Source organism: Eleutherodactylus coqui, chromosome 1 (assembly GCF_035609145.1).
Source record: "Eleutherodactylus coqui strain aEleCoq1 chromosome 1, aEleCoq1.hap1, whole genome shotgun sequence".
In the NCBI taxonomy this organism is placed as follows: domain Eukaryota; kingdom Metazoa; phylum Chordata; class Amphibia; order Anura; family Eleutherodactylidae; genus Eleutherodactylus; species Eleutherodactylus coqui.
Genome location: NC_089837.1, coordinates 336,167,518 through 336,239,606, shown reverse-complemented (window position 1 = coordinate 336,239,606; position 72,089 = coordinate 336,167,518).

The window sequence follows — 72,089 nt, the reverse complement described above, 5'->3', positions numbered from 1 at the left end:
GTGATCGCAAGTGTGAAGGATCCCCTAAGGAAGGTGTGTGAGTGGCTATTCATTGCGCAGGTGAAATATACTGGTGATCCTCCATTTAGAGGTGTGGCTGTCTGCATGTTGAGGGATGTGGTGTTTCTACCTGCCCTTTTCTATTAGTATATTGGTATATGGCCGTTTTCTGTGATTTACATATTTCCCTTTTTTCGGTGTATTACAAGTATGTTTTACATTTCCTGGCTAAACATCCAAGTTTTATTATTAACACATGAAGACATGTCAGTAATGAATCCCAGATGAAATGGCGCAGCATGCTGTGCAGTTTTGTCCAGGAAAAGGAGCCGCAAAGACCACATTATAGTTAAAGGGGTCTATTTACCGCTGTCTGAATCTGCCATTTCCACTTTTCTGTTGTTCGGGTCTGAGGACATACCAGAACAACGGAAGAGAATAATGCTAATTAGAGATGAGCGAACGTGTTCGGCCCCGCCCCTTTTCGCCCGAACACCGAACTTTGCGAGGAATTCCGTGCTCGGGCGAAAAAAGTTCGGGGGTCGCCGTGGCAGCGCGGGGGGGTGCGGCGGGGAGTGGGGGGGAGAGGGAGAGAGAGAGGGCTCCCCCTTGTTCCCCGCTGCTGCCGCCCGCGCCGCCGCGCCTCTCCCGCCCCCCGGCGCCCCCCGAATCTTTACGCGCGAACACTGAAGTCCTCGGAAAAGCCGGTGTCCGGGTGCGTAAGTACTCGTTAAGAACACGTTCGCTCATCTCTAATGCTAATGTGAACACGGCCTAAAATGGACTAACAAACCTAAAAATCATTTCTAAATATTACAAACTTTCCTGCAATCAACATTCAATATTCATATATTCAGTATTGAATATTATCTAAAGCTTCAAGCTTACCAAAAAGGAGTATATACTTTGATGTAAACTAAATTAATGACTAACGACTACGTTACATGAATGAAATTTGTTTAGAAGATGGTTTGTGTATAGAAAGAGCTACTTTCCATATCTTGGACCTTGCAAACACAGTTCAAGGAGATCATCATCATTTATTTCTGACATTAGAGGATAACGGAATCTGTTCACGTTCTACATAGATTTCAAACTAAAAACAGGACGACCATTATAAATAAATAATAGAAGACAAATCCCAAAAGGAGCGCGTACATACAAAGTGTCCATACCTGGACCGACTGGAGTGCTGTGTCTAGCCGAAGCTTCTGTGCTTCCGGAAGAAGTAAATTGCAACAGTGACGTTTTCTGTTCACATGAAATGATTGACAATTCTTCAACATCTATAATGGACCTGGGTAATGTGATAGAAAATCAGATGTTTCCTTGTCCTTTATACAATAGTTGCTATAAATTACAAAAATACTATCTGCATCCAAGATAAATAATATTCATAGTTTTGTAGTCATGAAATCTCATGAGTCAGATAAACATGGAATTAGTGTTTACTTGGTTTTCATCACAGCACTGGAGAGAATAAGCCTTCAGCATAGTACAAACTGGAACACAAGGAAGTTAAAAGGCTCCGTCCAACTATCCAGTGAAAGGGACCTACAGATTACTGCCTGAGAATGGTCACTTTTTTATTAATAGTGATAGACATATATGGGTGCCATCATGAAGGACCCATGGAAATTAAATTACCAGTAGGGGCCAATTCCTCTTTCCCATGGCACTCACATGACAGTACCACAGCTGAATTACCAAACTGGGAATCTTTCTAAACAATAGCTCAGAGAGTTCTGCTAAAGATTAGAACTTGACTGATAAATAAATCCACTCTGCGGTGTTACGTTGGATGTGTATGATCTAGAGTAGGATACGGAGCCACTCAACTAATCTGCTTAACAGATGCAGTAACTTTCACAGCCCAAGAAAGAGGTACAAGAATGGTTGAATAAAACCTATACAGCTATACCTAGCGCTACAGGAAAAGATGATTCGTTTGTAAATGACTTGATACTCCATTTCTTATGTAGATTGTGTATTTCTTTGGCTTTGAACTGATGTAACAATGGTCAATATTAATCAAAATCATCAACCAATTGAGGGCTGGATTCCAAATCACGCAGAAAATCAATTTCCACAAATCTGGGCAAAGGCAGATTGTCTACTGGGGAATCTCCTCCCAGACTTCATTCAGGCCATCAGTCTGATTGATGGGGATGAGAGGGGAAAACAACAAAAGAAGTCCATGTCTCTTATCTTCTAGGTAGAGACAATTATAAGAAATTAAAAAAAAAAAAAACATCTTCGAAATTTGGGAATGTTTCATACTTATAATCCCAAAAGACGCGCAAATAAAATCAGACACCACCTCTCCCTGACAACCAGGTATCTAGAAAGAGAATTGATGGGTGATGCACCTAATCCTTAAATAACCCACACAATATTACAGAATTGAGGCATCTTGGGAATCACCGCCCGTCTCACCCTATCTTCTTCCTCCATGCCCTCCTTCCTCTGTGCCTCTTTACCTCACCCCCTTGTTTTTTTTCCCCTTTTTCCTTCTACTAGTTCCTATTCTTTTTATTAGCACCAACCTATTTACCATGCTTTTTGCAGTATGTCACTGGATTGGGTTCCACCCAGCTGCCAGTCTTTAAATTATCTTAAGACTTCTCAGGTTATGATCCGAAGCAAATGAACCAATTATAGGGTCACTTCTGTTGTCAGCGACAAGATAATTATACCACGGGTGTGTATGGATACAAACGTGCCTTTATCCCAGTGACTGGGTTGGGCTTGACCGCACAGGATGGATGTTCATTTCGGATATCTTGTTCTACATATTTAACCCTTGATGGCCAACTGCACTACGTTTCTTTTTTTCTGGCTTGTTTATTCAATTAATATTGTTATACAAAAAAAGTTTACAAAATAAGCAGTATAAAAAATAAAGCCACACAAAGCTAACTGACTGGACAATGTGCCTAATGAAACTTACGTATAAAAGTGGTTAGTCAGAGCCCAGACTGGCAAGTGTTTATTTTGTGTTGTAGGGCTGAAAAGCGCCTGCAGAACTTTGCCGTTTGTTTCTGGACTACATAAAGCAGAGTTTGAATTTGTAAACCCATAAAACCTGTGAAGAGCCATTTGCTCATCAAGGCCCAACGGAAGAGCCCAATAAAAAGATATATTTCTTAGAATTGAATCTACTATCAATCTGAGCTTTTCTCAGAGCTGACAGGTCCTCTGAGCTTCTAAAGACATCCTAGCTCTAGAAATCAGTTCAGAGTCTGAAGAACTAAAGCTGAATCTGCAAAACAGAAGAGTAAGAGTAAAATATGCATTAAATATCCAACACTAGCACAATACCATTTCTGCTTCGCTTTGGTAAAAGTTCAGAGGAGTGAAAAGTTTAACTGTTTTGTAGGAGTACTGAGGTTTTTGAAGTGATCCCCTCCTCCCATTTCACAAAACTATAGATAGTCTTCCTGTTGCTTCCGTTGATATTCTTTTCTAGGTCACTCTTTTGGGATTAAAAACTTCCCTTACCTGGTCATCTAATGCATAAGCAGCACTGTCTGCCCCTCATGGTATGGATAGTGGCGCATATGCTAATCAACCCACTGAGAAGGACCCCTATCAATCTAGTAAATCCAGAAGTAGGGCAGCACATAGGTATTAAAATGCAAATTAGTTGAAAGCAGCTCCAGTGTTAAGGCCCATTTAGACGCAACAATTATCACTCAAAATTCGCTCAAAAGCCGTCTTTTGAGCGGTAATCATTGTGTCTGTTTGATTAAAAACCATCATTTAGCAGAACAGCTGATAAGCAGGACCACACACTGTGCTCTGCCTGGGAAGAGCTGATAAAAGCTGATAACATTGTATCAGCTGTTCTCAGCTGTCAGCCCCACAGATCAAAGTGAAAGTAATCAGGAAACAGCGGGAGGTCAGTTCCCTGACTACAGCTCCTGGTGGCTCACAGGCTATTAATTGGTACTAATAGGCATTAGTACCAAGTAGTAGTTTATGCAGAATGATCACTCAAAAGCCATCTTATGAGCAATCATCTTTGCAGTGTAAATGCACCCCTATACATAAGAAGTGACACTTCAAACCCACAGAGTCCTATATCAAGCTGTGATACAGAAGATAATGAATGAGGAATTAATGTGGATTGAACATAAATATGGTAGTTATAATATTGAAGAACATGCATACATATAATGGATTTCAGGAGGGATTGTAATATTATATACAATCCACACTGAAATCCATTCTAATTTATATAAACACACACAAACATTAACTAGCGCTGGTCTGACATGTAATCAAATTGAGGCAGGTAGTTGTGTGGTATATGTAGAAAATGGCTAGGCAGGGGTGTCAAACTCATTTTCACCGAGGGCCACATCAGGCTTAGGGTGACCTTCAAAGGGCTGATTGTAAGGCCGCCTGCAGACGGCCAGGTCGGATCCCGCTGTGAGAATTCTTGCAGCGGGACCCGACCCGAGCCCCTGCAGGAATCAGCGCGCCACTCACCTGTTCCCGCGGCTCCGGCTCTGTAATGTGCCCCGCACAGAAATAGAAATAGAGCATGCCACGATTTTTTTTTCCGTGCGAGATTTCGTGCAGACAAATCGCAGCCGTCTGCATAGGATTGCGTTTTCTACTGCAATCCTATGGCAGCTTCCATGGGTGGAAATTCTGCAGGAAATCCCGCTGCAGAATTTCCGCGCGTGTGCAGGGGGCCTAAGACAGTACAGTAAGGGCTCGTTCACACAAGCGTATTCGCGTACATAATATGCAGTGAATAGAAGCCACTGATTTCAATGAGTTCATTCACATGATGTATATTGTCACACAGCATGACCTATTTTGTTGCGTACGACGCACCCCAATAGGCCATTGAAGTGAATTGGCCGCGCAAATACATGGTGAATGCGCAGGAAACCTATGTATTCACTGCATATTTGCGTACCATCTCAGTGGGCCCTTCTGCATTCGTTTTTACATACGCAAATATACAGGCATAAGCGATTTTCGATTGTGTAAATACACAGCGTATTTGTGCAACCGAAATACAATTACACCCGTGTGAACGAGCCCTAATAGTGACCCTGAAGGTGGCCCTAGTAAAAATAACGACTCCCACAGTGGCCTAATTAGTAATATTAACCCCCATAGCAACGTTATAATTATAAAGCCCCCCAGTAATAAGCCCCCTCAGTAATAATAAGCCCCCCTCAGTAATAAGCCCCCACCTCAGTAATAATAAGCAGCCCCCCAGAAATAAATAGCCCCCCCAGTAATAAGCACCCCCCCACGCAATAATACCCCCTCCACAGTAATAAGCAGCCCCCCCCGTAATAAGAAGCCCCCCACCCAATAATACCCCCTCCCCAGTAATAAGCAGCCCCCCCCCAGTAATAAGCAGCCCCCTCCCCCCAGTAATAAGCAGCCCCCCCCCTTAGTAATAAGCAGCCCCCTCCCCCAGTAATAAGCAGCACCCCCCCAACCCATATACTTACCTCTTCCTTCCTGTCAGCGCTGCTCTATCTCTGCTCACGCTGAGCCCGGATGCAAACTGACGTTAGTGTGTAGCCTGGCACGCTTTCTCCCTGAGTCCTCTCCTGTGAAACTGATGAGCAGTGAACTCAGGGGAGGCGGATCCTGGCTGCGGCACCCCCGCTGGTAATCGCTGCAGTGGTGAGCGGCGTCGGCACGCTGCGGGCCACATAACACGAGGCAGCGGGCCGAGTGTTTGACACATGTGGGCTAAGGCATGAAACCGTATTATACAACATCCAGAGAGTAGTACACATATAAGGAATGCAAGTAATAGAATCCCCCATGGATGTTTGATAGCTACAGGTTAACAATCTCAAATAATCCATGATGGTTATATCCCAAAACACCAGACAACATGGTTAGCAAAGGGAGCCATACCGCAGTAAAATATTAAAGCGGTTTACTATATAGAGAGTTTAGTAATTGCTCAGTGGATAGGATGATGCAGGGACGTCAGTCACCTGGAGGAGCTAGAACGGTGCCATAGCCGGGTTTCAAAGTCCTATGATGAGTAGGCAAGGTCTAGAATGCCAGTGTGGTGTTGCATCATGACATCCCACTGAGCTAACTTGTTTCTATTTGTGACCCTGGAGCTACAATACACCTCGACACCTGTATGCTGTCCTACATTTGGAATCACCCGCCAGCTCTGTCAGCCCAAGTTCAAGTGATTTAAAAAAACAGAACTATGATGCAGACTTCATCCCAATTTTGTGTCTTAACAATATGTAAAAATCTACAGTAGCTGACAGCCAATCATCCCCCCACAGAATAAGTGTATTTAGCCACGTTATTAAAGGGGTTGTCTCGCGAAAGCAAGTGGGGTTCAGCACTTCTGTATGGCCATATTAATGCACTTTGTAATATACATCGTGCATTAAATATGAGCCATACAGAAGTTATTCACTTACCTTCCCTGCGCTGGCGTCCCCGTCGCCATGGCTCCGTCTAACTTCAGCATCTAATCGCCCAATTAGACGCGCTTGCGCAGAAGGGTCTTCTGCCTTCGGCTCGGCAGCAGCGGCGTTCTGGAGGATAGGTATGCAGCTTTAAATACAGGATCCTCTTTAGCTGACCTATCTGAACATGCACCTGACTTTCTATTAATGTCAGTGCATATGACTAGAAACTCTACATTAGTGCTGCTAACATTGCAACACTTGTAGGAGGATAGGTATACAGCGCTAAATAAAGGATCCGTATAGCTGACGTATCTAAATACGCATCTGACTTGTGACTACTGTCAATGCATAAGTTCTTTATCCGAGTCCTCCTTCCTTCTTTACCAACGTAGCCACTATACCATCGTACCCTGCTGGCTTTTTGTCTAACGGTGTCTGGTATATATATATACCTGTTGGCGACATCTACGCAGACAACCCACTTTCTTGCCAATTTAATCCTACTGATTATATCCTAAAAGAGGAAGGTAGCTTAGTCAATTAAATGAGTGACGCTATTAATCCCACTAAAGATTTTTTGGTCAAATATACATCTGTGGCTCCTGATGAACCGCTCTAAAGCGAGCCGAGAAACGCGTTGAGCCGTATTTCTCTGTGACTTCACCAGTCATTCAGAGCCGTAGCTCTCTGCGACCTCTACATACGACTGTCATCAGTCATTCAGTGCAGGAACTCTGTATATGCACTAAAGTTATCCACTTATTCTGACCATGCTATTGTGACCATTATCTACATTGGAGACATTGGATGCATAATTCAAACTTGCACCTAAATATATCTTCTCCTCTTTTTTGTGTTAATGTATGTTAGTACTGTTAGTCAGCCCGTATATGTTTTTAAGAGTTTCTAATAAACTATATTCTTTTAGTCTATACCTGTGAAGGGCTGGTAAAAATTGGCAACCTCTTTCACCATACAGCATAAATTACATGATAAACTTTTTTTTGTGGGTTGGTTAAATTGCAAGAATAGCAAAATTATATATTTTGTTTTAGGTTTTTCCACAATAAAAAGTATTTTATGAAAATCATAAAAGCATTTTTGCTCACTTTTTAAAATTTTTACGTGTGTTCAATGTATTGTACGGGCCATTACAAATGTGATGATACCAAACATTTGGCTCTTAAAATTTTTGTATTTTTTGAAGGGAAGAAAATGCACAGTTTTCTTTAACTATTTTTTTATAACTTATTTTTTTGACCATTTTTATCTATTCGTTTTATATATTTTATGCCTTTGAACCTAAAATCCTATGATTATACATTGCAGTACTTCTGTACTGCAATGCCTTATTGCTATTCATAGCAGTCATGGGCCATGGCAGGTCCGGATGCTATTGTCTTGCATCTTGCTGCCATGGCAGCCCACTACATGGTGAAGGGCCGATGACATCACAGAGGGAGCACCGAGAGATCGTCTGTCAGTCACAGCTATAGAGGGAGACCGGCTGTCAGTCACAGACAGCTCCTACAGCAGATGGTGTGGGCTCAACTTCTGCCATCCATAGGACATTAGTTCACGGCCATTTGCGGTAACCCCTTCCCAGCCGTACCGTAAACTCACATTCTGGGTAGGAAGGGGTTATGTGTCAAGTCATACTCAGGACAATCTCATTACTTCTATTCTAGTAGCGCACTTCTGGATGTGTTTTTCCTTTTTTCTTACTACTACTTTTTCCCTACACTAATATGTGCAGCTGAAATCAAACATTTCACCACCTGGACAGGGTTTTCACCAGACTAGGAATTCTATTTAGTCATATGCTACTATGAGGAGCAAGTGGCTTGACAACCTTACTGCTGCCTTTGATTTTAGTACTGAGGTGACATTCACTCAGCATAAGTCAAGTAGGTACCGAAGAGTTGTCAATGAACTAAAACTACAGTGGAAGTGAAAACTTATCCAAATTAGCCTCTCCTGATAAACTGGCTGGTCATGTAGTAACATTATGCAGAAACTGTGTAGAAGTCATATATGCTTTTAATAGGGTTTTGCATACCTAATGACACAATGGAGCTTGGTCCTGGACTCCATTCGCTGAAGGTAGGGTCTGATACATCACACACATTCAATGTCTAAAATGAAAATAAAACACAAACAATAATAACATATCACTTAGATCAGTGAATGTGCATTAAAGTCCTACTGGTTTCAATAAGAGAGCTGTCAGTATAGGGCCTCGTTCACACCAGCGTGGTTTTAGCGCAGTATAGGTGTGTGAAAAGATCGTGGCTATACTGCACTAAAAATAGCGTGAACGGGCGATTTCCAGCTATTAAGTCTCGAGCTTAATTAGCAGTGAACTTGCTGTTCACACGATCGGGAGCTGCGTGGTGCGGGTTATCCAGACCTTGTGGGCGGCTGAGGACCCGGCTTACCTGGGCAGGTCTTTTATTTCCTAGCCTGTGGACTCGTGCGGAAGTGCTAGCCGACATGCACAGTACTTTTTTTTTCAACCCCTGCTTTCCCTGCAGAATCCGTGGCCCGTCTGCAATTCAATTGCCAGATCGGACGGCTTCCACTGACTTCAAAAGGTCCACAAATCAAATCCGCATGCTTTATTTAAATTTGCAGATGCTCTTGTTTCCCTATGGGTGGCTTGATTTGCGCAAATCAAATCCACCCGTAGACATTGGCCTCAAAGCTAGAAGCTTAGGGTGCACATACACAAAACCCCTGGAGCAAGCATAATCACAGTTGCTGAATATGTGCTCTTCCAACTAATAAAACATCCCTGCTTAAGGGCTAATGCCCACGGACGGATTAATGCCGTGTTCCCCGTGACGGAATAACGCAGCTATTAGGTTCTATTGAACCTAATGGCTCAGTCCTCACATGCGGGATTCTGCCGCAGGAAAAAATTGTGGCATGTTCTATTTTACGGCGTTTTTTTCCGCGGCGGGTGATCTCCATTAATATAGTATAGTAAAACTCATAGCTTTTTACCACGTTTTTCAGTGATCACCAGCGGGCATTTTTTTGTTTTCCCCACGGGATGCCCGCAACGTAAAACCGCCGGTGTATCCGGCTCCATTCGTGAGCAGGAGGCCAAAGGAAGACAGACAGTAGCAAAATATGGACAAGAACCATCTTGCAGAGTACAAAAAACAACTAGTAAATATCAAGGATGTGCTTTCATAATACAGCGGGGTATAACATGCCTCTTGTTCCGTCTTCTCCACTGAAATATCAATTTCTGGAGTAAAGTAACTTGTTCCAGCGCTAAGATTTGAATCGTCAGTGTCTCTGGAATTATCCTGTAAATAAATAGATAATTAATCTATGCTTATGTATCCACATTCATTTCAATGGGACAAGTCCGTATTACTCAAAAGGGCCGCTATAAACAAAATACAGCGCTTTGAACACTAACAGGATTGTGCTCAGATGCAAACATTACGGTTACTAGTGTATCTAATGAACGTGGTAATGTAAGGAGGTCTGACTAGTGGCAGTCTCTGATCTGCTAGAAATCAATGCTTTTCTCACAGTAGGGTAGTATTTTAATAAGTTTTCCTAAACACAAATAAATGTGACAAAATAAAGGACATGATAGGACATGACTTTTTTGCATTATGCTTACTTGGAGTGCCTTTGTTCCCAATGGGATCCCACAATAGTCTTCATTCTCTTCAAACTGGTCATTTCTACCTAATTAAAGACATAAAAAAAACAACATTCACTGCGAAAAATTAATGTAAGTTAAAATCTGGGTAGAACAGTCCTCGTTGCCGGCGTGCTTATTTCCTAAGGGCTCATTCACAGGTGCATATTTTTTGTCCATGTGCTGTCCATATTACTTTAGACTAGGTTCACACGGGGCGGATTCCCGACGGAAATCCCGCGGTTTGGCCACAGCGAAAAACCGCAAGATTTCCACCAGGAGAACCTCTGCTTTAAAACCCGCGGAGGAGGAGATCGCGGCCGCAGCGGAAAAAAAAAAGATAACATGTTGAGGTCGGCAAATCCGTATCGCAGCGGCGGCTTCTGCCGGCTTAGCCGCAGCGGATTTGCCGTCCCATGTGGACAAGATTTCTGAAACCCTGAAATCAATTGCCAGCAGAATCCTCTACCGCGGGTGACATGTGTGACAGCTGCAGTAGAGAATTGAAGAATTCCTCTGCTGCATCTGTCACAGATGTTGCAGATGTAGCAGCAGGGAATTCTTTTAACTAGCAGAGATGAAGGAAACATCTGCCGCATGCGGTAGATGTGTTCTTCATCCCCACGGGGATCACGGCAGCGGCGGAGAGGTAAGTCTATATGTATATATATATATATCTTACACTAAAATTTTTCTTTTTCAGGGAAGAGCTTATATGTAAAGCCCTTCCCTGAAAAAGAATGCAAGTGTGCCGGAAGACCATTGTTTTCAATGGAGCCGACGTCATTCATGCCTTTAGAAGGCATGACTATATCGCGGCCCGATAGCTGCATTTACTATCATGACAAATACCGTGTCCAGCTGTCACGCAATGACTCATCCAATGTAATTTATTAGTGTGGGAGCTTGGTGCAAACCATAGCTGCATATTCTGATTAATAACCACAGGGAGATCTGGGACTTAGATGACTATTTCTCTGTGAAGAGCTCCTGGGACACTGGTTTTTAAGGCTATAGGCACAGGGAAATCTGGGACTAGGATGACTTTCTGTGAAGAACTCCTGTGGACACTGATTAGGAAGGAACAGGAACATCTAGGACTCAGACCCAGATGAGTCCCAGAGTGTACGGGGCTGCTGTGAGAACAGGTAACTTGGGAGAAGAAGGAATCTGGGGCAGAGGGGGTGGAGCAGGACCTGGCCAACTGCATATAGTTCAAGAAGGAAGTCCCGTCCCTCCCAGGGCGCCAACAGGAAGTCTCACCCTCCAGCTTCAGCCTGTGTAGGCCTGAAAACCTGGGATCGAAATTAGAAGTAAAGGACTGCAGGGCAGGTGCTACTAGCTCTGAAAAAAAGCCCTGGAGGGAAGAAGGTGGCAAAAGAGGAGTCTTCTCCCCAGCACAGGTGTGGGAAAGAGAAGGCCATGGATGTGCCCTAAAGAGTTAGATAAAGAATGAGGAGGAAGGGGAATGCCAGAGACCTGCCCAGGAGGGAAGAAAAATTTGGAAGACTCCAGAAAAAAACGGAAGGATTTGACCCAGATGGTTGATAGTAGGAGGATAGTGTTCTGGATGATGGCTGAGAATGAAAAAAAGAGTCTCAACATGGTGGATGGAAGGGATGTTCCCATACATACCTGGGATATTTATTTCTGAAATAAGGATCTTGGCCTGGATGGTAAGAGTCCCTCTGACTCAACTCACCTTAGTGAAGATCACCATATTGGGGGGACCCTATTACTGGTAGGCCACAGAGGAGTTAGGGCTCATCTGTGCTTCCTTTTCTTCTGTAGGTAGGACAGGCAATAGAGAGGTTAGAGCCACTCTGTTTTCCTTCCTCACCCTCCATTATTCCCGATTTAGAAAATGTAAAAAAAATGTAAAAAAAAGATCTACCTTCTATTGACACTAAGCTGAAGATGATTTAGCTTAGTACGCACAGGAGGGGCATAGCAGGTGGAAGGAATTAAAGGGGTTGTCCCGCGCCGAAACGGGTTTTTTTTTTTTTCAACCCCCCCCCCGTTCGGCGCGAGACAACCCCGATGCAGGGAGGTAAAGAAAGCTCACCGGAGCGCTTACCTGAATCCCCGCGCTCCGGTGACTTCTCTACTCACCGCTGAAGATGGCCTCTTCCTCCGTGGACCGCAGCTCTTCTGTGCGGTCCACTGCCGATTCCAGCCTCCTGATTGGCTGGAATCGGCACGTGACGGGGCGGAGCTACACGGAGCTACACGGAGCCCCATAGAAGACTGCAGAAGACCCGGACTGCGCAAGCGCGGCTAATTTGGCCATCGGAGGGCGAAAATTAGTCGGCACCATGGAGACGAGGACGCCAGCAACGGAACAGGTAAGTATAAAACTTTTTATAACTTCTGCATGGCTCATAATTAATGCACAATGTACATTACAAAGTGCATTATTATGGCCATGCAGAAGTGTACAGACCCACTTGCTGCCTCGGGACAACCCCTTTAACACTTTGTGTAGTAAGTGTCCATCACCTAGTGATAGCAGCTATACCCCAAGGTCTTGCTGTGTCCCCCAATGACACAAACAAGAAACACATACTCAAAAAATATATATGGTACACACACATACACATACAGTGAAATCAGTCCTTTTGTCATGAACCAAAATTGCCTACACCCATGTGAATGAGCCCTAGAGGTGTTATGACCCCCTGTAAACACCTTTTAGCAACCCCTCATCAGTACTATACAGGTATTGGCTGCAGAACACTGATGTCCTCATTGTTCCTCTTTCCCGTGTATGCTTGCATAGTACATCTTTGAAAAGTTCTATACATTGCTATAAATGATTCCTCCTCCTTTTTGATGCACCTGGCTGAAAGAAAACTCAGTTGAACAGAATGATATGTGTTTTATTATATCTGCAATTAGTATATCAACTGGACCTTAGAAGTGGGGTATATTATATTGCATACAGATGTATATTATGTACTAAGGGCATTACACATTTACCATAAAAGGTAATGTTTAAATATTACTTTCTGTTGAAATACTAAAGGATCATCTCTCATATATGATATCTAATGAATCTTGTACCAGTGGCCTAACTCTGCAAAGAGCTAGTGATTCAACTCCATAATTGTCTACAACATTTCATGGAAAAACATTCAATCAAAACTATTCAAGCTGCTCAAAGCAATGTGCTGCAGCCACAGCCATTGCTACTGATCAAGACTGTGCATTGTATGCTAACTGGCCAATATATACCATACTACCAATTATTAGGAAATTACAGTACCAGTGTTTCTGGTGGCGCAATGTGCTACATAGCGTTGCTACATGCACATCACACACACAGCTGTAGTACATGGGCATGTGACAGACACACACAGCTGTGCTACATGCCATGCGCTGACAGACACAGCTTTGGTACACGACATGCGCCTGACAGACATGACATGCGCATGGTACAAACACAACTCTGCTACATTATATGCGCGTGACAGATACAGCTGTGCCACAGTACATGCACATGTTACAAACTCATCTCTCCGACATGACATGCGAGTCACATACACAGCTTTGGTACATGACATACATCCATGCTGACTATACACATTACACGCATAGCACATTAGACAAACAGCCACTCGCAGCTCTACTACATACAATGATGAGCCCCTAGTCATCCCTGACTCCACCCACATGGGTGATCACATGATGGTGATGTCATCACAGATTCTGTACTTTGTCAGCTTATCCAGTATACAGTATGGTACCAAACCCCAGAATGGCTCACATGCACACAGCTACATGGTACAGGATGGGTTAGCTACATGGAATAGGAAGGGTCAGCTACATGGTGCAGGATGGGTCAGCTACATGGTGCAGGACGGGTCAGCTACATGGTGCAGGACGGGTCAGCTACATGGTGCAGGACGGGTCAGCTACATGGTGCAGGACGGGTCAGCTACATGGTGCAGCATTGATCAGCTACATGGTACAGGACGGGTCAGCTACATGGTACAGGCTGGGTCAGCTACATGGTACAGCATGGGTCAGCTACATGGTACAGGACAGGTCAGCTACATGGTACAGGACGGGTCAGCTACATGGTACAGGCTGGGTCAGCTACATGGTACAGCATGGGTCAGCTACCCGGTAGAGGATGGGTCAGCTACATGGTAAAACACTTAAACGTCGCTTAAAGGGGTTGTCCCGCGAAAGCAAGTGGGGTTATACACTTCTGTATGGCCATATTAATGCACTTTGTAATGTACATTGTGCATTAATTATGAGCCATACAGAAGTTATTCACTTACCTGCTCCGTTGCTAGCGTCCTCGTCTCCATGGTGCCGTCTAATTTCAGCGTCTAATCGCCCGATTAGACGCGCTTGCGCAGTCCGGTCTTCTCCCTGGTGAATGGGGCCGCTCGTGCCGGAGAGCTGGTCCTCGTAGCTCCGCCCCGTCATGTGTGCCGATTCCAGACAATCAGGAGGCTGGAATCGGCAATGGACCGCACAGAGCCCACGGTGCACCATGGGAGAAGACCCGCGGTGCATCGTGGGTGAAGATCCCGGCGGCCATCTTAGTAAGGTAAGTAAGAAGTCGCCGCAGCGCGGGGATTCGGGTAAGTACTAAACGTTTTGTTTTTTTTAACACATGCATCGGGTTTGTCTCGCGCCGAACGGGGGGCCTATTGAATTTAAAAAAAAAACGTTTCGGCGTGGGACAACCCCTTTAAGTGTGCAGATCCGCCTTCCTTTGCCAGCCAGCTCCCATAGGGATCTACGAGAGCGGCTAGTGTGGTGTCACCAAAAGATAGTACTTGTCCTATCTTTTGACAGAGAGAAATGTCAGAATTTTAAAAAAAGAGCCTATTTCTTATCTTTGTGCAGCAAAAAAATCGTTCATCTGAATGAACCCATAGGAAACCGCTGGTTCTTTTAGATCCAATTTTTTGACATGCCTACTCTGTGTCAGAATGCTGCTTGTGTGAAAGAGACCTAAGGGCTCACGCACATGGACATATGCATCTCATCGATTATGTACGTATTTTTCAAGCACATAAAATGTGAAGCACACATGTATTAGCTGTGTATGCTAACCCCCCAGCCTGAATTGGTGCGTAATATACGACAAAATAGGACACGCTGCATTCTTTGTCATATTACCATTGCCGATCCTCAGCATCTCTGTATATAAATCTGAAGACAAAACTGACAAAATGCCAAATTAACTGAACCAGTAGAAAGTGCAGGGGTTAAAAAGGTAATTTATCCAAGTAGTAATATATCCAAGTTCAAGAATGTACAGTATGACAAATTGTATCTCACCCCAGAGAACAACATGGCCGCAGCTATAAATGGCACTAGATGGATAAAGATGAAAAATATAAGGAAAGGTTTAAGTATCCATTGAAAACCATAATATATGAGCCTGGAAGGTGAGATGATGGGAGTGCGGCCTCCCTCTACATTTACTGCTGTGTGAACCATTGTGACAGGTGCCACCAGCAACAGCCAATAGGATCGCAGGATTTGCTTTCAAGCCGAGCAAGAAAACGACAGTTGGTGCCAGTCAGCGATTGCTCTTTCAGAGTTCAGATTGGCTCCCTATTGCTCCCACTAAAGAGATTTTAGCGACTTTTCAGCGACTTTAAACACTTCTTTCTTCGACTGAGACCCGGATCTACATCACTGTGATGGCATATTTACCACCCGTTGTCCGTGAGGAGGGGTAAGAAGAACCAAAAACTATAATACAGGGAATTGCTGGTTTATATAATCTGAGTTGGTGATTATTGATCACTGCTTATTAGGAGCAAATTATAGCAGTGGGTTTAATCAGAATTTGAAAGAAATGGGTGATTGTTAATAAATATGGAGAGTTTTTATGATTATTAATATGAAGATATTTGGGTTAGTGAATATATAATGGTGATATTGAATAAACTGAGATATTTGGATGACTATGAATAAATATGGACATGAGTGTATTTATCATGCTTTTGTATGTAATGTATCTTATATTGGACAGTTTATTTGTATTATGTATTTATCATGCTTTTGTATGTAATGTATCTTGTATTGGACAGTTTATTTGTATTATTTATGTATTTATCATGCTTTTGTAGGTAATGTATCTTGTATTGGACAGTCTATTTGTATTATTGTATGTATTTATCATGCTTTTGTATGTAATGTATCTTGTATTGGACAGTTTATTTGTATTATGTATTTATCATGCTTTTGTATGTAATGTATCTTGTATTGGACAGTTTATTTGTATTATTTATGTATTTATCATGCTTTTGTATGTAATGTATCTTGTATTGGACAGTTTATTTGTATTATTGTATGTATTTGCACTTTATCTGTGTTTTGTATATGCATCTATGATGAATCTTCTTGTATTATTCCCAATATACTGTATGTACATTTTACTTCACATACGTGTGCATGTCTTCATTCAGTTAGTTGCCAGTCCCCTAATCTATTATTACAGACCCTGGTGCAGAGGTTCACTTTTGCGGGATAAGTTGTGCTTTTTAATAAAATTATTTTTGGGTGCATATAATGTACTGTATACCTTTTATTAAATTGCTTTTAGGGGGGTTGGGGGAAAAAACATTCTGCCATGTGTTTTCGGTTGCAAATTTTACAGCATTCAACATTGCTTCTGTGTTGCCGCATTCCAAAAACCATAACATTTTTATTTTTCCATCGACGGAGCTCTATGGGGCTTATTTTTTGCAGGATGAACTCTAGTTCTCAATTAGCCAATCTCTCCCACTAGGGGGCCTTGAATGTCACCATATTTTATCATTTTTAGAATATAGTACTATGCTTCAGTTTAGCAGTGTATTACAAAGCCTATGAAGATCAGCCAGTGGCTAAGTCTCATAGGCCACCATAGCTGGCAGACCCAGTGACCACATTCCAGCCATAGCAACCCATCAGAAGCCCCGTGATCACATTGTGGGAGTTTCACGATTTTGGGACGCTGGCATCCCTTCGCTGCCTGGACTTTTTTACTCGGCGCTGCTCTTTTCTCCTGGAATTGTATCTGGGAATAACTACAGAGATATTTGGGTGACGAGGAATAAATATGGCGCTGTGTTAATAACTGTTTTATTGTAGTTTAATGAACAATATTAACATGTTCTTTTCTTGTTTTCTGTGTAGAAGAGACGACGTGAGCACCTGGTAAGCTATGACGTTCACTATAGGGGGTCAGTTACTATACAGGGAGGGACGGGACATATACACATAATGTAACGACAGGTCTATAGGGACTGCACTGGGATCTATATGTATAACTTAGTTACACTGGACACAGAAACGATCAAGTGTTTGTCCTAATAATAACCCCTTTTTATTTCCCCTGTTAAGGATCATGGACGGCGTAGTGAGATTCCTGCGTATGCTGTTCCGAAGAGACGACAGAGGGCGGAAGAGGAAGCGAGATCCCAGCCCGTGCGAGGAAGACCCCCAGAAGAGGAGGAGGCATGACCCAGCCCAACAGCAGGATGAAATGGCAGCATTCTTCCGAGTTCTTGGTAAGATGCATTGGGGGAGATTCAGAAAAGGTTTTATGCCAATTTCTGGCATACAAAAAAATTGTAATTCTTTATAGAAGTAAGGAATTGTAGAAAAATTTTAATTTTTTACTATGTACACCAATGTTCATCACTATGAACGCCGATGTTCATCACACCCCCACCCAGCAAGGTAACATGGCTTGGTGGGAAGGGGTGTGGCCTCCTGGACCGACATATTTATGTATAAATTATGCCACAAACTGGCATAAATTATACCACAAATGAATGCCAGATTGGATGTGATATGTCTAACCTACTTATCTAGTCTGCTGCGCTATTAGTCCCCTAAAGAAAAAAAGCCAAACAGAATGGATAAAAACAGAAGTATTTCCATTTTTTTTCTATAATTGATTTCAATATGAAAAAATGGATCTGTTTGAATTCAGTTTAACTTCAGTTTCTCTATTCTAAAAAATGAAGATAGAAACCGAATGCCCTAATGGAGCCTAAATGTAGATGTGAATGGGGCCTTATTGTATCACTGTCTCTGTGATACGGTCACATGTGATGTCCATGACTTTCAGTAGAGCTCCTGTAGAAGTACAGAACTGATGGCTCTTCCTGCTCTGCTGCTTCTTTCAGTGTTACATGATGGAGGAGATTATGTAACTTTACTGCAGTCACTAAACTAATTCATAAAACTGATTCATTTATTAAAGAAAAATTGATATAGTTCCTTTTTGTTCTAGATTATGGACAACACTGGACGTTTCTCGCATCTGATAGCTGCATGATGATATCCGACAAGGTAATATAAAAATGTGGAATATGTGGTTCTATTCTTTACTTGTTAGTAGTCGCAGCCTCTAACTGTCCTTCTTCTCACTCTAGTATCTGCTGGCGATGGTGATGATCTACTTCAGGAGAGCCGGACTGCACATCGAGGAATATAGAAACAACTTCTTTCCCGCTTTGTGAGTTGCTTTATTATAACAGATCTGTATTTACAGACTGATGTATAAATGTAATGAATACTAAAATAAGTAACAGGAAAATGAAAATAAAATATGGTGAAGACACCAGGATCCCATGACTTTACCGAGTGTTCATTCGATCGCCCCTTTTCTCCAGTTCTCTCTTCTTCTGACTTGTTCATCGTCCAGTTTCATTTTTTCTTCCAGGTTTTTAGCCAACCAGATGGAGGAGGAATTCTGCTTCCGATGGGAGATCTTCCCCTGGGCCTTTGGACCGACCTGGATGGAGAACAGACAGCAACTCTTCAAGCAACGAAACCAGCTACTTATCCGGATGGGATTTAGAACTTGGGTGGACCGAACCACTTGTGATCTCGTTAGTAGAAATAATATAAAATACTCCAGTCTTTGATGAAAAATCTGTGGTGATAATGATATTCATACTCTGTTTAATTCTAGGTCATGGCAGAAGCCCCTTCCCATTGGGCGTGGACAAGAGAGCGGCAGAGCCATCACAGCTGGGCTCTTCACATGTTCAGGAGAGGCGCTGAAGACTTCACCATCAGCGGCCCACAGTTCAACCGACCAACCTGCTCCCTCTGCAAGTTCGTTCACCAGAATCCATCGATGGTAAAAGCCTTCCAGGCACAGGAAGATCTCTACAACGATCTCGACGTCAGCGGCGACCGATGAAGACCGGTAACCTTTTTATATTCCTACACATTCACAGAGACACTGTGTCACATATTGATGGATCATATTCATACATGTACACATGCATACACCCGCACACAGTCACTGTAGATAGTCACATGCAGTCACTGTAGGTAGTCACACACCCCCACCTTGCATACATTTTATAGTGTTACCCTCCCTTAGTATGCCCAGAGGAAGGGCAGTACAGCAGCCATGGTTTCCCTACAGGTTTCCTCCACAGGGGGTTTTTCCTGTCCTGCGTGTTGCTGTACCCTCCTTGTGAGTGATGGGAGGTAACAACCAAAACACATATAATGAAATAAATTTTACATTATTTAACTTACTATATTTGGTCTGAGTCATTTTTTTCTATTTCTGTGTATGATAGTAAAATCCCATTTACTGGGGTCCTGTGTAATAATACATATTGCCTTGATGTGCGTCAGTATGTGATTGGTGTTGGTCTGCCATTGGGATTCCAACTGTTCATGAGAATGAATGGGCTGCTGTACTTGGTGGGTCTGCATGTGACGATAGAAGAGGATATGAGAGTAAGAAGATATGATCTGTCGACAGTTCTGCTTTTTGTTTCCACTCAAAGGACATCAAACTGTATATACTTCATATAAAGATTGTCACTGACTGCTATGCTTTGTGCCTCTTGTGGAATAAAGTATTCTTCATTACTGACGTTGTCCGCTTCAGTTATTGCGCCATCATTGAGCATTACAAGTGGGTCAGGTGCCACACATTAAACACTGACCCACTTGCACATTCAAATTGTAGCAACCAATGAAGGATATGTATCTGCACCCGCACCTTATTTGTTAGAAAGAAGGATCCATGCATTTCTTTCTGCACAGAACGGTCTCTGCAGCAAATCCCCTTGCGGCCGCTAATCCCGGGATTAGCCAGCCATGCAGACGAGATTTGTCAAAAATCTTGTCCACACGGGACGGCCAATCTGTTGCGGCCACGCTCTCCTCTATGGGAGTGCCGGTCACAATGGAAAAGCATACGGCTAAACTGCTCCAAAACCCGCGGTTAAGTGCCGAGGGTTTTGAAGCTGCGCTTTCTGGGGGAAAATCTTGCGGTTTTTCTCTGCGGCCAAACCGCAAGATTTCCGGTGGGATCAACTCTGTGGGAACCCAGCCTTAAAGGAAACTTCTCAGTGCCAAACAGCACCAAAAACTAAGTCTTTTTTTTAATAGTCACCTTTTCGCGGTGTTCGCTAATGATGTCCACTCGCAGTCTGATAGTCTGACTCTTTCTGGACCACTGTGCGCACACAATCTCACAGAAGGGACTATAAAAAATGACCTCCCCGACCCCGGCCCCACCTCACTGAGCAGCATCATAATTATTTATGGTGATGTTCGGTTTAGAGAGGTTCCCTTTAAATAAAGTTGTATTATTCTGTAACAAGGCGTATAAGGTAACAAATGAACTATATCATAGAACAGAAGCTACAGAAGGCATGGGCATGCTTATGAGTTCCCTGTTAAACCTTGAACTTGTCCAACTGTGTAGATAAATATCTAGTTAGTAGGTGAACACTGACCTCCCAAAAATGCTCAGGTCATAGCTCTAATTGCCGGGCTGCACCTGCGCTTGAAAATTTAGCCTGCCAAATTTGGGGAAGATGCGAGCTCTAGCACTCGTATAATAGCACCCTGATGGTACATCCCATTAACCCCTTAGTGACCACAGATATGCCTTTTGATGGCCTCACTAGCTGTACCTTATTTCACACGGCCGGATAACAGTGATTGCATAAAAATGAATAAAAAGTGAAATAAAAGTTTAAGTTTCTGCTCCCCTTACAGATGAGATCCATGAGAGGAACTGAAAATACTCACCTCCGTCCTCTATGATGTCCTAGTGCAGTCTGGTCCTTCCAGGACCCCACGCTGTCTTCTGCGCATGTGTGCCAGACGGAAAATGATGGGCGCATGCGCAGAAGGCTGGATGCCTGGAAGATTTAAAATCTCTCCGCTAATGGCTAGCATGAGTAGCTGAGAGCAATGAGATGGCATTCACCGGGTAAACATACCGACCTGAAGGCCTTAAGAATCTTTCAGTACAAAAAGGACAAATACTGTAAGAAACTGTGTCAGCTTGGGCTTTAAGTCAGGACTCTCCCAGCATGTCTTGCAGCCTTGGCTACGGTGTCATCGAGAGTTTCCAGACCCTAGTGCAGATATTCTGACTATAGAGGGAATTGATTAATACTAGCGCTGACTGCCATCAATGCCATACACATGACCTGACAGGAGAGGGCAGTCTGCAATCACCTCTGGTGGGTAGGGACAAGCATAAGCTGGAATAGCTGCATGATTGTGTCTAGTACAGAGAATAACTAACTGTCCCCTATGGGAGAGATTACTGATGCTGTATGGTGGTTGTGACAATAGAGTAACTGTCTTAGAGTTAAGCAGCAAAAGTATAACCTGTTCTGCGGAAGGAGGAAATGAGCCGTCTGGTACTCGTCATAACAGTGTGGCCATGAAGATATTGATTGATGGACATCTGTGACCGTTATAAAACCATGTTAACCCCTTAGTGACGGCCCAATTGTGTTTTTACGTCCTGCTATTGCAGGACGTGTATAGAGGGAGATAAGGCCGCTATCTCCCTCCATACAGCGCGGGCGTCAGCTGTTTATTACAACTGACACCCGCGGGCAATAGCTGCAATCGGCCTTTCAATTCTGACAGCGACATTTAAATCCCCTGAACAATGTTCGGGGGTCCCTTACGGCCCCCCGCGGTCAGATCGGTGTCATGGCAGCCGGGGGCCTTCTGAAAGGCCCTAGGGGTGCCTTAGGAGACTCCCTATCAAGCCATCCCCGTGGGGTGGCTTGAAGGACTGCCTGTCAAAAGCAGTATGACATAATGCTATACGTCATACTGCAGGAGCGATCAAGGCATCGGTCCCCCTTGGGAACTGAAAGGTGTAAAAAAAAAAAAACAAGAAAGTTTTACTAATTAAAAAAATAAAAATAAAAGAATCTAAATAATAAAGCAAAAATATGTATTTGTAAAGGTCCGATCTAGCAAAGTAATGCATTATTTACCCCGCACGGTGAATGTCGTCCGAAAAAAAAAAAAAAAGAACGCCAGAAATACGCTTTTTTGGTCACCCTGTCTGCAAGAAAAAAAGGAATAAAAAGCGATTAAAAAGTTATTTGTATACAAAGATGGTACCAGCGGAAATATCAGAACATACCGCAGAAAATGAGCCTTCAAACAACTATGTCGCCAAAAAAATTAAAAAGTTATTGTGCGCAGAAAATAGAGACAGAAAATAATTTTTAAAAATTAAATGTCTTTAAAAAAATATATAAGCAGTACAGAAAAAAAAAAACTATAAAAGTTTGATATCATAGTAATCGTATTGACCCGTAGAATAAAGGTATCATGTCATTTATGTTGAAGTTTGTGCGCCGTAGAAACAGAACGCACCGAAAGATGAAGGAATGTCATTTTTTTTCAATTTCTCTCCACTTAGAATTTTTTTTAAGTTTTTCAGTACCGTATATTATATGGTACATTAAATAGCACCATTCAAAAATACAACTCATCCCGCAAAAAACAAGCCCTCATACAGCGACGTCGATGTATAAATAAAGGAGTTACGATTTTTTAAAAGGGGGGAGGAAAAAATGAAAATGGAAAAAAGCAAAAAAGCTCCGTCACTAAGGGGTTAAATAGAGACTGGCCATATAGGATGGTTTGCGAAAATACATTCAAGACGGAGAATAATGCTTAAATGGATGAACCCGTGAAACAACCTGATGCCTGTCCAGTTGCTTTCATCGTGTATAGAATCTAGTTCTAACGCAGATATTAGTCCTATGGAAAGCAGTGCTGTAGATCACGTCTGATGCAGCGTCTCACAGTAATACAGAGATGCTGCATGTAATGTGACCGCCTGATTCTAGCAACCATGTCCTATACAGAGTCCAGCAGTAACACAGATATCCATTGTATGTGTCTGGTGGATACCTGCAAGCACAATGTAATCAGAAGAATCCAGCAGTCATGCATTTATTGATCCTATGGAGGAGGGGGCAAGTGGCAGCCTATGCTCACAATCACGCCACAATCATGTCGGACACACAATCTGGCACGAATACCCTTCTTCCTATGGAAGAGAAAACAAGGCGGCTTGACTCTTGCATTCACCACCTAATCATGTCAGATACAGAGTCTAACAAACATATTAGTACAAATCCTGTAGAAAGGGGTAACGAGGCAGTCTGGGACTTGTAGTCACTCTATTATTTCAAATACTGAGTTTAGCAATAAAATATTTATTCCTTCTATGGAGGACGGCGTTATATTTCTATGCACTGCAAAATCATGTCGAATACTTAGCCTAGCAGTAATACATCTACTTCTTTAGAAGGCATGACGATATGGGGGCCCGATAGCTGCATTTACTATCATGACAAATACCGTGTCCAGCTGTCATGCAATGACTCATCCCATGTAATTCATTAATGAGGGAGCTTGGTGCAAACCATAGCTGCATATCGTGATTGATAACCACAGGGAGATCTGGGACTTAGACGACTATTTCTCTGTGAAGAGCTCCTGGGACACTGGTTTTTAAGGCTATAAGCACAGGGAAATCTGGGACTAGGATGACTTTCTGTGAAGAACTCCTGTGGACACTGATTAGGAAGGCTGTCAGCACAGGAACATCTGGGACTCAGATCCAGATGAGTCCCAGAGTGTACGGGGCTGCTGTGAGAACAGGTAACAGGGGAGAAGAAAGAAACTGGGGCAGAGGGGGTGGAGCAGGACCTGGCCAACTGCATATAGTTCAAGGAGGAAGTCCCGTCCCTCCCAGGGCGCCAACAGGAAGTCTCACCCTCCAGCTTCAGCCTTTGTAGGCCTGAGAAGTCGAGGCCTAAATCAGAAGTAGAGGAGGGAAGAAGGTGGCAAAAGAGGAGTCCTCTCCCCAACACAGGTGTGGGAAAGAGGGAGACCATGGAATACCATAGACCTGCCCAAGAGGGAAGAAAACTTTGGAAGACTCCAGAAAAAAGGGAATGATTTGTCCCAGATGGTGGATAGTTAGGAGGGAAGTGTTCTGCATGATGGCTGAGAATAGCAAAAAAAGAGTCTCAACATGGTGGATGGGAGGGAAGTTCCCATACATACCTGGGATATTTATTTCTGAAATAAGGATCTTGGCCTGGATGGTAAGAGTCCCTCTGACTCAACTCACCTTAGTGAAGATCACCATATTGGGAAGACCCTATTACTGGTAGGCCCAGAGGAGTTAGGGCTCATCTGTGCTTCCTTTTCTTCTGTAGGTAGGACAGGCAATAGAGAGGTTAAAGCCACTCTGTTTTCCTTCCTCATCCTCCTCTATTCCCCACTTAGAAAAGGGAAAAAAAATGTTAAAAAAAGATCTGCCTCCTACTGACACTAAGCTGAAGCTGATTTAGCTTAGTACACACAGGAGGGGCATAGCAGGTGGAAGGAACTAACACTTTGTGTAGTAAGTGTCCACCACCTAGTGATAGCACCTATACCCCAAGGTCTTGCTGTGTCCCCCAATGACACAGACAAGAAACACATACTCAAAAAATATATATGGTACACACACATACACATACAGTGAAATCAGTCCTTTTGTCATGAATCAAAATTGCCTAAACCCACGTGAATGAGCCCTAGAGGTGTCACAAAAAAAAATCCTTACTCACCTGCCCCGGCGTTCTGTCGCGCTCCGGCAGGATGTCGCTCGCTCCTCGTCCCCGGCGCAGCGTTGCTTTCTGAATGCGGGGCTTGAAATCCCCGCTTCCAGAAAGCTACTACACACGCCGGCAGCCATGACAGCATTGAATGGCTGTGATTGGCTGAAGGCGCACGTGGCTTCAGCCAATCACACTATTCAATGACATCATTGAATGGCTGTGATTGGCTGAAGGCGCACGTGTGTTAGCAATTCACAAAGCATTCACATTAGCATTCAGAAAGCAACGCTGCGCCGGGGACGAGGAGCGAGCGACATCCTGCCGGAGCGCGACAGAACGCCGGGGCAGGTGAGTAAGGATTTTTTTTTTCTCCTCTGTATACCGGCGTATAAAGTGAAAGTTGGGGGGTCATCTTATACGCCCCGTCGCCTTATACGCCGGTATATACGGTAATGTTTAAATATTACTTTCTGTTGAAATACTAAAGGATCATCCCTTCTATATGATATCTAATGAATCTTGTACCAGTGGCCTAACTCTGCAAAGAGCTAGTGATTCAACTCCATAATTGTCTACAACATTTCATGGAAAAACATTCAATCAAAACTATTCAAGCTGCTCAAAGCAATGTGCTGCAGCCACAGCCATTGCTACTGATCAAGACTGTGCATTGTATGCTAACTGGCCAATATATACCATACTACTAATTATTAGGAAATTACAGTACCAGTGTTTCTGGTGGCGCAATGCGCTACATAGCGTTGCTACATGCACCTCACACACACAGCTGTAATACATGGGCATGTGACAGACACACACAGCTGTGCTACATGCCATGCGCCTGACAGACACAGCTTTGGTACATGACAGACGCATGACATGCGCATGGTACAAACACAGCGCTGCTACATTATATGCGCGTGACAGATACAGCTGTGCCACAGTACATGCACATGTTACAAACTCATCTCTCCTACATGACATGCAAGTCACATACACAGCTTTGGTACATGACATACATCCATGCTGACTATACACATTACACGCATAGCACATTAGACAAACAGCCACTCGCAGCTCTACTACATACAATGATGAGCCCCTAGTCATCCCTGACTCCACGCACATGCATAATCACATGATGATGACATCATCACAGGTCCTGTACTTTCTGTCAGCTTATCTAGTATACAGTACAGTACTACCAAACTCCAGAATGGCTCCTCCCACAGCAGTGACATCACCACAGGTCCTTTAGCCTGCTGGCTCTCTGTGGTGGCGGTAGGTCAGTGTCTTCTTTCAGGACTGCTGAGTTGTGTCTGACATAATAACAGCTTAGTTAAATTCTCAGTGCGTTAGGACCAGCTATGATGGCGCCAGGGGGCGGAGCTATGACGACGCCAGGGGGCAGAGCTATGACGGCGCCAGGGGGCAGAGCTATGACGGCGCCAGGGGGCAGAGCTATGACGGCGCCAGGGGGTAGAGCTATGACGGCGCCAGGGGGCAGAGCTATGACGGCACCGGGGGCAGAGCTAGCACGGCGCCGGGGGGGGGCAGAGCTACGACGGCGCCGGGGGGGGGCAGAGCTACGACGGCGCCGGGGGGGGCAGAGCTACGACGGCGCCGGGGGGGCAGAGCTACGACGGCGCCGGGGGGGCAGAGCTACGACGGCGCCGGGGGGGCAGAGCTACGACGGCGCTGGGGGGGCAGAGCTACGACGGCGCTGGGGGGGCAGAGCTACGACGGCGCCAGGGGGGGCAGAGCTACGACGGCGCGAGGGGGCAGAGCTACGACGGCGCGAGGGGGCAGAGCTACGACGGCACCAGGGGGCAGAGCTACGACGGCAGCAGGGGGCAGAGCTACGACGGCACCAGGGGGCAGAGCTATGACGGCACCAGGGGGCAGAGCTATCACGGCGCCGGAGGGGGGGGCAGAGCGACGACGGCGCCGGGGGGGCAGAGCGACGACGGCGCCAGGGGGGGCAGAGCTACGACGGCGCGAGGGGGCAGAGCTACGACGGCGCGAGGGGGCAGAGCTACGACGGCACCAGGGGGCAGAGCTACGACGGCAGCAGGGGGCAGAGCTACGACGGCACCAGGGGGCAGAGCTATCACGGCGCCGGAGGGGGGGGCAGAGCGACGACGGCGCCGGGGGGGCAGAGCTACGACGGCGCCAGGGGGGGCAGAGCTACGACGGCGCCGGGGGGGCAGAGCTACGACGGCGCCGGGGGGGCAGAGCTACGACGGCGCCAGGGGGGGCAGAGCTACGACGGCGCGAGGGGGCAGAGCTACGACGGCGCGAGGGGGCAGAGCTACGACGGCACCAGGGGGCAGAGCTACGACGGCGCCAGGGGGCAGAGCTATGACGGCGCCAGGGGGCAGAGCTATGACGGCGCCAGGGGGCAGAGCTATGACGGCGCCAGGGGGCAGAGCTATGACGGCACCGGGGGCAGAGCTATCACGGCGCCGGGGGGGGGGCAGAGCTACGACGGCGCCGGGGGGGGGCAGAGCTACGACGGCGCCGGGGGGGGCAGAGCTACGACGGCGCCGGGGGGGCAGAGCTACGACGGCGCTGGGGGGGCAGAGCTACGACGGCGCCGGGGGGGGCAGAGCTACGACGGCGCCAGGGGGGGCAGAGCTACGACGGCGCGAGGGGGCAGAGCTACGACGGCGCGAGGGGGCAGAGCTACGACGGCACCAGGGGGCAGAGCTACGACGGCAGCAGGGGGCAGAGCTACGACGGCACCAGGGGGCAGAGCTATGACGGCACCAGGGGGCAGAGCTATCACGGCGCCGGAGGGGGGGGCAGAGCGACGACGGCGCCGGGGGGGCAGAGCTACGACGGCGCCAGGGGGGGCAGAGCTACGATGGCGCGAGGGGGCAGAGCTACGACGGCGCGAGGGGGCAGAGCTACGACGGCACCAGGGGGCAGAGCTACGACGGCAGCAGGGGGCAGAGCTACGACGGCACCAGGGGGCAGAGCTACGACGGCACCAGGGGGCAGAGCTATCACGGCGCCGGGGGGGGGGCAGAGCGGCGACGGCGCCGGGGGGGCAGAGCTACGACGGCGCCGGGGGGGCAGAGCTATGACTGCGCCGGGGGGGCAGAGCTACGACGGCGCCGGGGGGGGGCAGAGCTACGACGGCGCCGGGGGGGGCAGAGCTACGACGGCGCAGGGGGGGGCAGAGCTACGACGGCGCCGTGGGGGCAGAGCTACGACGGCGCCGGGGGGGCAGAGCTACGACAGCGCCGGGGGGGCAGAGCTACGACAGCGCCGGGGGGGCAGAGCTACGACAGCTCCGGGGGGGGCAGAGCTACGACAGCTCCGGGGGGGGCAGAGCTACGACAGCGCCGGGGGGGGGGCAGAGCTACGACGGTGCCAGGGGGCAGAGCTACGACGGCGCCAGGGGGCAGAGCTTTGATGGCAGATAGGGATGATTTTCATGGAAGGGCTTATATTTCAAGCCCTTCCCTGAAAATCACTGCAGGGGTTGCCTACATCTCAATGCTTTCAATGGGGCGGCTGCAGCGCTGGCCACATTGAAAGCAGTGGGGGAACATCGCGATCCTCTGCCACAGCTGTAGCAGGGGATTTTTTAGTCTCTGTGGGGAGTCCCATCATCACTGAACACTGTGACCTTGCATCTGCACGCATATCGTAAGGTGCGAATATTTTGAGACATGCTTTTTTTTGTGCACATAGGCTTCGTCCTAAAATTGAAACAACTTTGGGAATGTATAGTTAAAGTACATGGTGGCCTTCTTTTGAATCATTCTGAGGTGAATCTACTTATTCCTAGTCCACTCCTGCTTTTAGTCTTTCGAAAAATTACCTTTGAATGTAAAAGGGACTTTAAAAAGGAGGCCACCAGGTACTTTTACTATACTTTTACATTCCCCAGGTTGTTTTTATGTGGAACCGGAGGGTTGCTTTAACATAACAATCTACAGATATATTCTATTGGAACAGTAGCATACCAATTTACTGCTGTATAGAGTAGTTAGTAAAATTATAAACCAAGCGGTATATAGCAAAATGATATTTGTCTACATTTCTGACATAAGTTTCAAGTAAAAAGAAAATCAAACCAGCAAAATGACGAAATAGTTTCTCCAGCTTAGTTTCCGCACAAGCAGCCTTGTTTTGCTTCTGCTCTTGCTGGGTGTGTTCTTCATCGTCGTTATCATAGCCATGTTCACACAATGTCTTGTTTTGTAGGTGCTGACTGCCTGACTTCACTAGGTTAGAGATAAACAAAGTCATAATTGTTATTACAACAAAAGCTATTCATACCACGTCTGGCCACCAGCACAGACCCAACAGAACACATCACTGTTCAAACACATGTCCGGCCACCTGCACAGACCCAATAGAACACATCACTGTTCAAACAAATGTCCGGCCACCTGCACAGACCCAACAGAACACATCACTGTTCAAACACATGTCCGGCCACCAGCACAGACCCAACAGAACACATCACTGTTCATACCACGTCTGGTCACCAGCACAGACCCAACAGAACACATCACTGTTAATACCACGTCTGGTCACCAGCACAGACCCAACAGAACACATCACTGTTCAAACACATGGCCGGCCACCTGCACAGACCCAACAGAACACATCACTGTTCAAACACATGTCCGGCCACCAGCACAGACCCAACAGAACACATCACTGTTCAAACACATGTCCGGCCACCAGCACAGACCCAACAGAACACATCACTGTTCAAACACATGTCCGGCCACCAGCACAGACCCAACAGAACCCATCACTGTTCAAGCACATGTCTGGCTACCAGCACAGACCCAACAGAACACATCACTGTTCATACCACGTCTGGCCACCAGCACAGACCCAACAGAACACATCACTGTTTATACCACGTCTGGTCACCAGCACAGACCCAACAGAACACATGACTGTTCAAACACATGGCCGGCCACCTGCACAGACCCAACATAACACATCACTGTTCAAACACATGTCCGGCCACCATCACAGACCCAACAGAACACATCACTGTTTATACCATGTCCGGCCACCAGCACAGACCCAACAGAACACATCACTGTTCATACCACGTCTGGTCACCAGCACAGACCCAACAGAACACATCACTGTTAATACCACGTCTGGTCACCAGCACAGACCCAACAGAACATATCACTGTTCAAACACATGGCCGGCCACCTGCACAGACCCAACAGAACACATCACTGTTCAAACACATGTCCGGCCACCAGCACAGACCCAACAGAACACATCATTGTTCAAACACATGGCCGGCCACCAGCACAGACCCAACAGAACACATCACTGTTCAAACACATGGCCGGTCACCTGCACAGACCCAACAGAACACATCACTGTTCATACCACGTCTGGCCACCAGCACAGACCCAACAGAACACATCACTGTTCAAACACATGTCCGGTCACCTGCACAGACACACACCACACATAATGCATGAAGGCAAAACACCAGGATGTTGGGTAACCCACTCACAACTTTCATACATATAAATCGCTAATGCAAGTGTCCTCACACCACACGATTAGTGATTAAAAAAATGTGAACAGTGTAGGAGCAGCTGACCGAAATATAATGTTCAGCACAATATAGGAAGTAAGCTTGCTTCTCTGTTTTATTTTAAACCAGCGTAAAGACGCATTTTGGGGCAATGCCCCTTCCTCAGTTATAGATGAGGATACACTATTACAAGTACAGTAGAACCTCAACTAACGTCATTAATACTGAATGAATATAAAACACAACTGTAAAGAATAAATTAACATTTAACAGATTTTTGGACATTTAGCTTACAGTGCTTTGACATAGGACTGCAGGGACAACATTACAGCAGTACGTATCACTGAGTCATCTGTGGTTTGACATAGGACTGCAGGGACACACCCCCTCACTTCCAGTTGCAGGGTGTGGTTCACTAGTGAGCAGGTGCTTGCAGCTCCAGGTCTCTCTCTCTCTTTCTCCTCCAGGGCCAGGGACTTTTTGCTCTCTCCTACCCAGGAGGGAGTGAGGTCCTGGGCTATGGCGAGAGGGAGGACTACTACCCTCACTCTCCGGAGCCAGCCGGCGGAGGATGGGGATGCTTCACAACCGGCTACCCAGGAGGGGCTGAGGAGATCTAGCAGGAGACGCAGCGATGTGTCTCCTGCACCCCTCCTGGAGACCACCCGAGGTGGCCGTCGGGCTAGCCAGGGTGAGGGACGGCGGCCCTCCGGGACCTCGGCTGCTGGGACTTCCAGCAAAGGCCCTCCTGGAGCCAGGCCAGGTACTCCTGGGGGAAACCCCAGTCCTACCATCGAGCACTGGGGGACACTGCGGCCTAGGGAGGATGTAACCGTCTTTGCTGCCAGGCTCGCTTCAAGGACCCAGGAGTACCGTGAGGCCGGTGGCACCATCAGAAGGCTTCAGGAGGAGTTAAAGGCAGCCAGGTCCCTGGCCAACAATTCAGGTGGGTCAAGGAGGGCCCAATACAACCAGGCCGTCCAGGAATTGAAAAGCGAGATCCTCACCCTGGTTGAGAGGAGGGCGGACATCTTAAGGGGTGCAGGTCCGTTCGCAGAGAAGTTGGTGAATGGTGACCGGTTTGAAGGGTCTCAGCCGGCTCTGGCTGGGGTCTGTGAGGATATGAAGGGCCTAGTGTCCAAGATGGAGCAGGCCCCTGCTGGAGAACTGCAGACAGCGGATAGTCAGCAGTCCCTGTGCAGTGACCTTCCAGCTGGGCAAGCTACTATTATTTCAAGCTCAGACTCCTCTGGGGAAGAGGGCGAGGACAGCGGCCCAGGGGGGCAACTAATGGCGTACATAAGTCACCTGGAATCCCCTGGAGGCCTGGAGGGTCTCTATTTTGGCAATGACCTTCCTGAGCGAGACCCCCAGGCTAAAAAGAAGAAAAGTGGCAAAAAGATCACCCAGGTGGAGTACAGGTACGTCAGCCTCCTTGGGCAAGCCTCTGAACCAGGGGAGGGGGGTAGCTGCATGGGTAGCCCCCAGGTCCGACCCAGCCTGGACTCTGCTAATGTGGGTTCAGTGCAAAGGAAGGGGGAGAGTACTAGGCATCCTGATCCAAACACCCCCCCCGGTTCGTAATAAAAGGAGGGGTGACGGGCAGAAGCTGGTGTCTGACAGTGAGATTCCTAAGAGTGGGGGTCATCCGGCGTCGGATGATCCAGGTAAAATATCAAAAAAGGCTGCGAAGGTGGGGGGTCATCCGGCGTCGGATGATCCAGATACAATGACAAAAAAGGTTGCGGAGGTGGGGGGTGCACCGGCATCAGGTGGCCCCCAGAAAGGCCCTTCGGCGGGCCTAAGTAAGGGGGTCTCCCGGCGTCGGGTGATCCCAAGAGTTCAGGGAAGGTGGAGGAAAAGATGGGGGGTCATCCGGCGTCGGCTGGCCCCCCCGAAGGGCCCTGCGGTGGGCCTGGATAAAGGGGGTTGCCTGGCGTTGGGTGGCCACCAGAAAGGCCCTGCGGCGGGCCTAAGTAAGGGGGGTCTCCCGGCGCCGGGTGATCCCAAGAGTTCAGGGAAGGTGGAGGAAAAGATGGGGGGTCATCCGGCGTCATCTGGCCCCCAGAAAGGCCCTGCGGCAGGCCTAAGTAAGGGGGTCACCCACCAGCAGGTGATCCCATAGGTTCACGGAAGGTGGGGGGTCATCCGGCGTCGGGTGGCCCCCAGAAAGGCCCTGCGGTGGGCCTGGAAAAAGGGGATTGCCCGGCGTCGGGTGATCCCAAACATCCTGGGAGTTTGGGGGGGCCATCCGGCGTCGGGTGGCCCCAATAAGGGCCCTGCGGTGGACCCTAAAAAAAGTGGAGACCCAAAACGCCGGAATTCCTTTGCCGGGGTTACACGAAATATGATGGCAGGAGGCGGAGCCAAAGGTCGTCAATGCGTGGCTGGAAGTCCCTTTCCCCCCAGTGCTAAGGGGGGTGGGTCTGGAGGCTCGGAGGGGACTATATTTAAGAAACCCACCCTGGGTTGCTCCCCTGCAGGCAAGGGGGGAGCGGCTGGGAAACCTCCGAGCCGCCAGGTGCCCCTTACTCTTCCGGCCAAGAAAGAAGCCATTACCGGTCTGGTCGCAAAGAATAGGGAGAATGATGAGCGTGAGAGTATGGAAGGCATGGAGGTGTGTGAAAGGGATGAAGGGAGCAACATCATGGTGAGAGGTGTGCGTGAGGGAGAGTCCAGGGGTGTGGGGAATTTAAATAATACAAGATTAAATGTTGGGGTGTCTGCTGGTAGAGGAGTATCGGAGGGAGGTACAGGTAAATTTACAAAAGTCACAAGTGAGGGTGGAGTGTCTGGTGGTTTGGGGAGGAGTGGGGGCCCTGGTCCAGCTGCCGCCCCGGCGGTGACTGCTCCTAGAAGCTACGCTAGTGTTGCCGCCGGGGTAAGTGGGGGACCTTCACCTCCCGGCTTCAGGGACCCCAGGTCACACGAGCTATTCCTATCCGCCTTAAAGAGGGGAGAGAGGTCGGTCACTATAGAGGGTGAAAAGCGCGACCTATCCTTTTGGATAGATAGGTTTGGCACAGGGGCCTTCCGAGAGCAAAGGCAGGGAGAAGAGGCATGGTCGCTTCCTACAGCCGGGCAGGGGGGGGTCCGGAAGGAATGTGGTTCGTCTCCGATGGGGAGGCAGTGAAGCCTGCCCTAACCGTACTAGGGTGGTGGAGCTTCTCCTCGGGATGGAATTCAAACTCCCTGTTTGATGTTAGCTTCGTGAGACCAGAGGGGCTCGAGCTCTTCTGGTCAAAATACGAGCTGGCTCAGACGGAGCCCGAGTGGCGGGATTTTGCAGTTCAAGCAATTGCCCGCCAGAATGACACTAAGAGAGTGACCGTTCTGACTAGTAACGAGTCTCTCTCTTAGGCCTCCTTCCCACGAACGGATTTACGCCGCGTAAATCCGCGGCAAAAATCTGCTGCGTTGCACCATGCTATTAGGTTCTATTGAACCTAATAGCACAATGCTCACGATGCGTAATTCCACCGCGGAATTACGCACCGTGAAATCTCCCGTCCTCACCCGCAGCATGTTCTATTTGCCGCGGGTGTACGCGCTGACGGCTTCCATTGCAGTCAATGGAAGCCGTCCGTTCACGCTATCTCCCGCTGCAACCAGCGGAAGATAGCGTGAAAAAACGCTTCCCCGCCTACCGCCGCGCGTCATATGACGCGGCCGGCGCGTCACGTGACGCGGCCGGCCGCGTCATGTGACGCGGTGGGCGTGTCACATGACGCGATGGCGGTGGGCGGGGAAGCGTCTTCACGCTATCTTCCGCTGGTAAGTATGGGGTCTCTGGGGGGCGCCGTGACGGGCTTAACTGCGGAATATTACGCAGCGGAGCCCGTCACGCTCGTGTGAAGCCGGCCTTATGTTGACATCATGACCTGGATGGGCAGGTATGGGGAGATTCTCCATCCTCCCCAGAAAAACAGGGACGCACACAGTATCTGGTCAGGGGCCTGGACTTTTTAATGGTAAAGTTGAAACGTGCAGGTAATTCCGTCACCCACATCCCTTCTTCTGCGTTCCTGGGAAGGGACAGGATTCTGGTTTTCTACCAGGGGCAGCCGAAGGTCTGCCACAGGTGTGGGGACCCCACACATTTCAGCGCACAGTGTAAGGTGCTGGTGTGTGCGCTGTGTGGGGGCAGAGACCACCCATCCTCCTCCTGTGGCAGCATTCGGTGTAACCTGTGTGGTGCTTTAGGGCACCCATTCAGTCGTTGTCCCTTATTCTTTGCCAACATCGGCCGAGCCCAGTCAGAGGGTCAGCGGGCCCGTCGCTCCGAGGGCGAAGCTGGTGGCAGCAGGGAGGAGGAAGAGCTACGGGGTCTCGGCGGGGTGCCTGGCCAGCCAGGGCAGGAGGGGAGTCGAGCTGCTGAGGCCCCAAGGGATAGCGATGTGGATGAGGCAACCAGAAGGATGGAGAGAGAGGAGGTGGCTGCCAGTTCTGCCGGATCCTCCCGTGAAGAAAGTGCGGACGAGGAAAGCGAGAAATGGCAAAAGCAGAAAAAAAGGGTAAGGGAAGAACAAGAAAGAAAAATAGGGGTTCTTCCTCTCTAGAGTGGGATGACTTGGTCCCACTCACTCTGGTGCAGATACCAAAGGAAGGCCCCATCAGTTCTCTTACGGTCGACCTCTCTAACCGGTACCAAGCTCTCAATAACACCTCCTCTTGGGGGGCGGAGCCTGGCCGGAGATGTAGATAGTCGCATCTCAGAGTAGCTCCTGCAAGATCCGACATTCCCATCCTGTTAACGGGACCCAGAGACGCCGAAAGGCAATCAAAAAGCAGTGGAGGCACAGTAGCAAGCTCCGGAGACAGAACAGACAGCAGCAGAGTTAATGCTGCGAGGCAAGGAGCGGGGGAAGGCAGATGAAGCCGGCGGCCGGCAGAAACAACATGGCGCCGGAGGGAGGGAGCCGAGAACGCTCATACCGCGGCCCAGCACAAACAGTGCAGACACAGCACGTAAGCTGGCAAGGTATGCCAGGGAGGAGGGGGGCAGAAAACAGGACTCCATAAGCCCAAAACAACAGAGGGGAGAGCCCACAGAGAAGCACACAAACGGAGGGAGCAGGAGGGGAGGAAGAAGCTGCAGACACAGTACATGCAGAAAGTGAAAGTCAAAAGGAAAGAGCAGACAAAGCAAACACAACAACGGACCCTGCTAAACACAGCAAGGACAAGGAAAAACAGTAGTCTACATGCTGTACAAGATCATGCTGGAAATAAGCAGGAAGTCACAAGTCAGGCAGACAACCCCAACTACAAAAATAAAGGTGCAAACAGTGTCAATCCAGACGAACACTACACAGAAGACAGCATGAATAATGCAAGCAGCCCAGGCATATGCACGCACAGCGCAAATCACGCAGACACCTCAGAAAGCACTATACGAGACACCTCCCAAAATGCAGAAGATGCCGCCAAAAAAGATCAAAGGCAGGAGGACGAAAGGTGCGCCAGGGAGCCTACGTTGAAAGAAATATTCAGCGAAATCACTAAAGGCAACGCATCACTGAACAACCTTAATATGCAGATGGGGGCGATGCAAAGTAATGTAAACCTGCTACGGCAAGATATGAGGAAAATATCAGAGCGTCTGACAGAAACTGAACAACGTATAAGCGACGTAGAAGACGCAATACAGCCGATGCAATGAGACGTGGAAAAAAATCTGCATGACATACAATATCTACAGAACAAGGTAGACGACCTAGAAAATAGGTCAAGAAGGAACAACGTGCGGATTGTGGGCCTCCCAGAAAAGACGGAAGGAAGAAACCCTGCAGAATTTTTTGAAACATGGCTGCCCGAACTGTTCGGAAGAAACACTCTAACTGCAATGTTTGCAGTCGAAAGAGCCCACCGTGTACCGACTCGACCCCTCCCCCTGGGGGCTCCAGCCAGACCGATACTCATCAAAGTACTGCATTACAGAGACCGTGATACCATACTCCAAAAGGCCCGCGAAAAGGGTGAAATCCAATATAATGGCGTGAAAGTCTCCTTCTATCCAGATTTCTCCACGGAAATACAAAAGAAGCGAGCAACATTTGTAGAAATAAAAAGACGACTGCGAAACCTACAAGTGCCCTACGGGATGCTGTACCCAGCTAAACTGAGAGTGGCGGCACTGGGCACGACACAATTCTTTGAAAACCCAAAAGATGCAGGTGCCTGGATAGATCAAAATGAAGAACAGATTCGGAGGGGAAGATCGCCGCGCAAGACACCATGAAGAGGCTGCACCTAAAGAAACGTTCATGCAAAGGGAACCGAAAATTTCTGAAAGGAGCTCCTGGGACGACAGGATGCATCGCGTAGGAGAATGGAGGACTGGTACCCCGATCCGATGAGACAACGGATCAGTGAGTTACATGTTGGGGGTGTCTGTTGTTTGGTCTCTCTCTCGCATATTAGGGGAATATTAGATAAGATACAGTTAAAAGGGATAAGGTTAAACGATAGAAAAATGATTCAGGGTGGGATAAGGGGAAGAAATGTCAACGTAAATGTACAAATGATAAATGTGTTGCAAATAACGAAAATATGTATAGTAAATGTGGATAAATGTCTGTACTGGGGGATGTGGGGGACCAAACCAAAATGTTACTGGAGAAGCCCTATGCGGAGAACAAACAGTAATACACATACACATATACGGGGCGACACGGGCGAGACACAAATACAGAGATGGGGACCCTCCCAGTGCGTCTCACTCATAAAAACAAAAAGGGGTGGAGGCGCCCAGAAAATAATAACCCTGCGGAAAACAAAAAACAAGGAAAATGGGTAGTAGGATAAGGGTCGTATCGTGGAACGTGAGAGGTATGAGTGACCAGACAAAACGATCAGCAGTACTGCAAGTCATCAAGGAACAAGGCCCGGCTATTATATGCTTGCAGGAAACACATTTATCAAAAGAAAATACGGACACGTTCAAAATAGGGGGGATGGGTCAGAGCTTCCACTCCACACACACGAGGTATTCCAGGGGGGTCAGCATAGTGATACACAGAAATATACCGTTTAAATGTCTCTCACGAAAAATTGACCCAGAAGGCCGCTTTATATGCCTACACTGCAGAATCTACAACTACACATGCATTATAGCTTCAGTATATATCCCGCCACCATATAATAACATGATAATGAGGCAAGTTATAGGTTTCATAACAGATAAACCGGACATTCCAGTCCTTATCATAGGCGACTTTAATTCGGTCATTAACCCTGCACAGGACAGACTAAGGGCAGGAAACGCAAACGAAGAAAGGAACCTGACACCACTAGGTAAACTAATAAACGAGATATCATTGATAGACATATGGAGAACACGGCACCCCACAAACAAACAATACTCCTGCTACTCATCCACATACCAATGCTTATCTAGAATAGACCTAGCGGTAGGGAATATTCAGATATATAGAGATATAACCTCGATAGAATATCTACCAAGAGTTGTTTCTGACCACTCCATCCTACGTCTGGACATACAGCACAGTAACACTGTGAGTCATTCCCAAAAAAGATGGAATCTGAACTCGCACTGGCTAAACATATTAAACAAGGAAATAGTGAAAAAAACACTAGAGGAATACTTCATATTAAATAAGGATACCACAAGTATGACGATTTGCTGGGAGGCCATGAAGGCATATATGAGGGGAGTATACATACAGCAAATCACACAGGCAAAAAAAGGACATAGAGAAAGAGGGCAAAAAATACGAGACAAACTAAAAGAATCAGAAGAAAATTACATAAAAGAGAAAACTATAACAACACTCAACCTATGGAAACAGGCCCAAGAGGCCCTTAATAAATACGTCCTAGAAACGGCAGCCACTAAAAATGGGTTCAGGAAACAGACATATTATGAGGAGGGAGAAAAAACGGGACATATGCTGGCAGTTATAGCCCGAGCACAAACTAGCCCCACATACATCATTGAACTAAAAGACGCACAAGGCGAGATAGTCAGGCACGCAACATCCATAAGAGAGATTGCACGGGAGTTTTACTCCTCTCTGTATTCCTCGAAACTGGAAAAAACGGTAGAACAAATCGAGGAATACTTGGCGGATATAAGAACACATAAATTGACGGAGGAACAGAGAGAGTTTCTAGATGCACCAATAGACTTGGAGGAGATGCAAGAGGCAGTAAAAGATATGCAAAATAACAAGGCCCCAGGGGAGGATGGTTTCCCAATAGAATTTTACAAACAACATGCAGACACTTTATTACCACAACTCCTGGAGACATGGGCGGGGGCGGAAAAGGAAGGGGAACTACCACAAACAATGCGAAAAGCAAAAATAATAATTCTGTTAAAACCAGAAAAGGACCCCCTGTTGATGGACTCGTATAGGCCGATATCGCTGTTAAACGCGGATGTCAAAATTATAGCAAAAGTTTTAGCCAAGCGGCTATCACAAGTGGCATCCACCTTGGTGCATCCAGACCAGAGTGGGTTTATACCAGCAAGATCAACGGCAACGAACATCCGTAGAGTATTTCTAAACCTACAAATACCCGTAGATAATACCGGAGACAGAATCATATGCTCACTGGACGCGGCCAAGGCGTTTGATAGCGTTGAGTGGCAATACCTGTGGAAGGTACTGGAAAAAATGGGCTGTGGCCCAATATTTGTGAGACGAGTAAAACTCCTATATGCTAGAGCGGAGGCGGATGTGTCCATCAACGGGGGGTCATCAGAAACATTCCCACTACATAGAGGGACAAGGCAGGGATGCCCACTATCGCCACTCCTGTTTGCACTTGCAATAGAGCCCCTAGCATGCAAAATTCGGTCACACCAGGAAATAGTGGGATTCATAAGAGGAAACATGGAGGAGAAAATCGCTTTGTATGCAGACGACATGTTATTATTTTTAGGGGACAGGGAAAAATCTTTAGAAACCACGATGCAAACAATAAAAGAATTTGGAGCCTTCTCAGGACTCGCTATCAATTGGACCAAATCCGAAATACTATCAATAGACACCCCAGACATGCAAGTTGCCAACAGAGAATTAACCCTGAAATGCACCCTAACAATTAAATATCTGGGAGTTAAAATTACGAAAGAGGTCAGTGAGTACGTGAAAATAAACCTGGAACCACTTATGGAAAAATGGAAACAAAAACTTCACATATGGAAAAAACTACCCATGACAATCATAGGAAGAGTGAATCTTATAAAAATGATATGGATGCCCCAATTACTGTATCTAATACACAACTCCCCACACTGGATAACACAAAAATTTTTCCACAAGGCCAAGGGACTGTTTAGAGAACTCATATGGGGAGGGAAGACACCTAGGATAAAATTAGAACTGCTATACAATTCAAAAGAAAAGGGAGGATTAGCCTTGCCCAATCCGTTCTCGTACTTCATGGCCTCCCAGCTGCAACATCTCAGGGGATGGGAGACAGAAGAAACACACGACGCTAGTTTCAGAATCCTTAAAAATCTCTTTAACGGATCACATTTGTTTGAAACCCTGGAACGTGGAGCGTTTAAAAAAAACGGTCAAAGTGCCCCCACGCTATTATTGATACATAAAATATGGTGGAAGACCAGAAACATGCTTGATATAAAAAACTGCACACAACATACCCCCATATGGAATAACCCGCACCTGCCAGAAATCAACAAGCTAAAAGGATTCCAAGGGTGGAAAGACAGGGGAGTTAGGAGAATGGACCAGATACTGGAGGGGGGGGAACTAAAAACCTTCGAGCAGTTAAGGCAAAACCACGACATCCCCAATAGTGAACTTTACAAATATCTGCAACTTAGACACGCTATACAAGCGGAAAAAAACACGGCGGAAATAACAATGGTAATAAATATAGTAGCGGACATAATAGGAAAAGCCACCACCACAGCGGGGAAAATATCTGTACTATATTCCCATATACAGGACACGGTCAATGCACACAACCCGTTATCAACAAGAGCAAAATGGGAGGCAGACATAGGGCCCATTGAGGAGTCGCACTGGGAGGAAATCCTACAAATGACACCCAAGTTATCTCTGAGCGAATCACACAGAGTCTCACAAATATTTCTAATACACAGAGTGTACCGCACCCCGGCCTTCTTACACAATATAGGAATGAGAACCTCCCCGATATGTGTAAGGTGCAAAACCCACACGGCGGACTTAATCCACATGCTATGGCGATGTCCGAAATTGCACAGATATTGGATGGGAATAAGAAATGCAATTAACGCGGCATTTGGCATACGTATGGACTTTACACCATACGTGTGCATTCTGGGATACATACAGGATCTAACATTAGATGATCATGAAAAACTAGCGGTAGCCAGACTATTGTATATAGCCAGAAAAACAATAGCCCAGCGCTGGTTGGACGAAGAACCACCCACGCTGGGAGAATTCAAAAATGAGGTCAACCAAATTTTACCGTGGGAAAGGAGTATTTACACTAAGCGTAAGACCAGTCAAAAATATCAGGACATATGGCTGAGATGGATACACGCCCAGAGCAGTAATGTTGGATCAAATACATAGGGAGTGGTGAGCCGTGTGGGGAGGCACCAGTAAACCGGGGATTTACTAAGACATAACAACGTATGTAATGGATATATATAAAGTTTATTGGGAAATATAGAACAAATTACAGACTCGATATACAATAAAATAAAGTGGTAAGGAGTAATAGGGAAAAGTTAAGAAAGGAGGGATTGGAGAGAGAGAGACCGGGCAACGGGCAAAAGAAATATGACCCCCCCTCGAATGCAACAAAAAATCTAACCCTGAATCAATAAAAGAAAACAGCAAGAAGATAAGCAACACGAAGACCAAAGAAGAAAACAAATATACGTTACATGAACTGTTATTATTGTTTACGACACAACACTGTGTTCATTCAGAGACAGTTTACCCAAAGAACAGAACGTTGAGAGAGAGATCTTAGGGGGGATGGGGGAGGGAGGGGGGTGAGGGGAAGGGGGTGGGTGAGAGGGGGAGGGGGAGGGAGGGAGGGGAAACCAAAGATTTGTTAAAAAAAAAATGTTTTAAAATATGCAAAAGGTGAAAAAGTTTAATAAAAAATACTTTAATTAAAAAAAAATAACACCTCCTCTTCCCTGCCAGGGGGAGAGGCTGGGGGTGAGGTACCGGAGGTGGTGGCGGAGATAATTGAAGAAGGAACCCCGGGGGACGCTGGGTCTCTTTCTGTGGGGGACCCGGTTTCTTCCGGGAAGGGGGCTACCCTGAAGCCAGAAGGTGAAGGTAAGGATGAGAGTAGTGATATGGATGTCTCAATTTCATTAAAAAGAAATAAAGGAGAGACCTCTTCTTCCGACAGGGAGGAGGGGGAGAGTAAGAGGAAAGCCATCCAGCTCGATCACCAATGATGGCGGCACTCACCCTGTTGACGCTGGCATCCATTAATGCTGCCAGCATTAAGTCAGATGCAGCTAGGTTTGCGGCCTTTGATTTTCTCAGCTGAGTTGAAGCTGACATTTTATTTTTGCAAGAGACCAGGCTGACAGATTTGTCGGTCATGTACAAAGCCAAGCGTGAGTGGAGGTGCGGAGCCTCCTATTGGTCTCTTGCGGCCGAGCCGTATAGCGGGGTGGCGGTCCTTTTTAAGACCGCACAGGTAGAATGCAGAAGGGTTATCGAGCTGGAAATTGGGAGGTGCCTGATCTTCGATATTCTCATGGGAGGTCAAGAGTTGCGTCTTATTAACATCTATGGACCCCAGTCAAAGGAGGGGCGCAAAGACCTCTTTATGAGAATTAAGCCTTCCCATTTTACAAGCCGGCAAGTGGTCTTTGGAGGAGACTGTAATAATGTCACGAGGCTCTGTGATAGAGGAGGTTCCAATAACCAGCTAGGCTACGATAGCGTCGCATTAAATAGAGTAGTTAGTGAGACACGCCTTGTGGATGTCCACGTTCGGTACACCCCAAGGCGCACGGGATTCACTTGGTTTAGAGGTAGTTATTGCAGGTCTAGGATAGATAGGTTTTATTTAAAGGAGGAAGCCGTCTCCTCACCGTTATCGGTGGTGGAGGTGGAGTTCTCCGACCACTGTATGGTTCTTTTTTCTCTGAATGTCACAGAGACCCCTCGGATGGGCAAAGGTTTATGGAAGTTGAATTCGTCACTCCTGGAAGAAGCGGAAATAAGATGGTCCCTTGAGGATTTTCTTCAGAGCCAGGAACCACTACTGGGCCTATGCAGCAGTAAGTCAGAGTGGTGGGAGATGTTCAAACATCGGGTAAGAAGGTTCTTCCGACAGATCTCCAACCTCAGAAGCCTGAACAGAAAGCGTATGTATCAGAGCCTGAGGAGGAAACTCGAGCGTTTGGTCTCGACTGGAGGTAGCCGCGAGGAGATCTCCAGAGAGAAATCCTTGCTCAAGAGATGTCAGTATGATAGGCACGCATCTGTGGTTCTTGAGAGGGACTTTGGGAAGTACCGCTCGCCTGACCCCTACAAGAACTGTAAGATGTCAGTGAGTTGTAAATTGGTTACGGGTCTGCTAGACAGTACAGGCTCCCTGAAAAGGTCCAGATCAGGGATCCTGGAGGTCGTCAGATCCTTCTACTCACATCTCTTGGGCGGGAAAGAACTTAATCGGGACGAAATCTCGACTTTCCTGGCAGAAACCGTTCCCGAACCAGGAGTAGACCCCTCTCTTGGCGTTTTGACAGAAGCAATTACGGAAGATGAAGTCGGACTGGCGATTGATGGGCTCCGGTCCAAAAAGTCGCCAGGCCCAGACGGCTTAACATCTGAGTTTTATAAAGCCTTTAAGGAAATTTTAGTTCCCCTCTTGACCGAGGTTTTTAATGAATGTCTATCCTTGGGCGTTCTGCCGGAGTCAATGAGGAAGTCGGCCCTAATTATTCTGTCAAAGGGTAAAGCTCCGCTCTGTATTGAGAATTGGCGTCCCATAGCGCTCCTCAATACGGACAGAAAGATTCTGGCAAAAGTGCTGTTCAGTAGGTTGGTGAAATTTGCACCCCAGCTCCTTTCTGGGGCTCAGCACTGCTCTGTTCCCGGTCAAAGCACGTTTAGCGCCGTGCTGAGTGTCCGGGAGGCTGTGGAACGGGGCAGGGCGGGTCTCTGGAAGGGGTTTTTACTTTCCCTGGATCAGGCTACAGCTTTTGATCGAGTAAACCACGAGTACCTTTGGTCTGTCCTTTTGAGATACGGTCTGCCGGTGGGGTTCGTAAAATGGTTACAAACATTGTATTCAGGGGCTGAGAGTTTCCCGCTCGGGAACGGTTGGGTTGGCCGTCCTTTTGTAGTCGGGTCTGGAGTTCGTCAGGGATGCCCTCTGAGCCCCTTGCTTTACGCGTTCGCTGTCGATCCCTTCCTCAGAAGGGTAGATGGGGGACCGTTGGCGGGGGTGAGGATGGACCTGGGGGTCCCGGACCTGGCCTTGAGGACAGTGGCATACGCTGATGACGTTACTATCTGTGTCTCCTCTCAGGAGGAGGGGGGGGGTGATGTCGGAAGTTGTCCGCTACTCGGAGGTCTCCGGGTCAAAGATCAATCGGGAAAAGTGTGAGAGTCTCTGGCTGGGAGGGGGAGATCCTGCTTTTGATCTTCCAGACGCTCCCCCAGAACCCCAAGATTCCGCTAAAATTTTAGGCATCGATTTCGACCAAGGGAATTATCCCGAGAAAAAGTGGGAATGCAGATTGAGGAATGCCGCTCAAAAGGTGGATCAATGGAAAGGGTGGTCTTTGACCCTGAGAGAAAGGGTTTGCTTGATCAAGACTTACCTGCTCCCTTTGTTAATGTACCTGGGAAGTGTCTGCATTTTGCCAGAACCTCTTTGGTCACGGGTCTACAGCCTGTTCTTCCAGCTGTTATGGGGGAATAGGTTGAACCCAGTCAAGAGGGAGGTTACTTACCGTACGAGGAGACTAGGCGGGTTGGGTATGGTCAACCCAGTGGTATTCCTCGTGAATACCTTTTTGAAAGCTAATATCGTAAACCTCTGGAAAGAGAGGGCTCCTCTGTGGGTATCCTCCTGTAAGGGATGGTTTCGGCCGTTCTTCCAGGAGTGGGAGACAGGAGGGCGTGTAAAGGACTTTCGTACACCGCACGGACATCTTCCGGCTTACGTTGCACCGGTTCTGAAGGTTTTACGCCAATGGGGGCTGACCGTGGGGGAAGTCAGGACGCTGGCCAGGCGTGTGCTGGACCAGAGGGTCTTGGCAACCCACTTTCAGAATCCATTGGCCCTCAGAGACTGCCCAGGTGGGGATTTGAGGATGGGTTTGTCTCTTTTAAATTCGGTAAGAATCCCCTCAAAGTATTGGGACTTGACCTGGCGCTGTTTCCATGGTAAGCTATATGTGGGGGACAACGTGAAGCACAAGAACACCGAGGACAGAGGTTGTCCCCGGAAGGCATGTGGCAACACTCTGGAGAGCATGGACCACTTCCTGCTTCATTGTCCCTTTAATATAGAGGTATACAAGAGGGTAGGGGCTTCCATCGGTTGGCCTTGGCTGGCTTACCTTACCTACGCTAAGTGGTGTTATGGAGCATTAAAGGGGTTGTCCCGCGGCAGCAAGTGGGTCTATACACTTCTGTATGGCCATATTAATGCACTTTGTAATATACATTGTGCATTAATTATGAGCCATACAGAAGTTATAAAAAGTTTTATACTTACCTGCTCCGTTGCTGGCGTCCTCGTCTCCATGGTGCCGACTAATTTTCGCCCTCCGATGGCCAAATTAGCCGCGCTTGCGCAGTCCGGGTCTTCTCCTGTCTTCTATGGAGCCGCTCGTGCAGAATGCAGGCTCCGTGTAGCTCCGCCCCGTCACGTGCCGATTCCAGCCAATCAGGAGGCTGGAATCGGCAATGGACCGCACAGAAGAGCTGCGGTCCACGGAGACAGAGGATCCCGGCGGCCATCTTCAGCGGTAAGTATTGAAGTCACCGGAGCGCGGGGATTAAGGTAAGCGCTCCGGTAAGCTTTCTTTACCTCCCTGCATCGGGGTTGTCTCGCGCCGACCGGGGGGGGGGTTGAAAAAAAAAAAAACCCGTTTCGGCGCGGGACAACCCCTTTAAGAGATCTGGGTGGCAGGGACCGCTGTACTTTATTTTTAGTAAGTCTAGTGGTTAAGTATCACACGTGGAGCGCACGGTGTGTAGTATCGACGCAGCATAAAATCCTCCTCGAGGACGAGGTAAGTAGGAATATTCTCGGTGACCTGGTGAAGGTGCGTTCTCTGGAGTTTGAAAGGTTGGGAAGGCCTTGAGCAGCCTTCCTTTGGAGGGGTTTTTGCTTTGGGGTTCCCTAGCCTGGAGAACTGTTTCCCGGTGGGGGGCTGGATTCTTTCACCCTAGCTTTTTGTTTTGTTTTAAGTTAAAAGTTAAATAAAAGGCTTACGGGACCCGAACCAGGGCTGGAGGTAATGGTTATATTTTTGTTATTTATATATTTTTCTGTATATTTAGGCTGTGGATTATTATGCATTATATGAGTTTGTGGGTGGTATTATATGTTTGTTTGTTTTTTTTTCGTGGGTGGTATCATGTTTCATGGGTGGTATTATGTGTTTTCGTGGGTGGCATCTTTATAGGTGGTATTTGTGGGGGGTTAGTATTACGTTCTGTGTATTTACAAAAAAAATAAATAAATAAATAAACAAAAAAGCTTTCAATGATGTCATTGAATGGCTGTGATTGGCTGACGGCGTGTGTTAGCTAATCACAGTATTAGCTTTCTGGAAGCGGGGATTTCAAGCCCCGCATTCAGAAAGCAATGCTCTGCCGGGGACCAGGAGGGAGCGACAGCCTGCAGCAGCGCCGCAGAACGCCGGGGGAGGTGAGTAATGATTTTTTTTTTTTTTGCTTCGCTGTATTCCCGGCGTATAAGGTGATAGTTGGGGGGTCGTCTTATACACCCCTTCGCCTTATACGCCGGAATATATGGTAATAACTTTCTTCTATGGGTCAGTACGATTACTACGATACGAAACTTGTATAGTTTTTTTTTTTGCTGTACTAGTTGTATATTTTTTTAAAGATATTTAATTTTTTAAAATTATTTTCTGTCTCCATCTTCTACGCAAAATAACTCTTATTTTTCTGTTAATATAGTTGTACGGCGGCTCATTTTATGTGGTACGTCCTGCAGTTTCCGTTGGTACCATTTTGGAATACATATGACTTTTTGATCACTTTTTATTAGATTTTTTCTTGGCAACAATGTGACCGAAAAAGGGCATTTCTGGCGGGTTTTTTTGGACGACATTTACTGAGCGCGGTAAATAATGCATTAGTTTGATAGAACGGACTTTTCTGAACGCAGTGATACCAAATATGTATTTTTGTTTTATTATTCAGATTTTTTTATTGTAAAAGGTTTTTTTTTTTACTTTTATTTAATTTTTTTTAAAATAATTAATAAACCTTTATTGTTCTTATTTTTATTTCAGTCCTCCTGGGGGACCACAACTAGTGATGCTTAGATCGCTTATGCAGTATGATGTAATGCCATAGCATTACATTATACTGCATTCTGAAAGGCAGCCTATCAAGCCACCCCACGAGGATTGCTTAATAGGCATTCTGCCATGACAGCCCTGGGGTCTTTCAGAAGGCCCCCGGCTGCCATGACACCTGCACGGCTCCCCCAATGTCATCGCAGGGGGGCCGTACGGGACCCCTGAACATCGCTCGGGGAATTTAAATGCCGCTGTCAGATTTGACAGTGGCATTTACGGTCGGGCGGCCGAACGATCTGTTGCCTGCAGGTGTCAGCTGTAATAAACAGATAGCAGCGCTATCTCCCTCCATACACGTCCTGCACCCTCAGGACATAAAAACGCTATAGCGTGGTCACTAAGGGGTTAAAACTACTGTGATGCGATAAGCAATATTAAAGGTTATGGTGAAATGATTTTCTGGGGGAAACTTTTTTTCTGGCCTTTATTACTTTATAAACCAGGGAAGAAGGCGCACACACACATCTCTGCCTCTCTGCCTCGTACACCATACACGTACCAATAGCCAACACAAGGGTAAGTTCTCTACACCTAAAAATTATGCTAGAGTCTATCTATTGGTGTTTCATTTGAAATCCACAACTAGTCTTTTAGTGTAGTATTACTATCTCCCCATTTGTCCCATCATTCTACCATACCTTTTAACCCCTTAGTGACCAGCCCATAGTGTTTTTACGTCCTAGCCAAGTAGGCTTTAATCCCCGAGAACGTAAAAACATGCTTCCTGTGGGGATTGAAGACACGTGGGCTGTGGATGTGACAGTTCCATGCTGTCGGTGCCCGGAGGTAGCCGACAACATGGAGCTGTCAGGGGCCACAGGGAGCTTTCCCCGGCAATGCGATTGGCGCTATCCAATGAATAGCACCGATCGCGATAAAGTGCAAAAAAGTAAAAGAAAAATAAAGATTCAGCTGCCCTGATGAATGGGATCCATCAGGGCAGATGAGATTACTCACCCCGGTCCTCTGTGCTGTCCCGCGGTGATCTAGTCTTACAGGACCTGGCGCCGGCCTTATGCACAACTGCGCCAGGCGTCATTATGTCAGCCCCATGCGCAGAAGGCCGGGAGCTCCGGCAATTTGAAATCCACTTGCTCCCAGCTCCTGAAGGTAGCTGGGAGGCAGGAGATGTCACTGAGAGTCGCGGTGAGTGGTCCCTGGGCCAGTAATTCCTGTTATCCAATGGATAACGGCGATCACGGAAAAGTGAAAAAAAGTTTAAGTTTCATCTCCCCTCATGAATCAGATATATTAGGGGAGGTGAAAATACTCACTCCGGTCCGCCGTGATGTCCCCCGCCAATCAGGACTTGCCGTGGGCTTCTACACATCTGCCGATCTGGCATGCATGCGCAGAAGGCCGAAGAGCTTGGCAAACTTAAAATTCCCCATGCATCCGGCTGTCAAAGATAGCCGAGTGCAAGGAGATGTCCCTGGGGACAGCTGTATGCGGTTCCCGGTCACATGATCACTGTTATCTATTGGATAACAGTGATCATGGAAAGTTAAAAACTGTAAAAAAAATTTTTTTCAAGTTTAAAAAGAAGTTTCATCTTCCCGTATGGATTGTGTCCATGAGGGGAGATGAAATAACATAGTCAAGGTCCCGGATTTGTCCCCAGATGCGATCTTTATCCGTGGACATTACTGTAGCTTCGGCGCAAGCGCCCGTCAGCATAATGGCGCAAGAGTCAAGGATTGCCCGGCAAATTTAAAACCTCCCTGTTCCTGGCTGCCATAGGTAGCCGAGAGCCTGGAGATGAACTGGGGGGCTGTGGTGAGCGGTTCCTAGTCACATGAATCACGTAAACATTTTTAATAAAAGTTATAGTTTCATCTCCCCTCATCGATGTGATCAGTGAGAGGAGATTAAACTTCTTACAGGAGGCCTCCATATTTGAACCCTGATGCAATTATCCTCCACGGACCTTTCCCAACTCATGCGCATGTCCCCGCCAGAAAAATACTGGACACGTGCGCAGGAGCCGGGATGGGCCTGGAAAATTTAAAATCTCCTACCTACCGGCTACCTGAGAGCCTGGTGGCCTCGTTGAGCGGTACCCGGTCACGTGATAAAAAGGTCTACCATTAGGCCGGTCTCACACGACGAAAGAAATAGAGGATTCCGCATGCATTGGATCTGCGGTAATAAACTGAACAAATGCACAGATTACACAGTTCCGCTCACATTAGAGGATCGGAATTACGTAATCCACTCGCAGAAAACAGAACGCAGCAGGTTCTATTTTACAGCGGATATCAGCAACATAGAGACCATTGCGCTTCATGGTCATGGATATACCCACAGCCCAAACATAAGTACATTGTGTACGGGCTGCGGGTATCCGTGTCATCGCTGAGCAATGGCGGGTGAAATATGAACAAGAAGAGGTGTACTGCGCATGACCGCCTGTGTGAGAAGGCAGTTATGTGCAGTACATTACGCGGCCGTATGCAGCGCCACGGCTGAGCTCACAGCTAAGGTCCGCTGTGGCCTCCGCAAGCGGATTCCACATCTGGTCGTGTGAGCCCGGCGTTATTTAGACCGCTACCTGTAATACGTAATTTACAAGAAGCCCCGAGAACGCTCGCCTTCCTGCAGTTCCAGGAACAGCTTGTTGGGAGTCTTCTGTGTGAAACCGCCGCACCTCAGCAAGCTTACGAAGCCTTACAGAGGGTCACTTTTTACACCCCATCCCTGAGGTCAAGAAATACCCCCCAAAAAGCATGAGAGGAGGGGAGATACCCGATTTTATTGCCCTATGTGCCCATCCCAACCAGAACCCCGTAATTACCCCTGTCTTTGGAAATACCACACAGTTAACATTATTACTTTTATCTAAGATTTGGGGAACGCCAAAAAAGTGTGGAGGGGTTGGGGGGATTATTTTTCGGGAGTCAATTTTTTTTTCCACACAAGTGAGCAATGGGGCCTGGGACTTATTTAGTTGTGCCCTGCAATCCAACAGGTGTTCCCTCCATTATAGGCCTAACCATGTGTCCTGTAAGTAGATTGGGGCCACAATGGGTATATTTCTGAACACGAGACAAACAGGGGTATCAATTTTGGGGTGAACGTCTTCATTCCTATGTACACTGTACAAAAAAAACATTTTTTAAATTAACACAATTACCAAAAAAATGTAAATCGTAATTTTGTCCTACTGCTTTGCTTAGATTTACTCAAAAATTGTAGGATAAAAATACGCAGTACACCCCTAGATGAATTTGTTAAGGGGTCTAGTTTTCAAAATGGGGTCATTTGTTGGGGTTCTTTGTCGTTTTGGCCGCTCAAGGGCTCTACAAGTGGGCAATAGGGCCTGAATCACCTTCATGCAAAATCTCTGTTCTGAAAGCCACCAGCTGCTCCTTTCATTTTGGGCCCTGTTGTGCATAAGGACAGAAGATTAGGGACACAATAGTATGTTTCTGAACACAGGACAAAAAGGGGTATCCATTTTGGGGTGTAAATTCTCATTTTCGTGTGCACTACAAAATCTGCCTTTAAAATGACATATTTGCAAAAATAAGACATATTTTTTATTTTTTCTCTTCTAAGTTGCATTAACTCCTGAAAACAAATGATGGTGCAAAATACTTCTGACCCCCCTCAGTGAATATATTAAGGGGTGTAGTTTTTAAAATGTGGTCATTTGTGGGGGCATCTATTATTCTGACACCTATGAGGCTTTGCAATCTTGGCTTGGTGTAGGAAAACAAAGTGTTCCTCAAAATGTTGATAAATAATGTCAAATTTGTACATCTCCTAAATGGTTAAAAAAAACACGAAAGTTCTTTAAATGTGCGTCCAGAATAAAGTGAACAGATGGAAATATATCAAAAATTTGAACAATATGATTGCATATATTTGATGTAATTGAAAATGTGAACAAAATGATAATTTTTTTTATTTTCCCAATTTTAGCACTTTTAATAAATTATCACAAAATTCTATCGGCCTATTTTTACTACCTAAATGAAGTACAACATGTGGCGAAAAATAACAATGTCAGAATCACTTGGATATGCAAAGCCTTTACAGAGTTATTCTATGTAAGGCCTTAGTCAGACGGGCGTTTTTAGCCGCGATTTGCGCATGCGTCCGGCGATTTTTTTAAAACCATTGCTTTGCAATGGTATCGGACACATGAGCGCTCTTTATGCGCTCGTCCGATAAATTATAGAACAAAAAATCGCAGATCGCACCTATCTGCGATCTGCGATTCCTGTTCTCTTCTGTATATGCGCTCAATGGGGCCGGCGGCAGCAGCGCCGACCCCATTGAGAACATATAGAAGACAAATCATTCTTCTCTGCCACAGCTGTAACAGCTGTGGCAGAGAAGAACGATGTTTGCCCATTGAATTCAATGGAGCAGCAATACAGCCGCTCCATTGAAAGCAATGGGCTGCCGGCGTGCGTGGGGTGAATTGTCGGGAAGGGGTTAAATATATAAACCCTTCCCTGCAATTCATCCTAAAATGTATTAAAATAAAAAAAAATTGTATACTCACCTTTCCGCTGCAGCCGGAGTCCAGCCGCGGCCGCTGTCAGTTCTCCTGAACTGCTTCTCGGCACTATCAGCCGGCGGGGCTTTAAAATCCCCGCCCGCTGAATGATCTGCCTCTGATTGGTCACAGCCCTGACCAATCAGAGGCTGAAAACACTCACACACCCATTCATGAATTCATGAATGGGTGAGTGACTGCTGCCTCTCAGTGCTGAGCCAATCAGGGGCAGGTCTGACTCACATCCATTCATGAATTCATGAATGGGTGTGAGTGAGGCATGCCTCTGATTGGCTCAGCGCTGAGCCAGTCAGGGGGCAGGTCTGACTCACACCCCCTTCACACCCACTGCAGGACAGCCGCGCGGAGCTCCGGCTGCCGGCAGAAGGTGAGTATACAATTTTTTTTTATTTTTACACATTTTAGGATGAATTGCAGGTAAGGGCTTATATATTTAAGCCCTTACCGACAATTCATCCCGGGCTCGCCCGCAGCGCATTGCTTTCAATGGAGACGGCTGTATTGCCGTCTCCATTGAATGCAATGCGCTGGACAGCTCTGGCCCGTTTCTAATGAAACGCGGCTAGGAGCAGATTTTCGGGCGATTTGCGGGCAACTTGCGCACACCGGTCACGCGATTTGTGGATGCGCATCCGTCATGCGATCCGCAAATCGCGCGAAAAAACGCCCGTCTGACTAAGGCCTTAAAGTGACACGTCAGATTACCAAAATTTGACTTGGTCATTAAGGCGCAAACAAAATTTCTGTTCTAAAAACCAGCAACTACTCCTTTCATTTTGGGCCCCGTTGTGCATCCAGACATAAGATTAGAGCCATATATTTCTGAAAACAGGACAAACAAGGGTATCCATTTTGGGGTGCAAGTCTTCATTCATATGTGTGCTGTACAAAAAAAGCTGTTTTTAATTTGACAGAATTGCCTTTTGCTTTGCTTGAATTCATTCAAAAACAGTGGGGTCAAAATGGGCAGGACCCCCCTCAGTGAATACACTAAGGGGGGTAGTTTTTAAAATGGGGTCATTTGTGGGGGTATCTATCATTCTGACACCCATGAGTCTTTGCCATCTTGATGAAGGAAAACAAAGTGTTTCTCAAAATGCTGAAAAATAATGTTAAATTTGTACAGCTGCTAAATGGTTAAAAAAAGCGAGAGTTTTTCAAATGTGCACCAGAATAAAGTAAACAGATGAAAATATAAATCTTAGCAAAAATTTGTACAGTATGTTTGCCCATATTTGAGATTCAACAGTTGAAAATGTGAAAAAAATGAAAAATTTTTTCAAAATTTTCCCAATATTGGCACTTTTAATAAATATACCCATGTTCTATCGTTCTATTTTTACAACCTAAATAAAGTACAACATGTGACGAAAAAACAATGTCAGAATCACTTGGATATCCAACCACAGGAACCCCCAGAGATCACGAAAATGGTGCACCCGAGTCCCCCTAAATGAATGAAGTGGAGGTGCACTATGTAACAGAGGGAGAATGCAAAGTTCATCAGTCAGCTATCTCCATAGACAGTGAATGGAGTGACCACTGCTCCATTTACTAAGGTGGACTCAAAATCAGCTGTTTTTGTAACTACCCAATAGTTGGAACTCAGGCAGTAAATATATGATTGCCGATCTGGTGGATAGATGACAAAATGATTTTAATGGAAAAGCCCCATTAAGATGAGCTACAGCCAGCAGCCATGAAGAGAAGTTACAGAACAGGGAAGCCCAAGTTGAACGTCTGCACCAGAGCCCATAAACCTCCAGCTACAGCCCGGGGTATAAAGTATGTATACTGTAGCTACACACGTTTTAATGTGGTTTAGTGATTCACAATTTTAAATTATATGTTCTTGTTCCTCAATTAACCCCTTAAAGACTTGGCCTATTTGGGTGTTGACGAAGTGGAGATTTTTGGGTCGATTTTCATCTACACTTTTCAAAAGCCATAGCTTGTTTTTGCGTGGCAAACTGTAATTTAATGGTGCCATTTTTGGGTGCATATAACGTATTGTAAAACTTTCATTCATTTTTTTGATAGCAGGGAGAGAAAACAGATTAATTCTGCCATTGTTTTTTGTGTGTTTTTTACAGCGTTAATTATGCAGCAAAAATGACAATACATTATTTCTGCGGTTCGGTACGATTACAACAATGCAAAAATTCTTTTTTTTAAGGTTTCCCCACTTTCCCACAATAAAAACCCTTACTTTTTGGAAATGATTTGTTTTTATAAATCGGTGCATTCTAAATACTAAACGTTTATTTTTCCATGGATAGAGCTTTGTGAGGGCTTATTTTTTGTGGTACGAGCTGTAGTTTTTATGGGTACCATTTTGGGGTACATATGGCTTTTTAATCACTTTTATAGATTTTTTTGGGGGGGAATGAAAGAAAATAAACATGTGGCCTATTTTTAGAGGGTTTATTCATGCTTTTTGCCGTGCAGGATAAAACTAGTGTTCAATTTGTTGTGCGAGTCGTTCTGGATATGACGATACCAAATATGTGAGATTTTAAATTCTTTTACATTTTGCACCCTTAGGGTGACTACCCACTACACTTTTTTTTCACTGCGACATTCGCAGCGTTTTTTTTCTGCAGGAGTCTATGGGACTTGTAATGTTAAAATCGCAATCGCGCAAAATCACGATTTCACGGTAAATTGCGATTTTGCGCGATTTTAACATTATAAGTCCCATAGACCCCTGCAGGGGAAAAAACGCTGCGAATTTCGCAGTAAAAAAAAGAAAAACTGTAGTGGGTAGTCACCCTAAGGGCGCCCACCCACTGGCGATTTTTTTTCCCTGCGAAATTCGCAGCATTTTTTTCTCTGCAGGGGTCTATGGGACTTGTAATGTTAAAATCGCGATCGCGCAAAATCGCGATTTCGCGGTAAATTGCGATTTTGCGCGATCGCGATTTTAACATTACAAGTCCCATAGACCACTGCAGAGAAAAAAATGCTGCGAATTTCGCAGGGAAAAAAATCGCCAGTGGGTGGGCGCCCTAATAGGGAAAAAAAAGCACAAAAAGGGTTTTTTAAGGTTTTTTTTTTTTTACACTATTTGTGTCCCTGTGGGGGACCTGTACCATAGCTGTTATAACCACTATGATAAAGCATTGCAGGACTTCTGTCCTACAATGCCTTATCGCTTGTTATAGTGATAACAGGCACTGGCAATGCAGGACGGCTGTATCTGGCGTCTTGTTGCCAGGGTAACTTCACGGCCCTCTGCAATTACATAGCAGAGGGTCCGATGATGTCATAGAGGAGTGCGCTCCATCTGTGAACCCTTTACATACCACGATCTACATAGATCGCAACAGGGAAGGGGTTACAAGTGGGGGTCGCTGTCTTGATGCATCGGTAGGCCAGCTATCAGTGACAGCCGACTCCTGCTGCCGAATAGTGTGGGATCTCGAACTATTGCACTATCCCTAGGGCGTAACTGTACATCGTGTTGTGTTAAGTACCACCTTCTTAGCACGTACAGTTACGCCCTGTGGCGTTAATGGGTTAAAACACCTTAAAATATGGGAAGAGATCGAGATCAAGATCAATACACTTTTGCAAACTCTTAAAAGCAAGTAGAAGACAGGAACAGAAGGCTGATAGCAATCAGATGATGGCACAAACAGATGATGAAGATGGTTGTCAGATAACAGAGTAGATAGGTGATGGAACAAATAATAACAAACTGAAAATTACTGAGCCTTAGGATACTATTACATGGCTGATAGTTGCCAGAATGATCACTCAAAAAAGTCATTACAGGCAACTGTAACCGCATGTAAACACGGGACCTAACAAAGCAAGTGAGTGAGATTCCCTCACTTGTCAGGGGTAATTGATCTCTGTCTCACCTAAAAACCAAGCAACTGTTGGCCCGTATAAACAGGCAGTCGGTTATCTATATATTACTGCCTGTTCAAGGTAAATGAAGGCGGGCAGCCGGAACAGATCTCTGACACACTAGGCTTTCATTCAGTGAGCGATTATTGCATTATTAAAGCATAGGGGGCAAATTGTTGGGACGGCTGTCCAATGCTTAGCTGTCCCGTGTAGAAGTACCCTAACGCTAATCTATCCCAGATGTTGACCCTAACCAGACACTACTGTCACTGAATATCCTTATATCTCTAATGGAAACTAACTGAAACACTGACCCTGACAAACCATGAGAGAGCACAAAGACCCAGAGATAAGAGAAGCCAACTAAGCAGAGCTGAATATAAGAAGCAAGGCAGATACAAACCGAAAAGAAGGGGCTCTGGTGAGTGCGGCATCTCCATCACTGTTTACAATACACAGCTTTGTACTTTTAGTAGGGGCCGTGACTTCTATTACAGATCAGTCCCATTAACTTGAATGGGACAAAGATGCAGTGATCTGTAATAAGGCACAGCCACTACTAAAGTTACAGCTGGTAAACACTGAAGGGGAAGCAGAACTTGTCAGAGCGCTCAAAGAGCTGATTTAATACTGACATCCTATCCTAAGCATGCAGATTTACTTTACTACTACTACCCCAAAAATAACACACTGTCTTATATTAATTTTTGCCCCAAAAGAGCCACAGTGTCTTATTTTCAGAGGGTGTCTTATGCTCACCTAGCTGCCGACGTTCCGCTGCCTCGCGCTGGTCTGCGGCGCTGCGGCAGGCTGCCGTGTCCTCAGTGCTGACAGCATTCTCTCCCTGGCAACTAACGGGGCTATGAATACCCAGTCTCCAGCAAGAGAGTGCTGTGATTGGATCACGAGTGCCGCTGGCTCAGCCAATCAGAGCCGGGGCCAGGGTAGGGCTTATTATTGGGGGAGGTTTTATTTTTGGGGAAACACGGTAGGTGAATACGTTTTTACCTAATAAAAATATAAGTTCTGTATATAAAATGCCCTATTTTTTGGCCTGTAAGGTGCACTTTCTTTTCCCTACAAAGTGTGTGTTGGGGAAAGTCAGTGTCTTATAGAGTGAAAATGCCGAAATTCTTACCTGGCCGGTCCGCTTCATAGTAGGGGAGGAGAGCCACCCGTACGTATAGCTGATTGGTCAGTGTTGGGGGGGAAAGGCTGCTGCTCCTCCACCTCTACCAATCAGCTGTACGTACGGGCAGCTCTCCTCCCCTGCTATCGAGCGGACCCTGTGTGATAGCAAACTCTAGTGTAAATATTATTCATAGTACACACGTTGTATGATATACTCTCATTGGTATAAAATGCATATGTACATGAACCTTCATAGCTACATTTTACTGCAAATCCAACAGCAGAAACATGGATAACTGCAATCTGAAAGTTGGCGCAGACATGTGCAATCATTAAAGGAAAGACATAACTTCTAAAGCCTTCAGCATGACATTGAATGTTAAAGATTAGAGATGAGCGAATGTACTCGGTAAGGGCGATTTCACAATCGAGCACTGCGATTTTCGAGTACTTCACTACTCGGGTGAAAAGTACTCGGGTGCGCTGTGGGGCGGGGGGTTGCAGAGGGGAGTGGGGGGTAGCAGCGGGGAACAGGGGGGAGCCCTCTCTCTCTCCCTCTCCCCCCCCACTCCCCTCTGCAACCCCCCGCTCACCCACAGCGCACCCGAGTACTTTTCACTCCAGTAGTGAAGTACTCGAAAATCGCGGTGCTCGATTGCGAAATCGCCCTTACTGAGTACGTTCGCTCATCTCTATTAAAGATGCATAACGAGATCTCTACAGGCAGCTCGTTTTCCTTTAACCCCTTGAGTGGCGGGTTTCCTACCACCCTGTCAGACCCACCAGGGCAGGTTTTTTAAAACGGTCTAATTATTGAATTTCAACTAATTTTGCAGTTGCGTCTCAAGAGCCATAACTTTTTCATTTTTCCATTGACATGGCCATATAAGGGCTTGTTTTTTGCGGGACAAGTTGTGATTTTTTAAACAGGGCGGAGGTAAAAAAAAATAAATGGGGAAAACAGAAAAAAAGGGGCCATGTCATTAAGGGGTTAAATAATGCATTAACTTCCTTCTCTGGGTCATTACGACGCATGGATACCACATGTGTGATTTTATTTTTGATTTTTTACAAAGTAAAGGGAGACAAGTGTTTTTATTATTTTTTTTTTTTATTTTTAACTTTTGTTTTTTTTTTTACTTTTTTTTTTGTCCCTTTAGGGGACTTCCACAGGGACCCATCAGGACCCCCTGATCACATTCCGGGGGTCCAATGGTGACAGCCCTTTACATGCTGCAGTCACAGCCCTTTACATGCTGCAGTCACATAGACTGCAGCATGTAAAGGGTTAACACAGCAGAGATCGGAGGTTTTCTCTGATCTCTGCAGTAAGAGCTGGTACCTAGCTGTCCTCTGACAGCCAAGCACCAGCTCTCCCTGCCACAGAGACCATCGGCTTGCTTCTGACAAGCCGATGGTCTCTATGGCAACCTATAAACAAAGCAGGAGACTTAGAAGCAGGAGATTGCCGGCATATCGGCAATATCTTCTGCTGGTTTTTCAAAGCCCTTGCTTTGTTCTCTGTGGGACTGTGCAGGCAGAGCACAATGTCACAGCTTGTGGCATTGTGCTCTGCAGCTCCCATAGTGATACATAGCCCGGAAGATTTCCGGGCTATATCACTATCGGCAGTGGAGTCGTCCCGCAAAATTTCCGGTCGTGCTACTCAAGGGGTTAACGGGTCTTCTCCTACATGGAAATGACATTTAGACAACGAATGCTACTTTTAATAAGAGTCATTATCAGACAACAGTGTACACTACGAGAGTTGGAACAATGTTACGCATGCAATGTCTAAGGTCCAATGTCTACGGGCGGATTTGAATTATAAAATCTGAGCGTGTCTCCTGTGCGGGAGATCCGCAACTTTTGCTGCCCATAGGGAGTCATTAGCATCCGCATGACAAGTAAAAACATGCGGATGTGATTTTTCCCGGCGTGTGGATAACACGCACAGGAAGAAATCGCAGCATGCTCAATTTTACTGCGGATCCCGCAGGGACAGCTTCCGTTGAAGTCAATAGAAGCCGTCCCTGCCGCGGCACACCCGCCGCTGTCACTGTGGCTGTGCCGCGTCTCCGCGAGAAAGCAAGAGATTCAAGAACAAAAAAGAAAACACTGTGCATGCGCATCGCCAGATGTAATTGAACGCATCTGCTGTGCTGAAGAAAGAAGATCTGGCCATCTTGGAGGAGACCCATGCTGGATCGGGAGAGGTAAGAAACTGTCTTTCCCTCTCCATGTCCGCGGGCACGCACGGATTCTGCTGCGGGATTCGGTGGTGGAATCTGTGTGTGCGCAAGCGGGCATGAGGCCTAAGATGCACTAAATATCTATGTGTGTTATTCCTCCTGTAATACCCCCCTCACGGCCTGGTCTGGGGGAGTTCAAAATATATATTTCTCCTATGTTCCTTCTCTTTAACCAATGTGCATCTTCTAGAGCTAAAAATATGGTATATTTTTTTCCAATAATCACATTCCTACTATACTGATTTATTGAACAGTTAGAGAGCGACACCCTGTGGATAATTTCAGAACTTCTAGTAGCTTATAAATGTCTCCATATCCTGGCAATAGAAAAGATCTAGGACTAGATGAACTGCTTAATATTAGGAATATAGTTTAAAGGGGTTGTCTGATATAATTTTATTTTCTTTTTCTAAACGGGTTCCCCGTACTGGAAGATAATATAGAAGTGTATGCTCGCCCCCTGCGTATTCAGCAACACAACTCCATCCTCAACGCGGGGTCTGCGTTTACAGGCTTCAGTCAGCCTGTGTATGGACATCACAGACTACTGCAGCCAATCGCAGAGCTCATCACTCGAGTGCTTAGGTCTGTGATCAACTGCAGCAGTCTGTGACATCCCATACACGGGCTGCTGCAGCCTGTAAACATTATGTCACAGGCGAGATCAGAGCTGTTAGGGCGGGAGATGTGGGGAGCCAGGGGAGGAGAGTATATTCTTCATTATTTTCCAGGACAGGGAACCAGTTTTTTTTTGTCAGACAACCCCTTTAAGAAATGTACATGCCTGAAAAGCATTATATGAGATGTCATGTAAGTTCCAGGGAGTATTAGCATGGCCCACAGTGTCCTATATTAGACATTCTAGAATAGGAGGAATGAGTCTGTGAAACATTGGGGCATTGTTGAAATGAGGAAATAAACATCTTGCGGATGCAGAGTACAGATTTAGCAGATATAACAAGATTTTATAGAGTAGCACAATGGTTAGCACTGTTGTCTTACAGACCTGGGGTCCTGGGTTCAAATCCAACTAAGACAATATCTGTATGGAGTTTGTATGTTCCCCCTGTGTTTGTATGAGTTTCCTCCCACACTCCAAAACATACACATAGGTGAATGTAGATTGTGAGCCCCAGTGTGGACAGAACCCAAAATCAAGTGATGTGTTATGCATACACAATACAAATAAAGGTGATTAGATGTACTTATGATTACCCTGTATTATCTATATGGTCTTGGTATACAAGTATTGCAGATACCTCAAATTTCTATGGCATTTACCGTATATACTCGAGTTTTAGCCGACCCGAGTATAAGCTGAGTCAATAAGTTTTACCACAAAAAATGGTAAAACTTATTGACTCGAGTATAAGCCTAGCTATACTTGAGTATATACTAGGTAAAGAAAAAATGCAATACTCCCCTCCCAGCAGGCGTCTGTGTCCCCGATGCGATGGTCTCCCAGACGGTGCGGCAAACTGCTTGAGAATTCTCCCTGCTCAGCTTTGAATTCCCCTGCTGTTAGCACTGTAAGCTCTGTAATTGGATTGAGCGCCAGCCAATCACAGCCGTCGCTCGATAAACAAAATCACAACCATTCAGTGATGTCAACCGCTGAATGGCTATGAAGGATTGAGCGCCGACTCTGATTGACTGGCACTCGATCAATCACAGCACTTACCTACACAGCGTTGACGGCGGGGGAATTCAAAGCTGAGCAGGGAGATGACAGCAGTGAGAATTCTCAAGCAGCTTGCCACACTGATGGGTAGACCATCACACCGGGGACACAGACGCAGGCTGGGAGGGGAGTATTGCAGGTTTTTTTTTTACCTAACTTGAGTATAAGCCGAGGGGGGCTTTTTCAGCATAATAAATGTGCTGAAAAACTAGGCTATACTCGAGTATATATGGTATATTGGAAAATATAAAACAAAAACTTACACGAAGAAGGATGCAGCATTTCTCCTTCCAATATCCTTGTTGGCCTATCTGGTGCAAAACTTGAACTTGGATATCTGTCCAATAAGAATAATAGATCTTAATATATGTTGATGCTTTTGCCATTGTGGTAAAGTGACCCATTAGGCCTGTAGAAACAAAGATGGCCGCACCAGCTATTCTGATTACCTGAGGCACACTGTGTTTTAGTATGCATCATTAGTATAAGACACTGCACCTGCTTTGATTAACTTCTTAGTGACCGCTGATACGCCTTTTGACGGCCTGTATCGACGGTCTGTGCATTAAGAGAGATCGTGCAGTGATCCCTCTTCAGATATCCCAGGTGCCAGCTGTTTCTTACAGCTGACACCCGGCGGCAACAGCTCTGATGAGCCGCGCAGCTGATAGGAACTGTTAACCTTTTAAATGCCCAGAGCAATGTTCGGGGGTCCCGTACGGCTCTCCTTGTGATGAGATCGCAGGGAGCCAGGAGGCGCCAGGGCTGTGGGGTGGCTTGATAGACTACCTGCCCGATAGCAGTATGATGTAATGCTATTGCATTACATCATACTGCAGGAGCAATCAAAGCATTGCAAGTTGCTGTCCCCTCTGGGGACTTAAAAAAAGTAAAAATAAGAATAAAGTTTTACTAATTATTTTTAAAAAAAGTAATAAAAGTAAAAAAAAAAAAATTGGGGTATTTGATATCGCTGCTTCTTTAAAAGTCTGATCTATCAAAGTAACACATTATTTACCCTGTACGATGAACGTCATCAGGAAAAAACAAAGAACGCCAGAAATGCACTTTTTGGTCACCTAATAAAAAGCAAATCAAAAAGCCGCATGTATTCCAAAATGGTACCAACGCAAACTACAGGATGTCCCACAAAAATTAAGCCTTTGCACAACTATGTCAACAGAAAAATTTAAAAATTATTGTGCGCAGAAGGTGGTGTCAGAAAAAAAAAGAAATATATATATATACATATCTCTTTGAAAAAAAACTCAAGTAGTACAGCAAAAAAAAAACTATGTTTGGTATCGTAGTAATCATCCTGACCCATAGAATAAAGTTATCATGTTATTTTTTCTGCAGTTTGTGCGCCGTAGAAACGAGACGCACCTAAAGAAATTTTTACATTTTTTTAAAGTTTTTCAGTACATTATACGGTACATTAAATAGTACCAGTGAAAAATACAACTCGTCCCGCAAAAGGCAAAACTCATGCAGCTACGTGGAAGGGTAAATAAAGGAGTTACGATTTTTTAAAAGGGGGGAGGAAAAAGCGAAAATGGGAAAACTGAAAAAAGCTTGGTCACTAAGGGGTCAACCATTGCTGCCCATGTGAGCAGTGCGGGTCAGTCACCATGTAGTGTCTTGGACTACTGATGCATACTAATACACATTGTGCATCAGGTAGTAAGAGAAGCATTCGGTCATCTTTGCTGAAAAGCAAGAAAATCTATATGTATAAACAGCTGATTTGCACAATTGTGTAACATTGACCACAAAGAACATATGTACTGGGCAACTGGCTTGTCTTTCATCATTCTGATTGGCTACACTTTTCTCAGTCTTCTTTAAAGTGAATAATTGGAACAGATCATTTGACTGAATGTGGGTCATGCTTCAGTCCTGAAATATGGACTGCACTTTAATTCCCTAACGCTGATCACAGGTAAGTAGCAGCAGGAAAGCTTCATGTTCACAGACCGTGCTGTAGACAAGACTGTGCATATTCCATGTGCCGTCTACTAATCCTCACTAATGAATGTGTCTAGGATAAACAGAAGATGATAAATGTGCCAATGCTTATTGAGCTTTTTAGTGAAGAATGACTTGTTCTGCTTATGAAACACTGTGTGGAACTCACTGATGTCTCATCATATCATCAGAATCTGCTTGACTATTCTTGGAGCTTCTCTTGGTTATCTGCAAGACATTCTGTGGGGATGAGAAGAAACATTTTATTGGTAGTGGTTTTCTTATTACACTACATTACATACTTTTTGTGTATTCACAATATTCCACGTAACAATCAAAAAACACACATTATTAATGTTTTTATATATTCTATGTGCAAATAAGGTAGATGAAACCACCTATTAGATGGCAGCATTCCTGCAAATCAATGTTTGACCCTTTATACAGGTCTGTAGAGCAATGATTGGAAATTAAAAGCCAATCCAGAATCCATACACAGACAGCTGTTTCGGGGTGATTGCCCCTCATTAGTGTGCAGTAGGATCCTAGCTTGGCTAGTGAGAGGTCTGTGATGTGGGTCGGGAGGAGTAACATCACTTCTTTGGCAGAGCACAAAGAAGGTGAGTGAGGAGACATATAAGGCCATCCATGCTACTATTGATTTCCGCTCGTGGACATAAGGAAGTGTTTTTGCCTAGCATGTACATAGACATTATTTGCTGTGGAATCCGGAGGCAGACGCCCGCACCGGATTAAGCAATGCAAATACGCCTGTGTGCACTGGGCCTTAAAAAGCAACATATTTTTGAAGCAGAATTGCCTGCAGAAAATCCACATTGTTTTACAGAACCACCAAAAAATCCACAGCGTAAATTGACTGGAGGTGTGGATTTTACCTCTGTGTGTCTCTTTATCCTACAGATTTTTTACACTGATTTCATCCTTTGCAAATGCAAAAACTGCAACATGCAAAAAACACATAATTTATTGTGGTTTTTGTGGTTGTGGATTTTCTGCGGATTTGCTGCACATTTTTTGATTTACATTGTGTGGCTTTTCCCTAAATATTATTCAGAGTTTGACAAATGGTTTGATTTTAATTAAAACTGAATTTCGCAAGTTAATTTGGAGGCCTGGGCCCAAAGAGAAGAACCTGTTAGTGTAGGGTCCTATTTGAAGAAATCCCCTTGCCAGGGCAGATGGGCTCTCACAATTTGATCAAAATTTCTATCTCCAATGTTTATACAGTCGGTCAGGAAAGTCTCCAGACCCTTTCAATTTTTTTAAACTTTCTTATGTTTTTCTCTATCATTCTGGTCTCAATACCACATAATGACAAAGTAACAACAGAATGCTAAAAATCTTTGTAAATTTTTTAAAAATGAAAAACTAACCTTTTGCATTAATATAAGTATTCAGATCCTGTACTCCGTTGAAGCACCTTTGGAAGTGATTCCTCCTCTAGTCTTCTTGATGCCACAAGGTTTTTACACCTGGATTTGGGGATTTTCACCTCTCTCAAGCACTGTCAGATTGGATGGGGATTATCGGTGGACAGCTATTTGCAGGTCTCTCTAGAGATGTTCAGTTGAGTTCAGGTCAGGGCTCTGGCTGGGCCACTCAAGGATATTCAGTGTTGTCTCAAAGCCAGTCCTGTGTTTTGACTGTGTTTAGGGCCATTGTCTGCCCAGTCTGAGGTCCCTTGTGCTCTAGATCACATTTTTATTAGGAATATCTCTGTACTTTGCCCCAATCAGCTTTCCATCAACCTTAACTAGTCTTCCTGTTCCAGCCACTAAAAAACACCCCCCACAACATGATGTTGCCACCAACATGCTTCACTGTAGTATTGGGTAGGCGGTGAGCAGAGCCTGGTTTCCTTCAGACAGAACGCATGAAAATGAGGCTGAAAACTTCAATCTTGGTTTCATCAGAACAGAGAATGTTTTTCCTCACAATCTTGGAATCTTTAGGTGCTTTTTGGCCAACTCCAGGCAGCCCATCCAGTGTATTTTACTGAGGAGAGGCTTCTTTCTGGCCACTCAGCTGTAAAGCCCACATTGGTGGAGTGCTGCAGTGATGGTTGACCTTCTGGAATTTCTACCATCTGCACCCAGGATCATTAGAAATCAAGCAGAGTGACAATTGGGTTCTTGGTCACCTGTCTTATTAAGGCCCTTCTCCCCCTGATTACTTAGCTTGGTGTGTTGGCCAATTGTAGAAAGAGTCCTGGTTGTTTCAAACTTCTTTTATTTATGGAGGCCATTGTGTTCTTGAGAACTTTTAGTACTGACATAATATTTGTTGCCTTCTTGATCGTTGCCTCCACATTATCCTATCTCTGAGCTCTATTTCCTCCACATGGTTTAGTTTTGTCTCTGATATGCATTGTGAGCTATGAAACCATATATCGACAGGGGTGTTTTTTTTAAATTAACTTAGTTTACCACACGCTACTCCAATTAAGGTGTAGAAACCTCTCAAAGATGATCAAGATGGAGCAGGTCGGCTTTGTCCCTGGCAGAGAGGCAAGGGACAACACTATTAAAACAATGTCCCTAATAGCTAGGGCCAAATCGACAAACACCCCCCTATGCCTCCTGTCGATTGATGCAGAGAAGGCTTTCGACAGGGTGAGTTGGACCTTCCTTTCTGCCACACTAGAGAAAATCGGATTGGGCCCACGGATGCTCCAGTGGATCATGGCGCTCTACCAGGACCCCACTGCGAGAATTAAAGTTAACGGGACGTTGTCCGACATGCTTAGAGTAAGAAACGGGACGAGACAGGGGTGCCCCCTTTCTCTACATCCTCACCATGGAAACCCTAGCGAACTCTATTCGAAGTAATGACTCAATAAAAGGCTACAGGATTAGTTCCTCAGAACATAAAATGGCACTATTCGCCGATGATCTGTTACTATACCTGTCCAACCCCCGAATCGGCATGCCTGTGCTTTTAAAGGAATTTGAAAAATTCGGGAGAATCAATAACTACAAAATCAACGCACAGAAATCAGAGGCCCTGAACAAATCACTCCCGCAGGCCGAGGTCTCCCATCTGAAGTCGGTACTCCCCTTTCGGTGGGTAGATCCACACTTAAAATACTTAGGAATAAAAATCTCAGCAGAGCTTACGGCAGCCTACAAATTAAATTTTATCCCCTTTGTCGAAAACCTGGAGAAGGATTTGGGCAAATGGAACCCCCTCTACATCTCATGGAATGGACGAATTAACGTGGTAAAAATGGACGTGCTGCCCAGATTTCTCTACATTTGTCAAACCATTCCAATCGGGCTCCCAAGAGTATTCTTCAAAAAAATTAGATCCTTGTTCATAACTTTCGTATGGAAGGGGCACAAACCACGAGTACGCTACTCCATACTGACGAGGTAAAAAGAAAAGGGAGGCCTGGGTCTACCAGACTTCTCTCTATACCATAAAGCCAACATAGCAAACTGCGCCCTCCACATAATTAAAAGCAGGAGCTCAAGGCTCTGGGTGGAAATAGAGCAAGCAGGGGAGACGGATGGTCTATACGGAGCCCCCTGGATACCAACCAGGTGGATAAAATCTATTCCTAACATTTCTCCCTTCAGTTTCCAATTGTTTACCACATGGGCGGGCTTCGCGCCCCGCTATGGTTTAGTCACAGTCCCAGGTCCACTAACACCGCTCACGGGAAATCCCTTATTTGAAACCACCAAAAATAGGATGGGTCTCCTGTCCCTCCCGGCCACACCAACCCCCAGGCTAAGAGACGTAGTGACAGAGTCAGGACTGAAATCCATGACAGAGATCCTGGATCAGTCTCCACCACAGCCAGGTTCTTGGCTACAATACCTGCAGTTAAGGGGCTTTGTGAGCTCGCTGACGCCGAAAGTGAATCTGACAGCATCCTTTACAGAGTTCGTACAACTCTGCTTATCAAGCCTAAACCAGAGGCACATGATCTCTAAGTTATACAAAACGCTGCTGAGCCGGGAGATGGGGGACGAGGCCCTGAAATACAAAGAGGCCTGGGAACGGGAATTGGGGGGAAAACCTCACAGATGAGGACTGGGGAAAAATCTGGAATCTGACTCACAAGGTCTCCACGGCAGGTAGAATCCAAGACCTTAACTACAAGATAGTTTCAAGATGGTACAGAACCCCTGACCAACTGCAGAGGATCTTTCCCCAGGCCTCCTCGGGTTGCTGGAGATGCAGCGGGAGCAGGGGCAACATGATACACATTTGGTGGGAATGTCAGCCAGTAGCTGAGCTCTGGAAAGAAGTGACAACCCTGTACAACCATGTTAACCACTCAGACATTACGATGACACCCAAATTTGCCCTGCTCTCACTGTTCCCAGGCACTGCGAGAGGAGCGAAAGCAAGCCTATTAAAACACTTCATAATAGCAGTGAGAAGACTCATTCCAAGATTATGGCGCTCAGCCACTACTCCAACTCGGGGCATGTGGGTGGAAGAACTTCATACTCTCATGAGATTCGACGAGCTAGGGGCAGACGAGCCCAAATTATGGGAAGCCTACTACAAGCTATGGCAGCCGTGTGTGGCATTCAGGGGAACTGATAACCTTAGAAAATGGATAGTGCAAGGCTCTATAGACTAACCAGACCGCTTGAAAGACCCCCGGAGCGCATCATACATGGCCACACCTACTTTTAACTCCACATTCCTCCCCTCTCACCTCCCCTCCCCCCTCCTGTTCCCTTCCTTCTTTTCCTACCTTACTCTTCCGCTCCCTGATCAATTCCCCTCCCCCCTTCCCCTCCCCAATTGTGTGTCTTAGAATAAGTAAAACTAATGTCAACAGCAAAGGAGAAGCTCACATCAGAACTTCAAGCTGGGGCGAGACCGGCTACCCAGTCTTGTAACATAGATCAAGACAGAGAGGAGAGCAGGGGAGAGTGCGCAACAATGCGTCAACGCAACCCAGGCGCCTTAGGATCATTGCGCGTAGCGCGACATTAATTCCCCACGAAATTCTGTCTTCTCTTTTCTGCCAGCTCTCTGCTCTTATAATGGTCTTTAAAGCAGACCTACTTGCAATAGTTTATCAAGTTTTTCTTACTGTTTGTTTTGATACTTTTGAAGTGATCTAAAAATGTGACCAAACTGTTGACAGATTTGTAATAAAATTTATTTGAACCTAAAGATGATCAAGAGATGTTGGAGGCTTCCAGAGCTAAATTTCAAGTGTCATACCAAAAAGCAGCTGAATACTTATGTCAATACAAAATGTTAGAAATGTTTTAAAAATTAAAAACTAAACATTACGTTTCCACTTTGCCATTATGGTGTATTTTGTGCAGAATTTATTTATTTTTTTGTAGTCTGCTCAAGGATACAGCATAACAAAATGTAAAAAATGTAAAGGGTCTGAGGACTTCCCAAACCCACTGTACAAGTGAATATAGCAGCAATTGCCAAAATTGAAAGTATGAATTCATTTTTCTTGGTACTTCCAGAATGCTGTTGCATATTCTGTAAAGCCCTGCTTTGTCATGACATGAGCAAATCCCATTCTTGGCGCACTTTATATTACTCCTGTACAAAGCCACATTATGACTGCAGAATGAAGTATAGGCTGGTTTTTAGGCAATGTTACCATGGCTTCATTTTTGCACCCATTTTACGTCTGCAGATCCTATCTCGACTGGAAATCCAATATCCTAAACGACATAGTCCTGTGATGCTGTTTGTTTCCATTATTGGACTCGGGTGAAGATTTGCAGCAATGATACGGTTGCAAAAGTGCGCCTGTACTGCACTTGTCCTTAATGCTTTAACTGTAATGCCAAGATCAAGCTTTCTTTTATCCAAGTACATAAATAAGTGTGATGTAAATCACATAAAAACACCAGTATGTAGCTTATTATGTGCCTACTCCAAATATACAATAACTCCAACATTCTCTAATCCCCACAGGACGTTGAACTATATCCTGTGCCTAGTAGAACTTAGGTCAGAAACGCTATCTTTTCTCCTTAGGGAGAGCATCTAAACCAGTGGTGGCGAACCTGTGGACCTCGTGCCAGAGGCGGCACGCAGAGCCCTCCCTGCTGGCACGCACCACCACCGACTGCTCACCACATTAGTGAATACCGCCAAGAGTCGTGGCTTCCCTGCTACCATTCACTCAGCAGTGCTGGTAGCGCCACTGATCCTGGCGCACACTGTGACGTCAGTGTGCACCCAGGATCCTCTTCACCCCCTTTTCTGACGTCTCTTCTTAGGTTCCGCAAAAGCAGGGGAGGAGGCGTCCGGCAGCATACTGACATCACAGTGTGCACCTGGGATCAGTGCCAGCAGCAGCGACAAGGAGAAGAGCAGCGGCGCTTCGGCGAGGAGGAAGGGGTAAATATATGGGTCTCAGTGGGGTGCTGTGGGATGTCACTATTACTACTGGGACCACTGTGGAATGTCACTATCACTACTGGGGCCGCTGTGGGATGTCACTATTGCTACTGGGACCACTGTGGGATGTCACTATTACTACTGGGGGCCAAAGTAGGATGTCATTATTACTACTGAGGGCCGCTGTGGGATGTCACTATTACTACTGGGGGCCGAAGTAGGATGTCATTATTACTACTGAGGGCCGCTGTGGGATGTCACTATTACTACTAGGGCCACTGTGAGAGTCACTATTACTACTGGGGCCATTGTGGGATGTCACTATTACTACCGGGGACCGCTGTGGGATGCCACTATTACTAATGGGGTCACTGTAGGATGTCACTATTACCTCTGGGGGCCACTGTAGGATGTCACTATTACCGCTGGGGGCCACTGTAGGATGTCACTATTACCACTAGGGCTACTGTGGGATGTCACTATTACCTCTGGGGCCACTGTAGGATGTCACAATTACTGCTGGGGCCGCTGTGGAATGTCAATATTACTGCTGGGACCGCTGTGGAATGTCACGATTACTACTGAGGGCCACTGTAGGATGTCACTATTACCGCTGGGGGCCACTGTGGGGATGTCACTATTACCACTGCGGCCACTGTGGGATGTCCCTATTACTGCCGGGGCCGCTGTGGGATGTCACTATTACTGCCAGGGCCGCAGTGGGATGTCACTATTACTGCTGGAGGCCACTATGGGATGCAACTATTATTACTGCTGGGGCCGCTGTGGAATGTCAATATTACTGCTGGGACCACTGTGGGATGTCACTATTACTACTGAGGGCCACTGTGAGATGTCACTATTACCGCTGGGGCAGCTGTGGGATGTCACTATTACTGCTGGGGCCGCTGTGGAATGTCACTATTAGTGCATGGGTCCACTGTGGGATGTCACTATTACTACTGTGGGCCACTGTGGGATGTCACTAGTACCGCTGGGGCCACTGTGGGGATGTCACTATTACCGCTGGGGCAGCTGTGGGAAGTCACTATTACCTCTGGGGCCACTGTGGGTATGTCACTATTACCGCTGAGGCCTCTGTTGTATGTCACTATTATCGCTGGGGCCATTGTGGGATGTCACTATTATCACTGCGGCCACTGTGGGATGTCACTATTACCTCTGGGGCCACTGTGGGTATGTCACTATTACTGCTGGTGCTGCTGTGGGATGTCACTATTACTGCTGGCGCCGCTGTGGGATGTCACTATTACTGCTGGGGCCGCTGTGGAATGTCACTATTACTGCTGGGGCCGCTGTGGAATGTCACTATTACTGCTTGGGGCCACTGTGGGATGTCACTATTACTACTGTGGGCTACTGTGGGATGTCACTATTACCGCTGGGGCCACTGCGGAGATGTAACTATTAACGCTAGGGAAGCTGTGGGAAGTCACTATTACCTCTGGGGCCGCTGTGGGATGTCACTATTACCGCTGAGGCCTCTGTTGTATGTCACTATTATCGCTGGGGCCATTGTGGGATGTCACTATTATCACTGCGGCCACTGTGGGATGTCCCTATTACTGCGGGGCCACTGTGGGATGTCACTATTACTGCCAGGGCCGCAGTGGGATGTCACTATTACTGCCAGGGCCGCAGTGGGATGTCACTATTACTGCTGGAGGCCACTATGGGATGCAACTATTATTACTGCTGGGACCGCTGTGGGATGTCACTATTACTACTGAGGGCCACTGTGAGATGTCACTATTACCGCTGGGGCCACTGTGGATATGTCACTATTACCGCTGGGGCAGCTGTGGGATGTCACTATTACTGCTTGGGGCCACTGTGGGATGTCACTATTACTGCTGGGGCCGCTGTGGAATGTCACTATTACTGCTGGGGCCGCTGTGGAATGTCACTATTACTGCTTGGGGCCACTGTGGGATGTCACTATTACTACTGTGGGCTACTGTGGGATGTCACTATTACCGCTGGGGCCACTGTGGGGATGTAACTATTAACGCTAGGGCAGCTGTGGGAAGTCACTATTACCTCTGGGGCCGCTGTGGGATGTCACTATTACCGCTGAGGCCACTGTTGTATGTCACTATTATCGCTGGGGCCATTGTGGGATGTCACTATTATCACTGGGGCCGCTGTGGGATGTCACTATTACCGCTGGGGCCGCCATGGGGGGTCACTATTACCAACGGGGCAGCCGTGGGAGTCACTATTACCGCTACGGTATGTTTACATGTGGCGGAAATGGGCAGAGCTGTTTCAAAATAGACAGCGTGCAGATTATAATTGCTTTTTAGATGCGGAAATGCTGCAGAATTTGTCACAGAAATTTCAACAGAGGACATTCTGCAACATTTCGGCACACAAAAAGCAGTCAAAATCTGTACGCTGTCTATTTTGAAACAGCCCTGTCCTTTTTAGATAGATGGAGGTAAAATCATACGTCGTGATAAACCCTGCCCCCTGACGTGTTGGCACTTTGAGATAAATAAGTGGGTTTTGGGTTGCAGTTTGAGCACTCAGTCTCTAAAAGGTTCGTTGTCACTGATCAAGACGGTGATTGAGGAGACTTGAAAGGCCACTGTTACAAGGCTTGTATAAAGGGTCTAAAATTGACTTAAAGGAATGCTTGCTTCCAATACGTGGCACTGTGGAGGTATTGTTCCATCTCCCTTATTTGCATATTACCCAGAGGAGCATGAATGGCCTTTTAAGTCTCCTCACTCACTGTCTAGATGCTCTCCCTAAGCCTGAGTTCACACACAGCAAAATCCCGGCGAAAATCTTGCAGTTTGGCCAGAGCGAAAAACAGCATTATTTCCGCTGGGAGAAGCGCTGCTTCAAAACCCACGGCACTTAGCCGCGGGTTTTGAAGCGGCCTGGCCGCTCGCTCTTCCGCTGCGGCCGGCGCTCCCATAGAGGAGAGCGCGGCCACAGCGGAAGAAGAAAAAAAATAAACATGCTGCAGACGGCAAATCCGCATCGCAGCGACGGCTTTGCCACGGCGGATTTGCCATCCCATGTGGACGAGATTTCTCAGAAATCTCGTCCACATGGCTGGCCAACTACGGGATTAGCAGCCGCAGGCGGATTTGCCGCGGCGAAATTCCGGGCGGAATTTCCGCAGCAAATCCGCCCTGTGTGAACCCAGACAAAGGAGAAAAGATAGCGTTTCTGACCCCACATCATAGGCCTCTCTCTAGCAAAGCCAGA